Genomic DNA, 56,090 nt, shown 5'->3' on the forward strand with positions numbered 1-56,090 from the left:
TACAAGAGGAAGAGGTAGGCAGCTCTCATGACAACAAATATGGCAATCAGTGGGGGGTAAAATTGGAGGGATGACCTGGGGGAAAGAGAGTGTGGTTTAACTCATTGTCTTTCCTCCAAAAACCTCCATCTTCCAAATTTCCTTACTTCTCTAATATTTCTATCTCCTGTCCGCCCCTACAGTCATTACCCTAGTTCAGGCCCTTATCGCCTCCCTCCTGGACTTTCTCAATAGCTTCCTAATTGGTCTCAAGTCTCTCCCCACTCCCCAAAGCATGACTGCTGAGTGATATCCCAATAACACACATCTGACCCCGTCACTGCCCTGCTGGAGAAACTCCAAAGCTCTCTATTGCCTCTAGGATCAATGCAAATTCCCCTGTTGGGCATTTAAAGCCCTTTCTGGTCTAGCCCCTTCCCCACTTCACACTCCTCTCCTTCATGCGTGCTATGGTCCATCCAAACTGGCTCGCTTGATGTCTCTTCTATAGGCCATCCAACTGCTCCCATCTCTGTGCTTTTGCACAGTCTGTGCCCCACCCCTATACCTGGCATGCCCTCACTCATTCACCATCTCTGGCTCAGTTCAAGGACCACCTACCTCCTAAGGCTCTTCCTGATTTCCTTCCATACACCCCTCTCCCTCTGACACACACCTTCCCACTGTTACTTTGTAGATGTCTTGGATTCGAGAGGCAGCATCGGTGCTGGGTAGTGTCTCTCTGTGTCTCTGTCTCTCTGTATCTCTGTCTTTGTTTCTCTGACTCTTGAAGGGTGCCCCAGAGACCATGTGACTCTTATATGTGTATGGTGGTGAACAGCAGAGGCTGACTTCAGAGCTCCTGGCTTCCTTTAACATTCCCTTCCCGACCCCCATATTTGTCACTTAACAATAATTAGCATTTACCTAAGTTCAAATCTGGCCTTAAAACACTTCCTAGCTGTGTGAGTCACTTCACTGTGCTTGCCTCAGTTTCCTCATCCGTGAAATGAGCTGGAGAAGGAAATGGCAAACCGCTCCAGTATCTGCCAAGAAAACCCCAAGTGGGGCCATGAAGAGTAGGGCATGACCGAAACAACTCAGCAACAATAGAAATTTACCTGGTGCTTTAAGGTTTGCAAAGAGTTTACAAATATTATCTCATTTGATCATCACAACAACCCTGGGAGGTGGGACCTATTATTATCCCCATTTTACAGATGGGGAAACAGAGTCAGACAGAGGTAAAGTGACAATTCCAGGGTCAGAAGTGGGATTTGCCCACAGGTCTTCCTGATTCTGAGCCCAGTGCTTTCTCCACTCTGACACCCAGCTATCCTTGATAAACCCTACAAAACCCTAATAAAACTCTGACAGACCCAATGTCCCCCTACCCAGCTGCCAGGACACCCAAGGGAGCTGCAAAGAAATCTTGAAGTTCTTCTAATCCAATCCCTTCACTTCATTGTATTATTTTTTGAGGCAGTCGGGATGAAGTGACTTGCCCAGAGTGACAGAGCTCGTAAGTGTCTGAGGTTGAATTTGAACTCATGAAGATGATTCTTCCAGACTCCAGACCCAGTGCTCTATGCACTATGGCGCCACCTAGCTGCTTTGCAGACCCTATTTAAAACCCATTCTGCAGAAGAGGGAAGAGTTGTCCTGCTCGCTACACCCAGGCTCCCTGGATTCAATGCTTCATTCTCTCCCTTCCAGCCTCCATGTAGCCTTGCTCAGGCTCAGCGGGTCCCTGTGCCAGCTCCATAGTGCTGCCCAGAATGCCACCTGTTCCCAATTAGAATCTGGGCACTGAGCATTCATCCTAAGTGACTCCACATGCTCCCCACCCTGGGCTGAATGGGGCCCTCTCTGTGCTAGTGGGGGGTCACCCTCACCAAAGCTAGGAGACCTCCCTTCTTGCCAAGGAAACCGGGCCCCACAGAAATCAGAGATACGGCGCTGTTACCTGCTCTAGACATACGGGAATAGGTTCCTATGGTTCAGAAGTGAGAGACTTGGCCTAGATCTTAGGAGGAACTTTTATAGAATTGTAGCATGTCAGAATTAAAAGGGCTCTTAGTGTGTAGGATGTCAGAGCAGGGAGGGACATGAGGTCAGAGGACTGGGAGACAGAAGGGTCCTTAGAACATAGAATACAGAGACAGGAAGGAACTTGACAACCCTGACTGTCAGAGCTGGAATGGACCTTGGAACACAGAATGTTGGGGTTGGAGGAACGTTAGAATGCAGAATGGTCGGAAGAATGACAGACCTTACCAATCCCCATATTTTACAGAGAAGGAACCCTAGACCCCTCCTGCCTTCCCCCTGGAGCTGGGAGGGTGGGGAGGGGATGAGGGCAGTTCAAGATCACACAGGCCAATTAGGGACAGGGCTGCTACCAGGACCCCCCCCCCCCAATTCTCTTCCCTGGTTGAGACCAGTTTAAAAGTATTTGACCCTCCCTGAGTTGGCTCCCGTGGAGCAGGAGAAAGAGGGCGGGACTGAGAAGGAAGCATCCCTTGGTTCCCGTATTCCTTCCGAGCCCCACAACAGCTGCCTCCATCCCATCCCACAAGATAAAAGCCTCTTGTGCAGCTTGTTCACAAAGTGATTTCACACCCGTTCCCCCCCACAACTGATCCTCACATCAACACTGTGTGGTTGGCAGGACTGGGGTTATGATCCCCATTTTATAGACGAGGAAATCCAGGCCTAGAGAAGGAAATGGATTAACATACGGTCACACCACTAATTCAGTGGCACACTGTGAATTAGAATTCCGGTCTTCCAGGTGAGCGTTCTCTCTGCTGTACCAGCAGGTCTCCTTTATGAGGACTAGCTCGTGGAACTGATCGTAGAGTTGGAAGGGGCCTGATCAATCACCTGATAGATCTTTTGACAGAAAACCGGGTCCCAGAGAGGGCAGGTTACTTGCCCAAGGTCACACAGATGGTGGAGTCAGTATTCAAACCCAGGTCTTCTTACTCTGATGGGGCTGCTAGGTGGCGCCATAGTGCATAGAGCGCTGGGCCTGGTCTCAGGAAGATTCATCTTCATGAATTCAAATGTACCCTCACGCTTACCAGCTGGGTGACCCTGGGCAAGTCACTTCACCCTGTTTGCCTCAGTTTCTTCATCTGTCAAATGAGCTGGAGAAGGGAATGGCAAACCGCTCCAGTATCTTTGCCACAAAAACCCCAAACAGAACCATGAAGAGCTGGACACATCTACAATTTCTGACACTGAATCCACTCCCTAAGTTATCTCTAATGCTGGACCAAGAAAAAGGTCCAAGGAGAAGGAAGAAGGGGAGGCATTCATTAGGTCCTCAAGACTTGCAGAAAATACTGATGCTCCCATTAAGGGACCGTCTGATATTGCTTCCTGAGCTGCCTTCTTCCTTTCCAAAGGCAGGGTCACACAGTCCAGACTGGGATTAATCACCCCATTTATTTAACACCTACTGTGTGCCAGGTACCGGGGATACAAAGACAGAAATGAAACCCCTCAAGGGGGTTATGTTCTATCAGCAGACCCAATATATACACATACTAGTGTATTCAGAATAAAAACAATGTAATGGGGCCGGGGGAGTCCTAACACTTGTGGTGGGGTAGGACAGAGAGAGGGTCAGGACAGATGGCACCTGAGTGGAATTTTGAAGCAAACCAGAGATTTTTAAGCAATAGAGGGAATGAAGGAATGCCTTCCAGTCATGGGGGACAGATTTGCACAGATTCATGTGAATATTCCTCATGTGAAGGACAGTGAAAAGGTCGGCCTGGCCACAATTTGGAGCTCACAAGGAGGCATGATGTAAGCTAAAGCCGACGGCTCACTTGGCTAGGACAGGTAGGGACTGGACTTGGCTTCAGTGACCCGGGGCCCCCTAATCTCCACATTCCCTTTCTCTGGTGCCTGGTCTCAGGAGCTCTATGCCTGCAGGAGGTCAGGGGCGAGTTGGGGGAGGAGAATCTCCCAGCTGGGCTTCCTCCTGGCCCTCTGGAACCCTCCTGTGCTTTCTCTATGGGGACCGCCTTCTAAAGGCTCACTTGGCTGAGGAGGATGACCTAAGAGCTGGGTCGAGAACACCTAGTCCCAGGCCTGGCAGTCCCAGGATAAAATGGGGGAGGGCCTCCTCTCCCAAGTTCTCTTTCAGTGCCACTTAGCGAGGCAATTTAACTCAATTTGGCAAACATTTATTAATCACTTCTTGTATCTGAAAGCTCTATTATAGTCAAGCCCAAATGAACCCTGTTCTCAAAATAGATCTCAGCATCCTCAGGATCCCCTAATCTCTCCCCACCCATGTAGACCTCCAACAGTTTATAGGACTCTCCACTCCCACCATGAAGGATAAAGAGAAATCCCAAGCTTTCCTATCTGGGTGCTCTCCACCCTTACTCCCAGGCTGGCTTGTCTCCTGCTCTCCAACCCAGGCCCTGAGGGTCCCTCCGGTTCTTCCCTCACTCCCCTGACCCTTCTGAGAGCATCCCACAGGACTCAGTGCTCAGTACCTTCCCCCACCCCCAACATTGGCCCCATCTCAACCCAGTCCTAACTCTCAACCCTCCTTCCCTGCAACCTCAGTCTGATCCAGGGAGAGAAGGGGGACAGAACCAGACTGTCTGCTCCGCTTCCAGAGCAGGGCAGGGGTCTAGGGTAGAAAAAACCAGATGTTTCATCGGGCACATCTGGGAACAATCAGCGAGAGAAAACACACACACATACACACACACACTCTCCTTCTCCCCTTCGACAGACCCCACCTTCTCCTCCCCTCCCCCCACATTCCAACTGCCCCGAGAGAACAAAAGCTGACCGCCCCCCCCATACACACGCGCGTACACGCACACACACACACTCTTACACACACACGCTCACAAACATACGCAAAAATACACGGAGGCAGGCTCGCGCAGAGAGGCAAAGCCATAATGTAAAGCACCCAGACCCTAACCCCGGTCCCCAACCACCCCCTCCACCTCCCCTCACCACCAGGGACCCCTCCAGCCTGTCTCCCTACACCTAGCGAGCCTCTCCCCACCCCAGTCTTCTAGCAGCAGCCCTGGAACAGCGCCGCTCCCCTTCCGCTAGTTCTCACTCCCACCTCCCAAAAAGAAAAAAAAAGTTTTAAAGTGCTTTGAGATCTCATTTAGACTAGGCAGGGAAGGTCACCATCCAGCCACTGCCTTGCCTTCCGGACCTCCTCCCATATTTGGGGCCAGCCACCCCCTTCCCAAAACTTACCAAGTCTGGGGGTAGAGACCTCAGAGCCCCAGACTGAAGGCCAGGGTCTGGGGTCCTTCCTGGCCCCTCCCCCAACTTTCCACCTCCCTTCTCCTCCACTGTCCCCTCCAGCTAGGATAGGGAGTGGGGGGGTCTTTCCCCTCCTCCCTGCAGGCAGCCCCCCATGCAGCCCGGCCCCAGCCGGCCGGCTCCTTTCCTACCTGCCTGGGTCTCTCTCCTCTGCCCACTCAGCTGCCTGCCAAGAGCCTCCCCCTTCTCCCCAGCCCCAGAACGGGACAAGTCGCCACCTCCAGCCTCACCCTCCGCTGGGTCCTAATGCTAGAGCCAGGCGGGCTCTGGCCAGATGTGGAGCGGGGGCGGGGCATGGACGGGCTGGAGTCCGGTCCTGGGGCCAGGCTGGGGTAGTCCTGGAACATCCTCAGGGATTGAGATGCTAGAGGTGGGTAGGGCTGGGAGGACCTGATGTCCCTGGCGGGGAAGCGCCCAATGTATAGAGATGCCCGAGGACCTCAGAGCATCCGAGGTGTGAAGACGGCAGAGATTCGGAGGCAGGAGACCTGCGTCCGGGGCTGGCTCTGCCATTTACTAGCCGTGTGACTCTGGGCAAGTCACTTTTCTCCGCTAGGTTTCAGAGTTTCTACCTCTATAAAAAGAGAGGGTTAGGCTCCATCACGGGTTCTTGTTCTTTTTTGTTTCATAATAACATTTATAATAATGATAAAATAATCATAGCAAGAATGTATAATAGCAATTCAAGGTTCACAAAGCACTTTACAAGCATTATCCAATTTTATCCTCACAACAATCTTGGGAGGTATAGGTGCTAACCCCATTTTACAGATAAGAAAACTGAGGCTGAGGGAGGGTTTTTCATTATTTTATCGTTTTGGGTTTTTTTTAAATATTATTTTGTTTTTTCCAAGTACATATAAAGACAATTTTTAACATTCATTTAAAATTTTGGAGGAGAAGGTTTCAAATTTTCTCCCTCCCTCCCCACCCCCCTCCTTAAGATGGTAAGCAATTTGATATAGGTTATATATGTGCAATCATGTAAAACATATTCCCATATTCATCATGTTGTGAAGGAAGAAACAGACCAAAAATTTTAAAACCACGAAAAAAATAAAGTGAAAATAGTCTGTTTCTCTCTGCAGTCAAGTCTCCATCAGATCTTTCTCTGGATGTGCATAGCATTTTCCACCATGGGTCCTTGCTGAGGGAGGTTTTTAAATCATTGAAAAGAACCCCTAAATAGTCGTTTAAATTTAGCATTTAATGAAAATAAAGGTGAAAAATTTCCATCCAAATTCAGATCCCCTAAAATCTATCTACAGACCCTCCCCAAAAGTCCATGGACCCCAGGTTAAGGACCACAGTCTCTCCCAGCTTCCAATGAATTGATGGCACATTTTCGCAGCTTGCTTCCACTTACATTGGACGGTAAAGGCTCCTTCACAACGTTCAGGAGCTCGGACCACAGTTGTATCTTCTTCCCCTGTAAACTCTAGGTTTCCCGTAGGGACTTGGGTCCCACAGCCCTCCCCAAAGAGTAACAAACCTTGATTGGATGTTCAGATAAATGCCTTAGGTCGACTCCATCCCCAGGGGCTCATGAGTACATCACTGGATTTAGAGCTCAGAAAGATCTTAACAAGTCATTTAATTCAACTCCTTTCTTTTCCAGGAAAGGAAGCTGAAGCCCTGAGAGGAAAGGAGCTTGACCAAGGTCACACAGCTTATAAGTGCCAGAAGCTGGATTTGAACTCAGGTTTTCCTGACCCTAGGTTCAGTGCTCTATCCATACCAGGTGTTCCTTAAACTTAAGTCTCCTTTCTAGGGGATCCCTAAGCCCTTTGCCCAGCTCTGAAGAATTCCCGATTGGTCAGGGGGACCAGCATGTGTTCACCTCATCTGGCAAGCCCGGGTCCCTAGAGAATGGTCACCTTAGGCAGCAGCAGCCACAGACCCTTGATCCAGCTGCTTTCCCTTTCCCTCCTGGACAGTCTCAGAGGTAAGGAAAGTGACAAGGAGTAGCGGTGGGCTCTTCTAATGGAAAGAGAAGGGAGCTAGCTTTTGATGGGACCCAAGGCAGGATTGAGACCAAGCCCAGGCCCAGATCCTCAGGGGCAACCAAGGGGCTAGGGGTGGGGGAATCAGAGTGTTTGGATTTTATTCTGAGCCATATTTTATCGTCCTGCGTTATTATCAGCCTTGATTTGGGTTTCCAGCCAGACTCCGGATGAGAGGCGGGGCCTTCAATCCTCTCGGTCGGAGGTGGTGGGGCCATCTGGTGGTCACTGGTAGGATGGCCAGTGGCACTGAGAAAACCAGTTTTTGGTTGTTTTTTTTTTTTTTCCATTTCCTAATCCTTGGAGATTAAACCTAGAGCCACCCAATTTGAGAGATAGAAGGAACCTCCTGGCAAAGAATTAAAAATTGCAGGGATGCCCATCAGTTAGGGAATGGCTGAACAAATTGTGGCACATGAATGTAACAGTATACCATTGTGCTGTAAGAAATGATGAGCAGACAGATTTCAGAAAAAACTGGACTTACATGAACTGATGCTGAGTGAAGCGAGCAAAGTCAGAACACTGGACACAGTAACACAATGTTGTACGATTAACAACTATGATTTAGCTCTCCTCAGCAATGCGATGATCCAACACAGTTCCAAGACTCATGATGGAAAATGCTATCCACATCCAAATGAACTATGGAGTCTGAATGCGGATTGAAGCAGTCTATTTTTCACTTTTTTTTCCCCATGTTCCCCTCCCCCTTTTGTCCTGTTTCTTCTTTCACAACATGACTAATACAGAAATGTTTTACATGATTGCACATTGTAACCTACATCAGACTCCTTGCCTTCTTAAGGGTAAGGAGTGAGGTAGAAAAATTTGGAACTCAAAATCTTTCAAAAAATGAATGTTGAAAATTGTCTTTACAAGTAATTGGAAAAACAACATACTATTAAACCAAATTAAAAAATAAAAAAGAAGGGACCCCAGGGACCATCTAGTACAATCCATATCCAAAAGGAACCCCACTGGCAACTTTGTCTTACCAGACAACTTCCACTCATTGTTAGGAAGTTTGTCCTGGCCCCAAGATTAAATGGGCTTCTTGGTAACCCTCTCATCAATCTTGGTCTGCCTTCTGGGGCGAAGCGGGATGACCCTTCACATAGCTGAAAGCTCTCCAGTCATCATCATCTCAACTCCCATGAGTCGGTCCCTCTCTCTCTCATCATGAGAGGACACCATAGTGGGCATCTAATCAGAAAGGGCTCCTTTTCTCAAGTGGTCGTCCAGCCTCTGCTCAGACACCTCCAGTAATGAGAAACTCATTGTAACTCATGGAGAACTAGCGTAGAAGTTGGGCTACATTGAAGATCCCTCCTAACTCTCAGATTTTGTGATTCTATGATTTCTCATCTGGCAAGTCCAGAGTTCATAAGGGGTGTGTAGGTATTTGAGATGTTAAATCTGAACCTGATTTCTGCTTGTTCTGTCCTCGGGGGCCGGGGAAATCAGTCAACAAGCATTTATTGAGCACCTGTTGTATGCTAGGCACCAGTCTAAGTGATCCCTCTTGAATGAATGAATGAAAAAGAGAATTTATTAAGCACTTACTGTGTCAAGCACTGGGGGTACAATGAGAAAAAAGGGGAAAGTTCTTGCTCTCAGGGAGCTCACATTCTAATTGAGGAAGACAATACATAGAGAAGAATTTAGCTGCAAGGAAGATGAAGGTCCCAGTAGTCCTAAGGACATGGCTACAGGTAGAAAGGCAAGACCCAGGTCTATAGGTTACATTTCCAGGCCAAATGGCAGTGCCTGGGATGTGTGTGTGTGTGTGTGTGTGTGTGTGTGTGTGTGTGTGTGTGTGTGTGGTCTAGAAGGGGTAGCCACAGAGCAAATACTAAGGCTCAGAGGACCTTAGATTGTATTGCGAGGTCAAATGGTGAGATGCGGTGGTCCTCCATCTTACCAAAAATAACAACTTCTGAGTTATCCAACTGCTATGAATAGCCATGTTTGCTGCTCATGGTAGGGAGCCAGAAGGGGCCAAGCCTACCATCACTGTGAAGCAGAGAGTGGACTTGAGGTGAATTTCAGTGTCTTGCCACAAGTGGGGGAAAGGCAGTGATGAGATTCAGGCAGTTTGGTAGAACCAGTACCTAATTGTAGGTTGAGCTCAGCGAACCGAATGTTAGCAGGGGCAGGGCCTGCGCCTGCCACATCAGCGGTGGCACCTTGGCTCTGTTCCATGGAGAACTGGTTGTTAATTTACTTGGAAGTCCACCACTGGGGAGAGGGAAAGATCACTGGTAGGAAGGCTGGGGGAGAAGGGCCTTTTGGTCCCTGGCTGGGGCCTGGAAGGCCTGAATTATAGGAGGTCACCTCCACTGTCACCTTCCCCCACCCACCATTCAGAAAGGCTGATCTATCTGAGAGACCTTTGAACACTTGAAGGCTAACACGTCCCTGCCCCTTCCATCTTTTTTAGACTAAACGTTCACAAGATCACAGAATTTTCGGGCCAGCTGGGAGGCTAGCCTAACTACCCAACTGGATTTCCCCAAAGTCACACAAAGCTATTAAAGAACAGCGTAAGGGTCAGAATCTTTTAACACTTCCTCACAAAACATGAATTCTACAACCTGGTCTGGACAAGCTTTGCTGTTGTGTTGTTTCTCAGTTGCGTCCAACTCTTCACGACCCCATTTGGGGTTTTCTTGGCAAAGATACTGGACTAGGTTGCCATGTCCTTCTCCAGCTCATTTTAGAGATGAGGAAACTGAGGCCAACGGGGTGAAGTGACCTGCCCAGGGTCACATGGCTAGTAAATGTCTGAGGCTGGATTTGAACTCACAAAAATGAGTCTTCCTGATTCCAAGCCCAATGGACAAGCTAGAGACTGTCAAAATCCTTCCTAAAGTGTAAGGATCAGAACCAAACACAGTACTTGGCAAGGGGGCCTGGCAGAGAAATAGCAAAATGGGGTGGCTTTCCTGATCCTTCCCTTTAAGTAGCCTAGGATCTCCTTAGCTTTCTTGCTGACCATCTCACACCACTTATTTATAAAGGCCTTGTAGGCCATGAAAAACTCCATTTTTTTTTTCAGATAAACTACTGCTTAACTATGTCTTACTTACTTGGTACTTGTGACATTGACTTTTTGAACCCACGTGTAAGATTTGACATTTATTGCTATTTAGTTCCATCTTATTCTATTTGGTTCTATGCTCTATTCTGTTAAAGTTATTCTTCCGATCCTGCCTCCATCATTCAGTGGATTAGCTGTTACCCTCCCAGTGCTGGTTCATCTCTGCCTCCCTTTGGTTTTTGCCAGTCTGTTCACACTGGTCCCTGTTCTCACTCCTATTGGCCACCATGGTACAGAGAGGTGCTGGAGGGACACAAAGGCAGCCAATATTGACTGGCCCTAGATAACAACTGCCATTTCTATAGACCTTTGAAGTTTACAAGGCACTTTCCTCACAACAACCCTGTGAGGTAGGGCATGCTGTATTATTGTCCAATAGTTCACAGAAGAGGAAACTGAGGCTCGTAGAAGGGAAATGAGTTTGCCCAAGGCTACACAGTTGAGCAGTAGAACTGAACCTAGAACTGTGTCCTCACTCTCAGTCTAAGGTTCTCTTCAGTGGACCACATCTGGGTGTTGCCCTTGCTGCTCTGCTGAGGCTCAGGACAAAGGAGATGTGGTGGCGGAGGCATCCGGAGCAAGGGGCTAGTGGTCAGGGCCAGGGTCTCACATAAGATCAGCACATTCAGGAAAATAAGGCAAAATTTATTCAGTCTGTCAACAGGGGCTGTGAGTGTCAGCTGCATCTGACCCCTCCGTGTACCCATGTCCGTGGATAAAAAATTAGACTATTTCTGAGGCGAGATAAAGGAGCTAAACTGGTCTGGGGAGGGGGCATGGAGTGAAGCCCCTCACTACAAAGGAAGAGGAAGGAATTCAATGCCTTTGGGGGTGGCTTCTGTGGAGCTGAGATGCCCTACCCCCCAAATCTCAGCCAAGGATAAAGGGCATGGAATTGAGAAGGCGTCCTTCTCTGGGCTCAGGTGCTTGAGGAGCATGTTGGCAGTCCCAGGCCATGTACAGTGTTGCTACCAAGATGCATAAATAGATGAGGCGGGGAGGGGGGGGCTCATACCTCCACCCCAGGAATGTCCCCAGGATCCAGGGCTACCTCAGGACAGAGGCTGTCTTGGGGGTGGCCAGGATGGGCTGGTGGAGTGGCGGCCAGGGAGTTCGCTGCTGGGCCAGCTCCTGTTCAAGCCGCTTGAAGAACTTTTTGGATTCCTTCTTCGGGCACAGGCAGCGGAGCCACTTGGGGATCCACTGGTCAAAGATACACTGCAGGAAGAGAAGCAGGGGATCTCTGAGTCCCACCACCAAAGCCACCTTCCCCATCGACATTGGTCCTGCCTTCCCCCACCCTCTTCAATTCCCTCTACTCTCGTTCTCCTCCCTGAGTTTGGTCTCAGAAGGGCAGAGTTTGAGTTGCAGCTGTGCTACTTAGCGGTTATGAGACCCTAAGTAGGTCTCTGAGCCCACTCCGAACCTCAGTATCATCCTCTTGTAGGATGGTCTCTAAGGTCTCTTGCAGTTTTCTGAGCCTCTTAGAGAGGGTAGCGGCCACCCCAGATATTCTCCCCAACACCTCCCCGGACACACAACAAGCATGCTTTGCAGGTCCCCAGGCACCTCCAGCATGAAAGCCGCCACAAAATTGAGGGCAGCCAAGCCAAGCAGCAGCAGCTTGAACCGGGTATCCTTGATATCCTTCAGGGTCAGCCACTTCAGCAGGAAATCCGGCTGGCCCATGGTGAGCATGATCAGGATGGTGGCAAGGACAAACAAGGCCAAGAGGAAAAACACTGGGTGGGTGGGAAAGAAAGGAGAGAATATGATCCATTACCCACCTAACGGCATGTTATCATTGATATTAGACTGGAAGCTCCCTGAGGACAAGAACTGTCTTTGGCCTTTCTTTGTATCCACAGTGCTGGGCACACAGTAGGTGCTTAATGTTTGTTGACTGACCAGGGATGACAATGATGGGGAGGGGGAGGGGAGGAGCATGATGAGGATGGGGAAAGGCTCCTGCTCCTCCCTGCAGGGAGGGGATGGCCTAAGATCCCTCCCTTCTGCCAGCCTTCCCTGCCCAGGCCTCACCGTTTGTGTAGAGTGGGCGGCGGAAAGGGGGCCCTTTAGACATGGTCACGGCCATCGTGAGGTACTGGAAACCTGAGAGGCAGAAGATGACCGTGTTCTCGTAGTTGGGCAGGTTCTGGGCCCCTGACATTGTCTTATTTAAAGGAACAAACCTGTAGGGGTAGGGAGGAGGGGAGGAAAATAAAGAAGGGGAGATGCTCGAAGGTTAGGGACTCACCAGACTCTGTGTGAAGACCTCCAAGGAATGGCAAAGCCACCCACCTCCTGGAGTAGTCCCTTTGGGATTGTACTAACAGGGGCTTTTCTGCAGCCTTTGCCCATTGTTCCTAATTCTGCCCCCTGAGGCCAGACAGAAGAAGTCTGATCCCTCTTCCAGATTCCTGAGGATAGCTGTCAGGGCCCACCTCCATGCCCCCACCCTCCCAGTTTCCTCTGCTCCAGGCTGGATGCCACCTGTTCCTTTAACTGATCCTCCTGGGGCATTAAAAATAAGAAACAAAATTTGGATCCTGTGCCCTTCCTTTGTCACTCTAGTTACTTTCTTCTGGACACCCCCCAACTTGTCAATACCCTTCCATATTCAGGAGGTACCATATTCCCCCCTCAGGGAGCCATCTGTATTCCCCAAAGGGCTACCCACCCACCCATCCACACCTCCAGGAACCTAGAAATGGAGTCAAGGCCTCACCAGGGCTGGGAGACGGTGATTAAGTAGCCACTGAGCTGGATGGCTACAACCAGAGCAGTCTGTAGGAGGAGGCTGCCCAGGACGGCCACACAAAGCAGGGCCCCTGGGGGCCGGGAGACCCCCAGCTCTGGGGCAGGCCCCGTGAAACTCATGAGCATTGCCACTGAGGTTATGATGGCGAGGTCAACAAACAGAAACTGTAGGTCACTTAGATTGGTGTTGATCTGGGGGAGAGGAAAATAGGAGGTTAATGGCACCAATCAATCAAGGACAATTTATAAAACCCCTACTATGTGCCGGGCACGATGCCATACAAAAGAGACAGGAGTGTATCTTTACGTGCAAAAATGGAGCAGTCTCCATCTTCAATGGACATTCTACGTAGATGACTGTGTAGGCGAGAGAGGGAGCTCCCACCCCGGAAATGAGGATTCTAAGTAGAACGGAAGCTCTCTGACGCCAAGGGCTATTTTAGTTTTGCTTTTGTATCTTAAGCATGAGCACGGGGCTTTCTTCCATCATGGCTTAATATTCATCAAGGGCTTAATAAATGCTTGGTGACTGGCTAATAAACACTGAGCCCAGAAACCTAACCTTGGACAGTGTTGTTGGCCACTGTTCATACCCTCTCCTTGCCCCCCTCAGCTAGGAGACCCAATCACCAATAGGGTTACCTCTCTACATAAGAAGCTTCATCGGCTCTCAATTACCTTGAGAATAAAATACAATCTCCTTTTCTGGGGGGGACATTTAAAGACCCTCACAATCTGGCTCCAGGCTACCTTTCCAGACCAGTTTCATATTATTCCCCCTAAGGTAATCCGCATTCTAGTCAACCTGGCATACTTTTCGTTTTATATATCCCACATCTATCTCCCACCTCCATGCCTTTGTATCTCTCATGCTTGGAAATGCACTACCTCTTTACCTCTGCCTCCTAGAATCCCTAGCCTCATTTAAGGGTCACCTGAGGTCACCTCTTGCTTCAAGCCTTTCCTGATTCCCCTAATCATACCCCTGCTAAAATCACCATGTATCTACTTCATCTATATTTTGTATTTGTTTCACTCCACTAGAATATAAACTCCTTGAGGCCAGGACCCGTTTTTATTTTTGTCTTTGAACATCCAGTGTACCTAGAACAGTGCCTAGCACACAGCAGGGACTTAATAAATCTTTTTTTTTAATGCTTTTTTTTTTGAGGGGGGAAGGCAGGGCAATTGGGGTTAGGTGACTTGCCCAAGGTCACACAGCTAGTAAGTGTGTCAAGTGTCTGAGGCTGGATTTGAACTCGGGTCCTCCTGACTTCAGGGTTGGTGCTCCACTCACTGTGCCACCTAGCTGCCCCCTTAATAAATCTTTCTTGAACTGAATTAGATTGAATGGATGAAGAAGCTTCTGATAGGGGACGGGGTGGGGGCGGGGAGGAGAGGCACACACAAAGCCTGTCCGTGGGGAGCCTCCTATCTAAAGAGGGGAAGTAAGCCTACAAGCACAGTATAAAATAACCAAGCCCATATGGAAGTAGAAATTCAAGATTCTGGAATGTATAGAGCCATTAAAGCCGGAATTTTGGGGAAGCTTCTTGGAGAAGGTGTCTCAACGTAAGAGGAATCAAGGGGAAATAGCTAATGGGGACCTGAAGGTAGGGCCCTGCTCCCCTCAGCTTCATACTCACAGTATAGAGCAGTAGGACAGAGATGAACTGGATGAAGCTGTAGAGCGCCATGTATTGGAAAATGCAGAAGGCGGTGACCAGTGAGCAACGCCCTTCCCTGTGATGCAGGGGAAGAAGCACAAGCAGTGAAGGATATCAGGGCTCCGAAAGGAGGCTAAGGACCCCACCAGAGGCAAGTGAGGGGCAACTGAAAGCCTGCCCTGGCTCTCAGGAGAAAATGGCATTTCAGGGTCTGCCTACAGGGGCAGACCCTCTCCCTCTGTAGGGGCCTGGCCCGGCTGGTGCCAGACCTTTGTTATTACTACGAACAATAACAGCAACGCATCCCAATCCACTTATTCTAGTATAAAAAAGCATTGATTGCGTCCACCTTCACCACAGTCTGAAAGACCTCAACTACGAGAGAGAAATGGCAGGCTAGCGACTTGTTCTTGGACCATTTCTACAACAGTGATGAGTCTTATCATTAACATAGAATAATAATGATATAATTATATTATTATAGAATAACACACACACATGATGATGATGACGATGATGGTGATAATGATAAAAATCAACACTGGATTTGTGGAATGTAACTGGAAGTGGTGGACGTCTGGATGGAGTTTAGATCCAAGGACGGTATCAAAAGGCCCTCCATGGGCAACACCTGCCTGAACTAGGCTAACAGAATGCCGCCAAAGGAACACTGAGCAAACTGCCTTGGCAAGAAATCCCACAAATTCCCATAAATTGTCCTTAGAGGTTGGGGATGAGGTTTATGATGGCAATTCAGAGCCAGATCACTGCCACCAGAAATCACAGAAGGCCTATCCTTAAGGAGGCTGGACTTAGAATATCACATATAAAAGAATAAATAGAAGGATGGTGACTTGTCCTTGAACCATTTCTACCTGAACCCCATCAAGAAAAGGTGAGATAATAATAATATTATAAATAAATCAAGGATTTTCCAGGAACTCCCAGTGTGAGAACTCCCTCTCTGGATGCAAACTGCCACTGATCAAAAACTAGAGAATCTTAGAGAGTTGCTTCCAACTTATGAGATATTAAGTTACTTAATAAAGTCTTAATTTAGATTTAGTTAAATGAGGGTCCGTAGTCATATCACTACTACTGAGTGTCAGATGTGGCATCTGAACTCAGGTCTTCCCAGTTCTATCTACTCTGCCTTGCTAGACCCTTTTTTCTTCTCCTATGTGGCCCCTGACGAAAAATCCAGTTCTCTTGCTTACTTCTCTTTTCAACTTTTTTTTGGATAAGCCTGGGGTTAAACGATCACACTGTACTGGGTCTGAGGTAATCACAGAGTTATTGGGACCTCAGAGTAGTCCAAGTGCTAATGGCATCTCCCAAATTACTTCCTATTTAAATGTATATATCTTGTACATACATGTTGTCTTCCCCAATGGAGCGTAAGCTCCTTGAGGGCAGGGACCACGTTTTTTGTCTTTCTTTGTATCCCCAGTGCTTAGCACAGTGCCTGGCACATAGAAAGTGCTCAATGAAAGCTTGCTGACTGAATGACTGGTGACCCCCTCCCAAACTTTGGGTGAGGCAAGAGTTTTCTGAAAGTAAAAATAGCGAGAGAGAGAGAAAGAGAGAGAGAGACAGAGGGAGAGAGAGTCGTGCTCAGCACTGGTTTCTTGGCCCCTTGAGATGGAATTCCTTAGAGGTCAGGGGTTGGCAGCAGTGCTTACACCTGAAGCTCACCCATCCATGTCCCTCAAATAACCCCTTGCTTCCTGCCCCTCTTCTCCCTGCTACTTCCAAAGGTCTCTCTCTCACGGTGCCACTTACCTGATCACCTTGGGCACACACTCAATGTTGGTGATTTGGGAGGTGAAAGGTGATGCCACTGAAGCCTCAGCCTCTGACAGGGAGATGCCCACATCAGCTGCCTTCAGGGCCCCACAGTCATTGGCCCCATCTCCACACATGCCCACGCAGTAGCTGCCAAGGAGAGGGTGGGGATTGTCAATAAGTCTTGTACCACTCCAGGAGGTGTACCCACCTAGATGGAGGGAGTAGATCAATCCCAAGGGAGGGTTCAGGAGGGAGGTGAGGTTGGACAGGTGAGGAGCCACTAGACTTCCTTCAGAGGTCCAGCCCAAAGCTGGGAAGTGGGAGCTCATGGGGCCCCCGAGCATGGGAAATTCTCAAGTCAAGCTCTCCACACCCCCAACTCTCAAGATGGGGCTCACAGAAACAGAACTGTCAGGGCTGGGTGAAACCTAAGATAAGAATTTGACAACTGGGAGGCTCCTTAGAGGAGATCTGGCCATAGAACAGAAAGGAGGAGAATTAGAAGAGTCACATGAGGGTGAGATCAGACTTGTTTTGCTTGGCTCCAGAAGACAGTTCTAGGAGGGGTGGAGGGAGGTCATGGGGAGGTAGTCTGATGTAGGGAAGACCTTGTTAGAATGCAGTGAGCAGAACCCAAGAACAAGCTATTATATAAGAACATTCTAAAAACAGTTTGGAAGACTTGAGAACACTGATCAATGCAATGGGCAACCATAAATGGAAGACCCAATGAAGAAACCCAACTCCCCACCTCCTGATAGGGAGGTGACCGACTCCAGGGGGACAAACACTTTTGGACATGGCCCATGTGGGAACTAGTTTTGCTTGACTATGAAGAGTCACTACAGAGTTTTGCTTTTTCTTTTCTCATTGTGGGAGGGGAGTGGGAGAGGCTTATGAACTGGAAAGTTTAAAAATTAAAATTTTATTTAAAATTTTATTATTATTTTTTAAAAGAACATCATCTCAAAGATGAGTACTGCCTCAAAATAGAATGGGAAACTTCAGGAAGGTACTGAGATCCCTATTTAAATAGAGGTGGGAATGACCTCTTGTTGGGGATACTACAGGAAGAATTCCCATTCAGGAAGATATCAAACTAAATTCCTCTGGGGTCCCTTCTAACGCTGAATCTTTGTGACTCCTAGACCACCTAAGGCCATCTTCCTTGGGCAATATAACTTGAGGGGGAGGGGAGAGGAAAATTTCCTTATCTGTAAAATGAGTGGGTTGGACTAGATGGTCTCCAAGACCCAAGCTGGCTTTTTCCCCTGAACTAAGTGAATGATATTTGTATGCTGAATTAAAGTAAGCTTGTCAACCCCTTAACATTGCTTTCCTTACTGAAGCAGATCAAAAGAACCTGGGCTTTTGAAGCGTGCTGGTAGCCTGCTTGTTGTTGGGCTTGTGTTGGTCTTTCACCCCCAGAACAGCTGCTAGCCAGATTGTTGAAACACAAGGTCCCCAACAAATGCAATGATTTGCCCAAGGAAAAAATGTCACAGTGTCAAAACCAGGACTCTGCCCAAAGTCTCCCATTTCCCAGGCCAACATTCTTTCTGCCACAGTTTACAAAGCAGAAAGCTGAGAACCAGAGTGGTAAAGGGATCAATCTGCCTTAGGGTGATGGATTTCTGGAAGTAGAGTAAAAATTGTAACACAGGACATGGAGGGATGGATGAAGTGATGCAGGAAGGGAATGTTGTTAGGCCAAAAATGTTTGAGCTAAAGGGCTCTAAGGGGCTATCTAATCTAATCTGCTTATTTTACAGTGGGGGAAGCTGAGACCCAAGGAGAAGAAATAACCTCATGAAGTCACTGATCCTCTGATTTATCCCATTTCCCTTCACGTTACAGATGCCCTGAGATGGGAAGCAGCCTGCCCGAGGTTTGGGAGGAAGAAGGAGGTGTGGGGGTCCTAAAAGAATCCCTCTTATCATTTACTGGGTTCCAAGAGGTCACTTACTTTAGGTTTCGAAAGCCACACACCAGCTGAGTCTTCTGTTCTGGCGTCATCCGGGCAAAGATGGTACCCTGGAGCAGGATCTAGGGGATGGGTGAGAGTGGGTGTGGCAGCTTCCAGGGGAGGGGGGACACCTCCAGGGGGAGGGGAGGGAGGAAGAAGGAGGGGACAGCCTCATGCTAGAGGGCTCAGCGTTTAAAGCTGGAGGGGACCTTAGCTACCATCTGGAAACCAACCTTCTTTATTTTAAAGAGGAAACAGGTTCAGGGAGGTTAAGTTACTTGCCCAATGTCCCACAATGTGTGGAGTTGAAATATGAACCCAGGAACCTCTGACTCCGAGGGACCAGGCGGGTATTCAGAGAGGGAGGGGGATGAGAGGGAGGGGGTATAAGTGTGTCTGGGGAGGGGAGGGCAGTACCTTGGGCAAAAGTTCAGGGAAATGATCCAAAATCACAGCAAATGCCTTCCCGTTCAGTGCCAGGTGGCAGTGTTCCCTGCCCGATTCCATAGTGTAACCTTTGGGCTGAAATGGGCCCCCGTGAGACTCCATAGCTCTGATGTCCCCAGCTCCTGGTGTTACTCCAGGGCACCTCTGCCCCAGCCTCTGGGGAGCTATGGCCTCCTGGGTGCCCCATTCATCAGGGAATGGTTGAAGGGGGTGGCGTGGGGTCAAGGAGCCCTGGGAAGTCATAAAGCCCACCCCCCTGCTCCTGGGCATGCTTCTTTCCAGAACATCAGCTTAGGGAAGGAAGAAAGCTGGGACTGTCCTAAGACTTACCTCAGTTTGTTCCCTGCCTGGGGAGTGCTCGGAGGGGATGAATTGGATGGAAGCTGGTTTGCCATGGGCAGGGGCTGAGGCATGGACAAACACTACTGGTTCCTGGGGCCTCACCATGCCACAGGCCCGAGACACATTAACAGCAGTCAACATGTTGTCACCTGGGGGTGGGAGGAAGGCAGGGTTGGCCAGAGGCAGCTGAAGTCCCCAGGACCACTAGCTGCCCTCAGGCTGGCTCCGAGGAGGGAACCAATGAGAGATCGGTCCCTGCCCATGCTACAGATGAGCTAAACAAAATCCTTGGGGCCTGCTTCCCAGGCTCTAAATGGGGAGCCCTTCCCTCATGCCCCAAATCCCACGGGGGCTGCTGTTCTCCTGCTTCCTGCCCCACAGAACCCTCCCTGGGCCCCTGCCTTTGGACACCTGTGACCATGACAGTACGGATGTTGGCCCTGCGGAGGATGCAGATGGTAGGCGCCGTCTCTGGTTTCAGCACATTCTTCATCACCAGGAGGCCCAGCAGAGTCATCCCACTCTCCACTTCTGTCCTGGGGTGGAAAGAGGGGACAATCAGCCTGAGGGCAAAGTTCAGAGGGGCCCAGAGCCTCTCCATGACATAAGGAAGGAGCACAAGGGTCCCGAAGTCAGACATCCCTGCCTTAAATCCTGCTTCTGACACCTGCTAGCAGTGTGATCTCAGTCAGTAAGCATTTATTAATCACCTACTACATTCTAGGCACCGCCCTAAGCACTAAGAAAACAACGAAATACTACCTTCCTGGGTCTCAGTGTCTCCATCTGGAACTCCCTCCCGGGCTTGTTGGGTACAGATTCTTGAGGCCAAGCCCCAGAGTTTACAGATGGGGAAACTGAGGGCTTGGCTCAAGCATTACCTTCTTCCTGAGGCTTTTTCCAGCCCTTTCCCCTCCTGGAAGAGTCCCCTCTCCCCAAAATACCTGGCATTCACTTTATTCTGCACTCACTGTCTTCCCCAACAGAAGGTGAGGTCCTTGAGGGCACAGGCCCTTTCAATTCTGCGCTGAGCACAGTGCTTGGCACATAGTACAAGCTTAATAAATATTTGTTGGCTAAAATGACTTGCTAAAGGTAAACAGCTAGCAGAGTCAAGATTTGAACTCAGAGCTTCTACTTAACCACACTGCCTCTTAGTACCTATATTACTAAACATAATGGACAAACGCTGCAGATGGAGACTGAGCCAGACCACATGGACCCCAGATCCAGAACTGAGCTCATCCAGTCTGACCTTCTCATTAACAGATGAGAAAACTATCTACTTTGTGCCAAGTAAATATAATTTACAAATGTTATCTCATCTGATCCTCACAGTGACCCTGGGAGCTGCTATGAAGATCCCCATTTTACAGCTGAGGAAACTGAGGCAAACAGAAGTTAAGTGACTCGCCCAGGGTCGCAGAGTCAGTCTGAGGTAGGATCTGAACTCAGGTCTTCCTGACTCCCAGCCCAGAGCGCTAGCTACTGCACCACCTAGCCGCCATTAAGAGAGGTGGTGCAGGAACACATGACCAGAGGTTTCCAGTTGGAAAAGACCTCCAAAGTCATCTAGCAAAGCTTCCTTCTTTGACAGACGAGGACACTGAGGCCCAGAGAGTGAAGCAGCTTGCCAAGGGTTGTCCAGGCAGTCGGTGACAGAGCCAGATGTGAACACAAACCTTCACTCTGACTGCCTCATGAATGAACGAATGAATGACAAAGCATCGATTCGAGCGTATCTATAGAGCCGGGATGGCCGCTGCCGACACGGGCCGAGTCTGGGGAATCGGGCGGCAGCTTTCTTTGCTACTGGCCCCCGAGGCTCCTCTTTGGAAAGTCTCTGCTCTCCTGAGGGGTTATCTGGCTGAGCATCATGACGTGCCATGATCTCCGAGCAACGGAGCCCGCGGGTGAGCTCTGGGCAAAGGAAAAGGGCACGGCAGGCATGGGCCGGCGCAGGCAGGTCCTGCTATCTTTGTGCTATCGTGAAGCACGGCCACGTGTGAATGGACAGAAAAGGAGGCAAGCCGATGATTTAATAAGAACAGGGGAGGACAGACAAATAGCCCAAGAACGGCATTCTCAGGCCACAAAATGCCAGATTCCAGGACTCGGGGCTGGGAAAGACCCTGGAGAGTTTCCTCTCTTGGCCTCAGTTTCTCCCCTTTATAAAATGAGGAGATGGGATTAGATGGATAGTCAGATCACTACCTGGGCCCCAAAGGGATCTCAGAGGTCATCAAGTTCAACCGCCATCATCTGACAGATCAGTAACATGAGTCCTAGACAAAAGCACCAGGGAAAGGCCTGTGGGGCAGGGGGTAGATTTAGACAGGGATCACAGGCAAATCTGAAGAAGGGGCTGAAATCTGCAATGAATGAAAGCTTGCCCATCCTTGGGAGATCACAGATCAATGGAAGGCTTCAAGAAAGGAGGCGTAGGGAATGTTTCTTGGGGTCTCCCACCTAGCCAGCTGCTGAGCCTTCTCCAAAGTGGGAGGAATGAACAGGGACTTGAAGGCCAGGGCCAGAACCCGGAATCCATCTGACGTATAGTGCTGGAGTACTTGGGAGAAATCTGGAGGCACTGTAGAAAGAGGGGTGACTGGCATTATTAGGGGCACAGGCTACATAGCCTGGCAAGGTGGACAGGGATTATATACTCTTTCGAGGGGGCATGGTGGATTAAGAAGGATTAAGAGTGATTAAAACTATGATTTGAGGCCCTTAGGTTGGGGGCGAGGATTTGGGGAACAGCAGTGGCCTTTGACCCTGGACCCTAGGGATACTTGGGCAAACCTCAAGGCCTGGTTTTCTACCATTCACTATAGGATGGGCCTGAGAATCCACCGAGAGGGAATATATTCTCTTCCTTGGCCCTGTGCTCTGGATCACAAATCCTGTGGAGCCTGGAAGGGCTCAGGAGGAGGCAGCAGAGGTGGGGGCAGTGGTGGTAATGGTCCATTTCACCTGTGTCTGGAGCACAGAGACTAGCCACCATCTCAGGGGCCCCCTTCATGTAAGCTTCGGGAGGGGCTCTCCTGTGCCGCACGACCACCACGCTCATCCGCTGCAAGCCTGATGAGAAGGGGAATCGGCAGAGGATGCCGATGGGCCCCAGGGGCTCCTGCACGGGACAAGAGAAGGAAAATAAGCATGGCCCTGGATCCCTCCCCACCCCTCCCCCCTCCAGCCAGCCTCCAGCCAACCTGCCCAGCTTACTGTCCCTTGAAGCTGCTCCTCTGGGGGTGGGGGCTTCATCACAGCCATGACCTTGGTCCCAAACACTAAGGTCTCTGATCCCTCTTCTTCGAGGAACTGGGAAGCAGGCAAAAGGGATTAAGGAAGGCTTGGGGTTGGACGTGGAGATTCCCCCACTGGCTGTGACAGACGATGGAATGGAGGACGTTTAATGATGGAGATGATGATAAGAAACGAACGAATAATAACAGCTCCCTTTTCTGCAGTGTTTAAAGTGCACCAGGCCTTCATTAGAACAATCCTTTTGGAGGGGATGGTCACAAATCCCTGTGCAGCTAAGCTTGAATAATTTTGGGGGGGGTTTACAAGAGAGTCCCCTGGAGGTGACCTATCAAAGCTGGTTGCTTAAAAGTTGTTTCTGGTTTTAAAAAAAATGTAATTTTTGTGGTTAATTTTGGGCTCGTGAATTTTTATTTCTTCTTTAGATCCTTCAGAGAATTGAAAATGCCTACAAGTTCAAGTTGGAAAAGCATCTTAAAAAATAAGGTTTCTGCTTTCATATTCCATTGACAGCATGCTTCTATCTTGTTTATGTCCCCAGAGTTATCTAAGCTTAAAGGTACAGAAGAACTTTAGCTCAGCCTCTGTCAGTAACCCCATTTTATGGATGAGCCTCAAGAGGTTAATGACTTTCCTGTGACCACACAGCTAGGAAGCAGCAGAGAGAGCCAGGATTCAAATTCAAGCATCCTGACCCCAAATCAAATGCTTTTCCAAATTAAAAATAAAATCAACCTCTTGCTTCCTAGACAGAAGAGGGGCCTGTCTCCCCTTCAACCCTTCAATCCCTTCTTATTGGTCTGGCTGGAGATGGGCCTACACAGAGACAGAGAACACAGGGTGGACAGATCGATCTTACCCAGCCAGTAGATTCCACCATTTTGAGATCGATGGGGTCACCAATGGGCTGGTCATTTAGCAAGGAGATGGAATGGCAGGAGGCCAGGGCAGTGAGCAGGGGACCTCCGTGGAGCTGCCTCAGGTCTGGGAGCAGGGACAGGAAATCGTGACCTTTCAGGGGGAGAACACCCCAAACATCCAGGCCTTCCTCTGTCAATGTGCCTGTCTGGAGAGGGGTGGGGGATTGGGAAGATCAGAATTTCATGCTCATGATTAAATGAGATGGAAAGTGAGAGAATTATGGCCTCCATTTTGCAGATGAGAAAACTGAGGAGAACTGACTTGCCCAGTAAGGAGCAGCTGTTAAGTGTACCCCACTACCCAGGTAAGAAATGAGCCTTCCTTCCTCAGAGTTCACGCTGAACATGTGGACCAGAGACTGTCAGAGGTAGGCCGGGAAGGGAGAATCTTAGAACACAGAGGGTCAGAGCACGGAGGGAACTTAGAACATAGAAATGTCAGAGCTGGGAGCTGGGAGGGGCTTTAGAATCTAGAATGTCAGAATTAGGTGGGAACATAGGACGGAGAATTTCAGGACTAGAATAAGCCTTAAAATGAAAAATGTAAGAGTTGTAAGAGACCTTAGAGCAGGAAATATCAAAGCTGAGAAGGGCCTTAGAATCTAGAATGTGAGGACTGGAAGGGATCTTAGAACCTAGGATGTCAGAACTGGGAGAGCCCTCAGAGATAGAGCTTCACTTTTAAATGTCTTTGTTATAGTCCCATCATAGACTGTGATAAGCAACGAGGGCAGAGACAGCATCTTATCTAAATCTGCAATAGTAACAATTATAATACGGATAACTCCAACATCTGCCACTTCTCTGAAGCTTTTAAGATGCCTAAGTTCATTCCTTTCACCATCACCCTCCGATCTTTCACAAGCAGCCTCAGAGTTAAATACTACAGGTCCCCCTCCCCCCCTACACACAGCAGGTGCCTAATGAATGTTGACTAGATTAGCCATACTTCATCTGCTCCCACCCCGCCCCACCCCCCTTCCCAGACCTGGACTCCAGCCTCCTACCTTGTCAAAGCAGACCAGCCGCAGCTTGGCCCCCAGGTTGATGCGAGGCGGGCTAATACAGAAGATTTTGTGTTCCTTGAGGCGATTCTGGGCATAGATGACGCCAACTGTCATGGCGGCTGGGAGTGCTGGTGGTACCACCACTGTCACCAGGTCTAGGGACCGCTTTACAATTTCCTCTATTGCTACCTGGAGGACAGGTAGGTGGCTCAAGTGTGAGCGCCTGGCAGGGGCTGATCCCACCCCCAGCCTCCCCTTTGCTCTTGCCTTTCCTTCCTTCTGGATTCAGATCTCAAAGTACAGGTATGTTCATAACACAAGATCTAGAGACGACCTTCGACATCAACTAATCTAATCCTCTAGCTTTAAAGATGAGGAAACTGAGGCCCAGAGAGGAGATATTACTTCCCAAGGTCACATGGCCAGTAAGCAGTAGACCCAGGTTATAGGACTCCAGATTCCATATTCTTTCTGTCCCTGGGGTTCTGCATCTAACAGGGCAGGTAAGAAGATAGAGGAGGGACCTATTCTCAATCCCTGTCCCCATGTTCATAGGGGCCCCAAAGTACTCTCCCCTTGGGAAAATGGCTGGGGCTTCATAGGGCCCCTAGAACAAGGGAGAAAGGGTGGGCTGTGGGGTGGTAGCAGGGTCCAGGAAAGGGACACAAAAAAAGCATGAGACAGCTGTCACGAACCCGGTTTGGACTACCTCATAAAAAGAGGCATCTCTGGAGGAACAAGAACACTGAGAAAGACACGGTTCATTTCATTGGTTATAATTCTTTTTTACAACTTGATTATTGGGAAAATGTGAAGGTATATATAGAACCTGTGTCAGATTGCATGCTGTCTTGGGGGGGCTGAGGGGGAAGGAGAGGGAGGGGGAGAAAATTTGGAACTCAAAAACCTGTGGAACTGAGCATTGTAAACTAAAATTAATTAATTAACTGAGAAAAAAAGAATATTGAAGAGGAGAAAGGCATGGCTGGGGGTAGTGGTGATGGGAGGGGCAAAAGATGGTGGCCCTGGACTGATTTGGACCTTCTGAGGCAACTGGAACCCAGACTGGGAAAGGAGCCCAAGTATATCCCAGCCTTGTCCCCCTCCCCCAAAATATCTCACCTCGTTTCGGATTAAGATCACGATGCTGTAGATGGTGCCTATGGCAGCTAGGGGAGGGGAGAAGAGGAGAGACCAAAGAGAGGCAATGAGATTGAGCTGGGGGCGGGTAGGGAGGAAGCAAATAGAGGGGGAGCTCAGAGGCCAGGCCACTTACCCAGGATAAAGAGAAAGAATACAAACTTCAGGGCATCCCTGTAGAATCTGAAGTTGATGGGTTTGGGATGGAGGATGGAGCTAACCAGGTCTCCTTTCGCTGTACAAAATCCTGGACAGGGGTGAGAGTCAGGGACTTTGACTCTGGTCCTGCCCAAATACCACTGTGCCCTCCCCACTCCGACCTTGACCAAAGAGGAGAGTTGGGTACCAGCCACAGCATGGGGAGGAAAGAGGCAGCTTCCCCTAAGCTCTTTTGCTATTGGTGGGCTGCCCACGCAAGTGTCCCCCATTGTGGATGGAGGGTTCCCTTCCCCCTCATACCTGTCCGGGTCACCACCGCCAAGACATCAGCTCCCATGTAGGCCCTGGCTTGCAACACTAGTGTCCCACAGAAGAGTGTGTGTCGGCGGTGTTCTTCAGGGGAGTAGGGAGTGGGACCACTAGGGAGTGGGGTCTTCATCACTGGGGTGCTCTCCCCTGTGGGAGATGATGACTGTGTGTGTGTGGAGGGGAAAGAGAGGGAAGGGGGAGGAGAGACAGACACAAAGAGAGAGACAAAGAGAGAGGACAAAGAAAGATACAGAGAAGAGAATGAGAGTGAGAGAGACAGAGAGAAAGAGAGAAGAAGAGAGAAGGAAAGAGACAGAGAGACAAAGAGTAAGAGAGACACAGAGAGAGAGACAGAAAGAGGGAGAAGGGAGAGAGAAGAATACAGAGAGACAAAGAAAGAAGACAGAGAAAAAGAAAACTCAGCCCACACCCTATCCCTCCCTCCAGTGTATCCCTTTGGTTTCCCCCAAGGTACACCGGGCATAGAAGATGGGCAATAGATTTGAAATCAGAAGATCTGGGCCCGAGCCCAGCTCTGCCACTAAGTTACTTGCCTTTCTTGTCTGTCTCCTCATTCATAAAATGAGGGTCTTGGACTAGGGATCTCTAAGGGCTTTCCCAGCTCTGACATTCTGTGTTCTAAGGGCCCTCCCAGCTCTGACATACTCTTAATTTGTCTCCTGACACTCTTCTGTTCCTCCAGGAATTGGCAGGGAAAAGGCAGGGTGCTTAGGGGACAGTGTGTTTCCCCGCTCTGTGGGCTGGGGGTAGGTCAGGGCCCTCCTCACCTGTCAGCATGCTCTCATTGACCATGCACTCTCCTGACAGGAGGGCAGCATCACAGGGCACCAGCCCACCATCGGCAGGGAGTACCAGGCAGTCTCCGGGCACCAGCTCCGTGGAATTGACCAGCACGTTTTCTACAGGGGTGGGTACTTTAGTTCTGCTTCCCCTCCCACCCACTCCCTTTTGTCCCACCACACCACGTTTTCAGAGCACTATGAGAGAAGGCAGGAGCAACAATGCGGAGATACAAAGCTCCCTGAATCCTCTTTCCCTGATGCTTCCTTCACTGGCTCCCTCCCATCCCAGTAGAGTGTAAACACCATGAAGGCAAGGTTTTGCTTTGTCTTTGCATCTCCAGTCCCTAGAACAGTGCTTAGCCTGTAGCAGGCATGTCCTAAAAGCTTATTGAGCTGATCTGAATCCTGGGGACCAGGGTTTTCTGGCGGCCCTCTCACCTCCGCCAGCTCGGCGCACCATCACGCTCACAGTCATCTTCACCATGTTTTGCAGAGTCTTGCTTTGCTGAACACGAAAAGGGAGAGAATCGGCATCAGGAGCTCTCCAACGCCCACCTTCCTCCCCCTACTGCCTGCTTCTCCAAGCACAACCTGGCACCCACCTTCCTGGTCTCGTGGAGTGCCAGGATGATGGAGATAATGGTGATGAGGAAGATGCAACCGGCATAGTAGTAGTAGGCGTCCCAAAGCCACAGAATGATGCTAAAAGCCTGGAATATGTAGAATGGATTCAGCACCTGGTTGGGAAGAGAGGCAGAACAGAGTGGTGGCTTAGGTACCACAGAACAGCCAAGTGCGAGCTCTATCTTCAGCCATCAGGGGGCAGCAATGGGACTCCAGAACTCAACCCCAGCAGGTCAGGAAAACCAGCTTCCTGCCCTTCAAATACTCATTCCAAAAGCATTTATTAAACCCTGTGCTAGGAGTCAGGAGAAATACGAAAGATTAAACAGGTGATGGCCTCTACTCTCAGGGAGTTCACAGTCGAGCAGAGGGATGAGACGGAGACAAAAGAGAAACGGATTTCGCAATATCATGAGATCAGAGAAAGGCACAAAACCAAGACCATGGCGAGGTCTAAGCCGGAAGTTTGTTACCAACCAGCGCAATCAAGGAAGACTTCCTGAAGGAAGTAGCATTTGGGCCTTCAAGAATGAGCAGGAATTAAGAGGGATAAATGCGGCATGAGCAACAAAGGGCCTCCTGGATTGGGAGCAATCCAATGTCCTTACTTTAGAAGAGGAAAGTGATCACCAGAAAGGGAAAGCATCTCCCAAGGTCAAAGTCTGGAACTGATACGTGACTTCCTAGGCCGTTATGGGTCACTGCTTTCCCTCCCTTGTCTATCGTAGGCTGGGTGGAACTCATTACCAACCTCATGTTACAAGGTGGTGGCCCAAGGCCCAGGGAGGACAAACACCGGTCCTAACATTACTCAGCTAGTCAAGGCCAGAGCTGGGATGAGCTCTGCTCCTAATCCGTGTCCTTCCTACCAGGCCACTGTGTCTCCCTGGGTAGGGCTGGCTCCTACCTCATCCACCAGAAGTCGAGAGTACGATTTGACCGGCACATCGATCAGATTAAGGCCGTATACTGCCTTTCTGTAGGAAAGAAGGGGAAAGTCAAAGACAATGTGACCATCCCCACCCTGCCCTGCCCCCTTGATAATGACCATGAAGTGTTCCTGGATTCTAGATCCAGACCTAAAAGGGCCCTCGGAGACCATCTAATCCAACCCTCTCACTTTACAGATGAAGAAACTGAGGCCCATAGAGGGAAAGCAGCTTCTCCAATGTCACAGAACTAGTAAGCTGTAAAGGTAGGATTTGAATCCAGGTTCTCAGATTCCAAATCTGGTGTCTTTTCCATCTTATATCATGCTACCATCTCAGTGGCACAAAATCCCTGTTTACTAAGATAGAAAGCAAAGCTCAGTGCAGATGGGAGTGGGGAAGCCTACCTTATGTCTTGGTCCTGGGGGCTGAGTCCAGTGCTGGAATGATGAAGGTCTTCACAGGTCCTGGTCTCGTCTAGCACACTGAAGGGAGAGGTATGAGGAAGAGAGAGTCAAGGCCCAGACTCTAGAGGCCACCGATAATACCCATCCCCAGTTTGCAGGTACATCACTAAAAACAGCAGCTCTTGTTTCTGGGACAATTCAAGGTTCACAAAGTACTTTCCTCACGTCTGAGGTAAGTGGGGGCCCAAGTTTAAGACGCCCATTTTTCAGATGAGAAAACTGAGACCCAGAGGCATTAAGAGACCTGGCTGAGGTCACATAACTAGGAAACCAAGATTAAAACTCAGGTCTTCTTGCTCCAACGTTCTTTCTCACTACAATCCAGGCCCCTCTGCACTGGCTGTTCTATCCCATGGTTTGCTCCTTAACCCTTGATCAGCTCGGGCCCACAATCCTAGACTTACCTGACACAGCGGAAGGCCTGCTGGGCCTCAATCCATATGTATCTCACCCCTTCAAACACATAGTACCGAAGGATGTTCTGCTGGAGGAGAGATGGATAGAAGCTGCACCAGAGACCCTAGAACAGGGGTGGGGAACCTGCCCTAAAAGAACAGGGTGGGGAGGGGGCTGGAGGGACTGGGTTCTGGGCAAAGGAGGGAGGTAAACCAGGGAGCAGGAGGCAAGGGGGGAGGGGGAGGAGATGGGGCAGGGGACTTGGATAGGAGAGAGGCCAGGCGTTACCTCCTCTTTCCTGTACAGCTGGATGGTGTCTCTCCAGGCTTTCTCCTGCGAGACTCCCACTGCCATGTGGCTCCTTCCATCTTCTTCCAGCCTCCAGTCCCATTGGCCTTCCTGGAGCTGGTTCAGGCTGTGGAGGGTGAAAGTTCCTGGCACCTCCTTACCCTTGGGAGGGGCCTGGGGTGGGGAACTGCTGGGAAGGCTGAGGCAGAAGGGGGCTGGGGCTTTTAGAAGGAGGGTGAGCCCTTATGGCTCATTTCAAAGTCATCCAAAACAGCCCCAAAATTTGGGGGGAGGGGAGGAAGGCTCATTATTGGGGGGGGATTCTTAGAGGGGGATTCACTGGGGGAGGGGGAAGGGATGTTCATTCTCCTCACCTGCCCTCACTGACAACCTCAGTTTGCACCTGGGTGGTGAAAAGTTGCCCAAACTGATCCTAGAATACAAAATCCTTGATGTTGGGCGTCGGGATATCCTCCCTCCCAGTGCTGATCTCCCCTCCTGTCTTTGGCCGACACCTTCACCACGTCCACTGACTGACACCTTCACTGCCACCATGGCCACGGGCCTGTGACACCTTCACTACCCCCCTGGCCACTGGCTTCACCAACCACCACGGCCACTGGCCACTGGCTTCACCAACCACCACGGCCACTGGCTGACACCTTCACCAACCACTGGTTCCTAGCAACCTGATTCCTCCACGGGGGCAGAACTCTTTACTAAGAATGCCAATATCACTTGTACATCCACGAAGGGGCTGGGGCTTCTTTTGTTTGCTTTACAAAGAAAAGGGCTTTCTTTCCCCAACTCAACGTGCTAGAGATGTGTGATTATGATGATTATTATTAATTTTTAAAAACCTGCCCCAGGCTCAAAGAGCTTTACAGTTTACAAAGCACTTTTCTCACACCCACTCTGTGAGGTTTTAAGTGGAAAAATTATGTCCCCATTTTACAGATGAAGGAACTGAGGCTTAGTGAGGGACAGCTTGCCCACTGTTGAATAAAATCAGGTCATGAAGCCTGAGTGCTCTTGGAGATCAATCTAGTCCAAATCCTTTCCTTGTACAGATGGGGAAACTGAGTCACACATATCCATAAAGCAGAGGTTCAAGTCTACATCCCCCCACTCCAAATCTCACACTTTCTACCACACTGACTTCCAGTCAAGCAGGAGGGGGCTTACCTTGATGATCAGCCAGTCAGCCTGCTGTAAGGGGCAGGAGGTACACTTGGCCTTGACCTCGAGCTGGGGCTTCCAACGGAAGACTAACAGCAGGATGCCAGCGGTCAGCAGGGCCCCCACATGGCACAGGCCAGTCCGCCACAGGCTCTGCTGGTAGCCGCTCACCTCCTGGGGGAGAGAGAGTTGGGGAAAGGGTTTCTCTGCCCCCAGCCCTCGGGGCTGCTCTGTTTATTTGGAGCTGGGTGGAGGGCTATGAAGAAGGTAAGATTGGGGGTGGGGAGTCTGACTCAGGCCCCATCCTGAACGGATCCAGTGATGGAGATGGGGGCTAACAAGGACTCTCCTAGACCAAGACTTTTGTTCTCCCAGTCCTCCCAACACTTACCACACAGGCCTTGGCTGGATTCCGTGGCAGAGTTCCATAGTGGGGCAGGAGACTGTCCAGCCGCAGTCTGTGGATCCGACAAGGAAACCCACCTATTGCTCTGATCCTCAGCCCCTCCTTTCCCCAAATTCCCAATTCTCCTTCCCTGGCACCCTTCCCTTCCTGCTAACGCTCAGGAGGGCTGTTCTCCTTGTTCTGTTGTACAGAAGTCATGCCCCCTTCACCCCAAGAGTGTGTAGGTGAGTGGGGGCAGGGGAGGGATGCTGCACTCTTCCCTCCCACTCTCCCTTATTTCTCTCTCTTTTTTTCTTTTTTGAGACAATCAGGGTTAAGTGACTTGCCCAGGGTCACCCAGCTAGTAAATGTCTGAGGCTAGATTTGAACTCAGGTTCTCCTGACTCCAGGGGCCAGTGCTCTATCCAATGTACCGCCTAACTGCCCCTCTCCCTTATTTCTCATGAAAAGGTTCCTCAAAGTTGCCAGATTCCAGGAATTTAACTTCCTCCTGTAATCCAGAGGATTAGGTGCTGAAAACATTTAGTCCAGAGCCAGGGGTGAGGAGCCTTTGGCCTCGAGGCCACACGTGGCTCCGTAGGTCCTCAAGTATGGCCCTTTGACTGAATCCAAACTTCGCAGAACAAATCTTCTTAATAAAAGGATTTGTTCTGTAAAACTTGGACTCAGTCAAAAGGCTGCACCCAAGGACCTAGAAGGCCACATGTGACCTCGGGGCTGCAGGTTTCCTACCCCTGGTCCAAACCTGTCATTTTATAAAAGAAGCATTTGAGGATCAAGAAATTAACAAACTTGCCTGAAATCAGAGCTAGGATTTGAACCCAGGTCTTCTGACTTCAAATCTGTTGCTTTTTTACTATCCCACACCACCCAGGCCTTACCTGGAAATATTTTTTTTTTTTGGGTTGGGAATTGAAGGGCATTGTAGATCATCAGCTTGTACCTCAAAACATGGTCCCGGAACTTCTCCGGCATGCCCCCCCCACCTCCTCTCAGGTCAGCTCCTCCCACCGCCCATCCACAGCTCATAGGCCTAGCTTTCCTGAGCCAAGGCCTTCCTTCCCTTGTCAAGTCCTTTCAGGATATATACGTTCCCATACACAGGTCTAGGAGGGTGGGGAGAAAGGAAAGAAATGTTGCTACAGAAGCCAATTTTAGCATCAAAGCCCAACTTTTGTGTCCTCTGAACTCTGTGTCCACATTCTTAGGAATCCCTTCCTCCCCCTCCTCCCCCCTCCAAATCACTGAATCCATGAGCCCTGGCCGCTTCAGAGCAAGCCCAGGACTCAAGCCACTAAGCGTGGCACCCTGAACTCTCAAGACTGCTGACCTCCTCCATGTTTCTATATAGACTTTACCTTCCTCTCCGGAAGGGCAGAAAGTCAGAGCTGAGAGGGCCTTTGGAGCATAGAATGTTGGCACTCCGAGGGACCTTAAAACATAGAATGTCAGAACTGGGAGAAACCTCAGAGCATAGAATGTTGACCCAGAAGGTCAGAGCTTAATGGAAAAAGAGCGATCATTTCATCTAACTTTCTCTTTTGACAGATGGGGAAACTGAGGCCCAGAGAAAGGAAATTAGTAGAGAGAGAACCAAAAGCCTTTTCTTCTGCCTTCCAGTCCAGGGATATCCCGAACAACACACTGCTTCTCCCATCACCTAGGGGAGATGAGCCCAAGAACAAGAGGCCACTCGGTTCTGGGACCAGATACTGACTACCTCACCCACAGGATGCAGGCTGGTTAGTCCGGGTACCTCCCATCAGGACAGGGAGAATGGCCAGGTGGACAGAAATGGATTCATAAACACAGCCACCATCATCAAAGGAAATCTACCTGCCCCCATGTTTAACCTTCAAGGGTTTCACAGTCCAGGGTGTCTAGAGTCTGCACGCCCTGCGCGGGCACATTTGTTAAAGCCTCCAGCTTCGCTCTGTCTTCCTTGACATGAAACCCCAGGGTATCCAGCCGCCTCCTTTCAAATGGCCTGTGGTCATGGACATGACTGATTTCCTCAGGGGCAGTTCTGCCACGTGCCTTTGTTTGCCAGAACAAGTCTGTGGGACCCAATGATGGTAATATGTGGTAGACACATGTCTCCTCATATCTTTTGTCCTTTCCCTGGATGGGTGGGTGTTTCCCAACGCAAAGCGTAATGCAAATAAACCTTGTTCTTAGATTAGAGGTAGGTATGACTATCTCAGTTCCTCAAAGTATAGAACTTGGTGACCACACCACAGGCCTCAGGAATTATGCTATTAGTCACCAGGAGGCCATGTGAAAGACTTGAGACAGCTCCATATAATCCAACCCTACTACTGGCAAACCAACTGGGACATCTGCTGCAAATGCCCAAGAGGGAGGGGCAACTAGGTGGTGCAGTGATGGGGCAGCAAGGTGGCATAGTAAGTACAGCAGTGAGAGAGTAGTCAGGAGGACCTGAGTTCAAATCCGGCCGCAGACACTTGACACACTTCCAAGCTGTGTGACCTCGGGCAAGTCACTTAACCCCAATTGCCCTGCCTTCCCACCTCGGAAAAAAAAAAGAAAAAAGGAAAAAGAAAATTGCCCAAGAGGGTCAAATCCTGCAGAGGTGGCTCCCTTAGCCCTGAGTTTTACACTCACCCATAATAATCCCTGGGTGTATAAAATGCTAGATGGTTTACAGACACATCCCTTCCAAACCCTTTCTCCATTTCTCCCATTCATCCCAGACGTTCCTATTTCTGTGGAGGGCACTACATTCTAGTTACCGGGGTTCACGGCCTAAGAACCCTTCTTGACTCCTACCTCACACATCTCACACATCCCAAGTTGTCAAATCTTGTCCTTTCTCCCTCGGCAACATCTCTCACTACTGTCCCCTGCTTTCCACTCACACGGCCGCCACCTTAGTTTGGGTGCTCATCAATCCTCAACAGGGCTACCATGATAGCCTCCTAACTGGCCTCCCTAACTCCAGTCTCTTCCCTTTCCAATTCAGCCTCCCCAAAGCCACCAAAGTCATTTCCTTAAAGGAGTGGCTTAACCAAAAGGACGCACTTAAGGACCTAGAAGGATTCAGTCCAAAGGACACACTTAAGGATTTAGAAGGCCACATGTGGCCTCAAGGCTGCAGGTTTCCCACCCCTGGGCCCTAGTGCATAGTAGGTACTATATACATGCTTATTCTCTTCTCGATAACTATAACGACTCCTCTATTAGTAACAGCTAACATTTATGTGATGCTAATTTAAGATCTGCAAAGCACCTGATATATATATAATCTTATTAATTAATTAATTAATCCTCACAACACCTTGGGAGATAGGTGCTATTATTAGGCTCATCTTATACATGAGGAAACTGAGGCTGAAATGAGTTAAGTGAATTGCCCAAGGTCACGTAGCCAGTGAGTGTCTGAGACAGGATTTGAATTCAGATCTTCTAGATTCTGAGTCTATCTACTTTGCTCCGTAGCTACCTACCTCTACGATCCAATGCCCACCCCCATGGTCTGGCATTTAATTCCCTTCACAACTTGCCTCCGACCCACCTTTCCAGCCTAATTAAACATCAATCCTCTTCGCACACTTTATATTAATATAATTATTTAATATAATTAATAGTCATATTAACCATCTTGCTTTTCCTCACATACAACGCTCCAATTCCTACCTCCTAACACCACACCTTCGTATGGGCTGGTCTCCATTAAAAAAAAAAAAGGTGGGCAACTCGGTGGTACAGCAAATAGAGCGTGGAGTCAGGAAGGCCCGAGTTCAAATCTAGTCTCAAGATACTTCATAGCTGTGTGACCCTGGGCAAATCAACTTCACCTCTGCCTGCCTCAGTTTCCCTATCTGTAAAATAGAGATAATAGCACCTTCCTCCCAGGGTTGTTGTGAAGCTCAAAGGATAATAATTTAAAGTTCTCGGCACAGTGCCTGCCACATAGTAATCATTACATAAATGTTAGCTGCTGCTATCACTGCTGATTATTATTAACTGGGATAATCAATGTAAAGCATTTAGCACAGTGTGGAGCACATAGTAGGTGCAATATAAATGTTAGTTTTTTATACATAGTATATATACATATATGTAAATATTAGCTTTTTATACATAGTGTGTGTATATATATATATATATATATATATATATATATATATATATACACACACATACACACACACGTATGTACATGTTATCTCCCCCTCTAGAATGTAAGCTCCTTGAGGGCAGGGGCTGTTTCATTTTTGTCTTTGTATCCTCAGTGTCTAGCACAGTGCCTGGCACACAGTAGGTGTTTAATAAATGCTTACTGGTTGATATCTTCTCACATTTGATCCTCACGATAACAGGGTAGGTTGGGTATTTTCCTTTTTTATATATAAGGAAACTGAGTTTCAAAGTGGTGACAGTCTGCCCTGGTCAGAGTACAGGTGGCGGGTCACTCTGGGGTGTGCACAGTGGGCACAGTATTACAGTTGGTTCTGGGCACCACAGGTTAAGAAGCTGGAACATTAAGAGGATGGCAAGCAGCACGGCAAAGGGCCTGGGATTCTGCTCATATGGAGGACCAGGGCTGATCAGCCTGGGAAAGAGGATAATGTAGCATGCCACTGAGAGCTGTGGTCACTTCTCTGAAGGTTTGTTCCATATGACCCCAAAGGACAGAGCCAGGAGCAAGGTGGGAAAGCTGTCAAGGGGTCACTTTAGGACTGATGTCAGGACAAACTGCAATGGGCTGCCTCCTTGGAGGTCTTCAGGCAAAGGCTGGATGACTGCTTGTTGGCCTATATTGCAGGGAGGACTCTTTCTCCAACATTGGTTGGTCCTGAGATCCCTCCTAATTCTTGACTATTCTAAGGTCACAAGACATTAAGGGTTAGGAAGGAGCCTTGTGTAGTGCAGTGTGGTCCAGTGGGGAGAGCTGGGTTCCTATCTTAGGAACCAAGGCCTGCGCCTCAGTATCCAGAAGCCCCCTGAAGCGAGTCTCCCACCAGCTGGTCACCTTCACCTTGACAGCAAATGCCAGGAGTTAAGCACGCTGGTTTTCTGCCAACTGCCTTCCTGTAATGACAGGAAAGCACATAGGCATTTTGGCAATTATTGTCTATGTTCTGTTTATTGCCCTGCTAATACACTTCCTTCCACATGGGCCCTGAATCCTTACCCTTTATCCTGAGGCCAGAAGGCCCTACAGTGTATGTAGTGAAAAGAATTCTTGGGAGTCAGAAGATCTGGGTTCTGATCCCACCTCTGCTCCTTTCTGGCTGTGTGACCTTGGGCAAGTTAACTGACCTCTGAGGACTGCAGTTTCTTCAACGGAGGTACTGGGGTAAGATGTCTTCTAGGGTTCTCTAACACTCTGATTTTAACGGAGGAGGAGAGAGGGCCAAGAATACCAGGACCAAACTTTCACAACTTTTCCAAACTTTCTGGCCCCAGGCATAACCAATCTCTTGTGATTTGCAACCATGGGTACTCGCAGAGACAAGGCTTTGACTCTGATTAGCCAAGTCTCTCCCCTTCTTGGGATCCCATTTTCCTACTAGATTGAGAATTGTCTAGGGACCCCCTCAGAGTAAGCTCTTGTTGCCTACATTCATAAGGAGGGGAGGGAATAACCATTTATGAAGTGCCTACTATGTGCCAGGCATGTTCCAAATATTAGCTCTAGCTCATCTGATCTCATAATTGAAGGACATGAGAAATTCCACCTAGAGGCTAGAGAAGACAAGAACGGTTCCCTGCCCCCTACACCACCATCATTTTTTCCTAATCCAAATTCACAGATATCCTGAAATCTAATCTTTGGACCCAGGGTTAAGAACACCTGGACCAGGCAATATCTAAAGGTTCTTCCAGGTATAAGACAATAGATCACGGGACATCTCATTCACCACCCTGGGCAGCAGCAGCAGCAGCAGCAGCTCATCTCCTCTCATCTCCCAGTCATCACTGGTTGTCAGAGAAAACAGAGAAGAAGGAAGAGCAGGATCTGGGCCCTGGGCAGCCCCACCCCTTCTCCAAACAAAGCCTGGCCCGGCAGGATGGCAAACAAAGCCAGGAGATAGGGAGTGGGGGAGGGGCACAGAGTTCAGAGGACACAAAAGTTGGGCTTTGATGCTAAAATTGGCTTCTGGAGTCCTCACCACCCTCCCAGCCTCCAGCCCGGTGACCTTCCCTACATTCTTCACTCAAGGGTCACAGTACATATCAATGTTTCAGGCTCCCCAAATTTCCCCCAGAGTGGAGACAAAGTGGGGCAAGGAGACATGGGATCACAGATTCAGAGTCTGGTCATTTAGTGCAATGGCCTCATTTTACAGAGGGGGCGAATCCATTATCATTTAAGGATCAATCAAAGGAGCTGGGAATGTGTAGTCTGGAGAAGATCCAGGGGGGATACGATAGCTGCCTTCAAGGGTCTGCAGGGCTGTTATAAAGAACAGGGATGAGATTTGTTCTGCTTGACCCCAGAGGGCAGAACAAATAGCAGGGGAGAAAGATGCAGGGAGGCCAATTTGGGCTCCAGGCCAGGGAGGACTTCCTAAGATGAGAACTATTCCAAAGTCCCCTGTCCTAGGAGGTCCTTGGGCAAAGGCTGGATGCCTACTTGTAGGGGACTCTTTATGACACTATCAGTTGGCCTAGAATGTTCCTGGGGTCCTATCCAACACTGAATTCTTCCGAAGGAAGAAACGGAGACTCAAAGGATAAGAATAAGATCTTTGGATTGGCAGCCGAGGTGGGACGAGGGTCTCCAGATTCCCAGACCAGGGCTGTCTGGATGACTCCCTCCTGGTACGCCCAAAGCCACAGGTTTATGATGAACAGAGAGACATTCAGAAGAGACCTGAGAATTATAGCTCTTTTTATTTTGGAGCAACAAGCCCTATTATGTTGTAACAACAATGCTGTAAGGCCTGGCCAGTCTTAAGCTGCCCGTTTTATAGATATCGAGGCTAGAGATGTCTCTAGGGAGATATAGCTAGTACCTGAGGCATGGGGATTCTGAATCCAGCCTCATCAGACCAATGCCTGCCCAGAGCCAAGACCACACTCAACAACCAGACAACCTTCTCCAGGAGGACACCTCAAACCCAGGTAATTTAATTATCTGGGACTGCTGGGCCAAGGTGATTTCATCTTTCAGGATTCAGCGAAAATCCCACCCCCTTTCATGAAACCTTCCTTCCCTGAAGGGGAGAAGGACAAATGGCCCTTAACTTTTGTCTTCAAGTACTTGAAGAGAGAGGCCCATCCAGTGGAAAGGAAGGAGAAAGGAAGCATTTATTAAGTGCCTACTATGAGCTGGGCACTATGCTAAGGGCCTTTACAAATAGTATCTCTTCTGATCCTCCCAATAACCCTGAACATTAGGTGTTGGTGTCCTCACTTTACAGATGAGGAAACCGAGGCAAACAGCTTAAGTGACTTGCTCAGGATCAACAGCTAATAAGTGCCCCTCTTAAACTACCCTTATTTAACTACTTTGTAATGGTTTATATTTATTATAAAAATGCTTATATCTGTCCTTATCTTCTGGGCAGTTGAGATTGTTTCTTTCTTTGTCTTTGTATCTCTTTGTAACTCACATGGTATCTTGGGTCTCTTAGCACAGGGCTGTCCAACCTTAGGTTTTTATTGAAACAATAGACAATATATTATGATTTGCCATTTTAGAGAGAGCTCAGTAGCTGGGCTTTGTTTACTAAAGCATTTATGTAGACTTCTATGCTTGTAGGCCGCATAAATCTGCACTTGCGGTCTGCATTTTGGACAGCCCTGTCTTAGCACATAGTAGGTGTTTAAGATAAATGGTTGTTGATCGATTGGCTAAGGTTCTCCCTCAGATCGAATCTCCAAACTATGGGGCTACAACCCAACCAAACCAACCCCCATATATAGCCCTATAAATAGCAAAAGATCCAGTTGGGTTTCCCTGGGCTCTGAAGTTGCACTCAGATGGCCCCTCCCAGCCCCAGTACTCTGAGAATGCTGGAGGGACATGCTCCCATTGAGCTGGGTAATAGGGCCCCTTTTCACACAGTGCCAGGGGAGCCAGGGAGATGGCCATGTCACCCAGGAAAGGCAGAGCATGCCAACCATGACTGTTTACCAGTCCCTCCTCCCAAGCCCTTCAGCATTTGTGGGAAGGAAGAGCCAACAACCTCCCTTCCCCCCATCACGGACTGAAAGTTGGCAGGGCAAACAGCCATCTAGTTTAACCCACACAGGAAAAGAATCCCCAATCTAACAGACCCAGCAAGTGAGCCTCTTTAAGACATCCAAGAAGGGGAGAACCCACTACCTCTTGACAAATGCCACTCTACTCTGGGACAGCTCGCATTATCAGGAAGATTTTTCTGACATCTAGCCTCAGTCTGTCTCTTTCTACCATCTACCCATTACTCTGGGACCTTAACCCTGGAGCCAAATAGAACAAGTCTTCTCCCTTTCCACATGGCAGCACTTTAAATACCTGAACCTGGCCATCTTCTCTTCTCTAGGCTAAACACTCCTAGTTCCTACCACTGCTTCCCAAAGGACATGGACCCAAGGCCCTTCACCATCCTGGCTGCCAGCTTATAATGGCCTTCCTAAACTGTGGCACCCAGAACTGACCACAGGGGAGGTCTAAGGAGGGTAGAGTCCAGTAGGATGAACACCTCCAATTTCTGGAAGCTGTACCTTCCTTCATGGAGCCCAGGATTGTACAAGCTATTGTGGCTGCCACATCACACTGAGCTAGTCTACTAACACCCCCAGAATGACATGTGCCTTCCCATTGGTTGACTTTCTATTTGGACCCAGATGAAGACTTTACATTTATCTCTACTAGTTTTTTTCTTTATTAGATTCAGCCAAATGCTCTCTAGCTTGTGGAGATTTTTTTTTGTTTCTCCCAGCTCTGGGTCAATCTTTAGATTTGATGAATCTGCCATTTTTGCCTTTATTCATGTCACAGATAAAAAAAAATGCTAGGCAGCTCAGGGCCAAGCACAGATCCCTGGAACACTCTACTGGAGACCTCCTGCCACAATGACATTGAACTGGTAACCCAATCATTTCTGAACCCATCTAATCCACATCTCTCCACCCTCTCCACAAGAACAGAATGAGCTATTTTATTTTTTAAATAAATTCACGTCTAGGTAAACTACATCCACACCATTTTCCTCTCAACTACTAATTTGGTAACCCTTGCAAAGAAAAAAATGAGGTCAGTCCGGCACAACCTGTTCTTGGTGAAGCCACGCTGGCTTTCTGGTCATTGTTTGCATCTCTTTTCAATTGTTTACCACCTGTTATTTTCATGATCCCTTTGAGAATTTTTCCAGGAATGGGAAGAAAAACTCACTGAAGAATAATTTACAGTCTGATCACTTCCCTTTTTTGAAAACTGGGGCAACATTTGCCGTTCCCTAATCCTTGGGTTCTTCTTCCCACTTTCCATAAGCTCTCAAACAGCACTTGCCCTGGCTCAGCAATCTCATCGGCCAGTTCATTCCATATACAGGGTAGAGCTGCTTGGACCTGGTGACTTCAATTTATCACAGGCAGCTATGGGGCTCTTACTTATTTTGGGCATCAACAACCCAATTCTCATTCCTGGTTTGTCATTTCCAGTGCCAAGGTCATTCATTCTCCTTTGCAGAGAAAATGGAATTGAGTAGTTCTGCCTTCTTTCTGTTGTCGGTTATCATGGTGGACTTTCCCCCTTCCTCTCACCCCTCAACCTGGCTCTGTTCACCCCTTTATAGAAATTTAGTGAATACTTGTGTTCTGTACACATAAAACAACGCAGTTTGAGAAAGCATCCTGTCTTACCCATCAGACTGAGGGCTCTCTGAGGGCAGAGACTGTCTTCTTCATCCCATCAGTCCCTGGGCCAGTGCCTCTCCCACCAATCAAGCCATCAGATTTATGGTTTGCTAAGAGCAGGCGCTGTCTTTTTTCCCCAGAACTGGGAGAGTGAGGGGTTCCCTGGCAGTGGTCACTCCCTCCCTCCATCTCTCTTTCCCCCCAGCCCCTTGCCTTGAGGACTGAAGCTATCCCTCTTCCCAATCGGTGGGTTGTTTTCTTCAGGAGATAAGACCCCCCCCCCCAATACACAGCTATTATGTGCCCCTTCTGGGCACAATCATGGCTGAGATATGGCTTAGGATTCCAAACTGAAGTAGTTTTGACTAGTGAAACACAGAAAACCCAGATGTTGGCAAGAGTTCCCACTTAGGGAAACTCTTTCCAATTTACAAAAAGTACTTTCAATCAGCTGGTGAGGCAGACGGAGCTCAGAAAGGAGAAATGGCTCTTCCAGCCTTCTTATCATTCCTGTATTCCTGTATCATTTGCTAGTATTTTATCTCTACTCCCCTAGCCTGGAAACTGTATGTCAACAGAGAACAGAGAGGAGGCCAATTTGGCTGAAATATGGAGCTTATGAAATGTCCCCATTGACACCCCTTGAGGTAAGGCCCTGGACTCCAGGGCCAAGGAGGATCCCTCTCTGAAGGCCCACATCTGTGATCCCTGCCTGTTCTGCCAGCTCCCCCTGTGTGTGTGTGTGTGTGTGTGTGTGTGTGTGTGTGTGTGTGTGTTTGGGGCGGGGGGCAAAGGAGGGTGTTAGAACACACTCCCTCTCTCATTATCCAAGGCATGATAAAATACCTTGAAAAGATCCTGAAAAGTGAAAGGTGGAGCTTGAAAACCATAGAAAGTGCAAATGAAATGTGAGCTTACTGTTAATGATGCTTAATTAAAAATTACTGATCGGTGACTAAAGTGATTTAATTTAATTACAGATTAATTCATTATTGGATGACTTATTATTCATCAATTAATTATTAAATACACTAAATGATTAAATACAAATAATCGATTAATAACCAAATAAATTGATTTAGCAATTAATTCATTACTTATGGGATGATTTTCTATAACTTATTATCTAATTATTGCTTAATTCTTAAATACACTAAGTATTGAATATTTCCCCCCGACTCTGTCAGACTTCCCTGTTTCAGTCAAAGGCACCACCACCCTTCCAGCTGTCCAGGTATATAAGTCATTCTATTTTACCCCACATACAAAACAGCTGCCAAACCCTGATGTTTCTATGCTCACATCTCATATCAAACTCCCTTCTCTTCACTCATACCACTACTGCCTTGGTTCAGGCCCTTATCACCTCTTGCCTGGACTATGGCAGCCCCCCCTCCCCCAAGGGGTCTCTTAACTCACATTCCTCTGCTTCTCCAATCCATCCTCCACCCAGTTGCCAAAGTACAGAACTGACCGTGTCACTCCCCTACTGAACAAACTCTCATGGTTCCTTATTGCCTGAAGTATAAAATATAAATTCTTCCGTTTAGCTTTTAAAGCACTTTACAACCTAATCCCAACCTACCTTTCCAGCCTCACCGAACATTACTCTTACTGTCATACCATACTCTACAACCCAGCCAAACTGGACAGACACACACACACACAGTCCATGCTTTTGCACTGGCCATCCCTCGTGCCTAGAATGCACTCCCTCTTTACTTCTGCCTCAGAATCTGTCTCTTCTTTCAAGATGCTTCCAGGTGAAATCTTTTCTGGCCTCTCCCTCCCTCCTCCCCACCAGCTACCTGGTATTTAACTACTTCTACTTATTCTCTTTATTTTCACTCCCAGCCCTGCCAACCTGCAGCACCATCTCTCCCCTACCAGAACTCCGGTGCCCACCCCTAGGACACTAGGTTCTGACAGGTGCAATCTTTTACCTTCGTTTGCTCGGAAGCAAGCATCTAGGCCACTTCACAGAGATCTCAGCCCCATGCTCTGGTCTGTCTGTGTAACCCCTACACTTGGCTGCTTTAGAGCAGGGACTGTCTTATCTACAAGTATTTATATCCCCAGAACTTAGCAGAGCACCTGGAAAGCACTTAATAAATCTCTGTCTGGGAAGGAACAAGCATTGGCAAAGAAGGAACAAAACTACCACTTTGGGCAGATAATGATGGTTGACTTAGAGAACCCTAGAGTCAACTAAAAATTTAATTAAACAATGATTTCAGCAAAGTTGCAGGATGTCAATAAAGCCACATAAATCCTCTGTACTTCTATATGTCACCCACAAAATCTAGCAGAAAGAGAAGGAAAAATTCCACTGGAAATAACTATACACTATAAAATACTCAGGAATCTATGTGCTGAGACACACCTAGGAACTTTGTAGTTGTTGAGTTGCTTGTCATGTGCGACTGTTCATGACCCATTTGGGATTTTCTTAGCGGATGCACTGGAGTGGTTTGTCATTTCCTTCTTCAGCTCATTTTGCAAATGAGGAAACTGAGGTAAACAGGGTTAAGTGACTTAACCAGGGTCATACAACTAGTAAGTGTCTGAGGCCATATTTGAACTTGAACATATTTGAACAGGTCCTCCTGACTCCAGGGTGGCACCCTATCCACTGCACCACAGAAATGTGTTAATTATGTTGCACCTAACCTAGAGAAATCTTACAAACGTGGCTACATTTTTTTAAATCTCAAAAGTAATTTTAGAAGAGGACCATATCCATTTTCTCCATATTACAAATTTTTCCTTAATATTTTGATCTATAAGGATGCAGAGATTTAAAGAATACTCCTTTTAAGTTGAAGTTATAAATATTGCCACACTGGCCCTCCCTCTAAACTGGTACTGTGGCTAGATTTCTTCTTCTGGTTTTTGTTTTTTGACATAAGGCATGGTTTTCCTGTGTGGAAAGTTTTATTTTGACTCTTCTATACTTCTTAAAATTAAAAAAAGACAAATTACCTAAATTTACTTATCCGGTGCCTACCAAGCAAACCACCAAAGGATTACAGAGCTAGAAAAAAAAAATAACAAAATTCATCTGAAACAACCTAAGATAAGGGCAGCTAGGTGGCGCAGTGAGTAGAGCACCAGACCTGGAGTCAGGAGGACCTGAGTTCAAATGCGGCCTCAGACACTTGACACATGTACTAGCTGTGTGACCTTGGGTAAGTCACTTAACCCCAACTGCCCTGCCAAAAAGCAAAAAAAAAAAAAAGAAACAACGTAAGATCAAGAAAAACAAGGAAATAAGTGAAAACAAAAATTGGGAAGGAAGGAACCTTGTAGTACCAGATCTCAGACTATAACACAAATCAGCAAACCAATTTGGTACTGAGTAAGAAACCGAGAGGCTGATCAGTGGAACAGATGAGGTACTCAATATACAGAAGCAAACGAGCATAATAGCCTAGTAGTTGATAAAGCCAAGGATCCCAGCCACTGGGGCAAGAATTGCCGGGAAAACCAGAAAGCTGTTTGCCAGAAGAACCTGCGGTCTCAAGGCCATATGCGGCCCTCTAGGTCCTCGGGTGTGGCCTTTTGACAGAGTCCAAGTTTTACAGAACAAATCCTTTTATTAAGGGGATTTGTTCTGTGAAGTTTGAATTCAGTCAAAGGGCAGCACTTGAGGATCTAGAGGGCCACACGTGGCCTCATGGCCGAAGGTTCCCTACCCTGGTACAGATGGAGATTTCATACCATATGTCAAGATAAGCTCAAAACAGGCACATGATTTAGATACAAAGGGTGACGTTGTAAGCAAATTCGGGAAGCATGGGAGAAATTACCTGTCAGATCTATAGATATTGGAAGAGTTCATGGCCAAATAAAGGATAGGGAGATTTACAGGAGGCCAAATAGACAATTTTGATTAAATTAAATTGAAGTTTTTGTGCAAACAAAACCATGCAGCTAATATTAGAAGACAAGTAGACGACTGGTAGGAAAAACACTGTAATAAGTTTTCCTGATAAAGGCCTTATATCTCAAATATATAGGGAACAGAGCCAAATCTATAAGACTGAGAGCCATTCTCCAATTGCTAAATGGTCAAAGGATATGAACTGGCAGTTTTCAGAGGAAGAAATAAAAGTTATCAATAGCCACCTGAAAAAGATTGCTCTAAATCAATAATATGCAAATTAAAACAACTCTGAGATACCACCTCATACCCATCAGATTGGCCAAGGTGACAAAAAAAAAATGATGAATGTGCATTATGAGAAAACAGTGACTTTAGAGCACTATTGGTGGAGCTGTGAACTAATTCAATCATTCTAAAAATCAGCTTGGAACTATGCCTCAAAGCATAAACTGCACACACACTTTAAACATACATACAACATCCATACAATTAAACTGTAGATACACTTTTACCTAGCAATGCTGCTGCTAGGTCTATACCACCAAGAGACCAAAGAAGGAGGAAAAGGAACCATTACATACTCAAATATTTATAGCAGCCTTTTTTTGTGGTAGCAAAGAATAGGAAACTGAGGGGTGCCCATCAATTGGGGAATGGCTGAACAAGTGCATATTAACATGGTGGAATATTATCATCCTATAAGAAATGAAGGGGATCTTTTCAGAAAAAAACTGAGAAGATTAATATGAACTGATGCAAAATGAAGTGAGTAAACCAAGAGAACAATTTATACAGTATTAGCAATATTGTAACAATAACCAGCAATGTTGTAACAATAATCGATGTTGAAAGACTTAGTAACTGATCAAATGCAATGACCAACCACAATTCCAGAGGACTCACGAGGAAGCACGTGAGATAGAGAAGTGATGAACTCAAGAGTGTGGACTGAAGCATATTTTCTTCTCTTTTTCTTTGTTTTTGGACATGGCTAATGCAGCAATTTGTTTTGCATAACCACACATATTTGTGACAGGTTTTGCTTTTCTTGTTTTTTCAGTGGGTTGAGGAGGGAGAAAATTCAAAACTGAAAATAAAACTGAAATTTAAAAAATGCTCTATCTACTGTAATACAAAGGTATCTGTCATCTCCCCCATTAACTCCTTTCCAGTACAGAGTGTTTTGTTCTTTGTATTTGTATCTCCATCACACAGAAGTACCTGGCACATAGTAAGTACGTTTAAAATGCTTGTTGATTGAATAAAAATATTATGATGATTCCAGGTTCCTGATACATCGTAGGTACTTAGCAAATGCATATTATCATTATTTTGTGGGAGCAATTGGGGTTAAGTGACTTGCCCAAGGTCACCTGCTTAATGTCTGAAGCTGGATTTGAACTCAGATCCTCCTAACTCCAATGCGGGTACTCTTTCTATAGCACCACCTCGCTGCCCCAAATTGTCCGGTGTTACCTGGATGCTGCCCAGGACACATTCCCTACCTAGAGATGAGCACATTTATACATAAACTCCCATCACCTCTAGGATCAAAGAAACTCTTCATTGGTATTTATTGTCTTTCCCAATCTGGTTTCAGCCTACTTTTCTGGGTCTGTTATAAAAACTGCTGTTCACACACTGTCCTTACTGTTCCTCAGACATGACATCTCTACCACCACCATACATTTGCACGGGCTGTTTCCATACCTGGTATGCCTTCCCTCCTCAACTAGGTCACTGAGAATGCCTAGTTTCTTTCAAAGTTCTGCTCCAATTCCTGATCCTCTAAGGATGGGGACCTCCTTCCCAAACTACCTTTCTAACAACTTTGTATATATACTTGTATGCATACATGTTGTCTCCCCTAGATAGAATGAAAGCTCCTTGAGGCACATATCACTGAGGCTGGCACAGTGGGCAGTGGCAAAGAAAGGCTTCCTCCTTACACAGAAATAAGGGAGCTCCAGGGATGATGAGGGAGGCAGGCCCTCTCCTCACAGAACTCCTGTATCTCCGTGACTCAGTTTGATGGCTTTATGTTCCCTGTCCCCTATAAAATGAGAGGATTAGATTAGATGGTTTTAACTTCCCCCTTTATAAGATGAAAAGATTACATGTCTTCTAAGGATCTGTTTCCCCTAAAATAAAATGGGATGACTAGATTAAATAGCCTCTAAGGGCTTCTGCTTCCCCCCAAAATAAAAGGGGATGATTAGATTAAATGGCCTCTCAGGTGGAGGCCTCAAAGGGCCTCTGCTTTCCCCCAAAACAAAATGGGATGATTAGATTAAATGGCCTCACAGGTAAAGGACAGCTGAGATGTGCAAAGTCATTTAGAAAAGGGATTAGATGAGAAAGTTTAGCATCTATTAGTGGAAAGTCACGTCTGGGTGACCAGAATTCCACCTCAGCAGCTCACTTTCTTTCACGGACTGATAAGACCCCACACTACAAGTATTGACTTCAAAAGATCTCCTGAGAACTCAACCAAATTGTCCTGGAAATATACCATCACCACAGATCGAACTGCTGCCCACAACTGCCAAGATGGAACACTGATTCATAAAAACACAGGAGCAATGTTTTTACTCCATGTCACTATCCCTGATACTCATCATCTCCAAGCTCCCTTTGCGGAAGAGCTTTCAAAACAGGGAGCCCCAGCCCAGATGAGTCACATGGAAAAGGGTCCTGCCTGATGCTGCTGTGGGAGCTGTACTGAGGATGCTTTTGGTGAACCTAAGGACAATGACCTTTCATCCTAACCCCAGGGCTGGGCACGTGGCTTCATCCCTCTAAGAGGTAGGCAACCTGGAGAGGTGGTAAGCTGCAGAGCAAGCTTGGGAAAGGGTGTTTCCTGATCTGGAATTTCCTGCCCCAATGAAATCACAGGTCCAGTCCAAAAAAGAATGACTCACTTCCCCAGCAGTTCACATGCATTATCTTATCTTATGCATTTTCAGTGGCTATTTTCATCCTCATTTTGCCAGCGGGGAGCTTTAAGAAAGGGCAGAATGTCAGAGTCAAAGCTATTCAGGAACCTCTCCATTTCCTCCTCTCTCCTCCCTACCCCTTCTAGATGACCTGGCTCAGGTCCAGCCTCTAGACACTCTTCCCTTTCACCTTCCAGCCGGACTCGCCGCTGAGATGCTGAAAACCCTTGCATCAGGCAGGAAGGGATTGCCCTGGAAAGCCAGTGGAGCCCATGTCCAGGGAAAACCTGATGGGATGAGAGGGCACGCACTGGTCTTGGGAGCACAGACCCACAGAAAATCGTTCCTGGGGAGCCTGGGTCCTCACACAAGGCCTCATGGTCTGGCCTGGAGAATCTGCTGATGGGGTAATCACTGAACCTCCCCCTGGACACAGCATTAGGCCCTTGGCAGGGAGAGTCTCTGGACACACACTGCTATGGAGCTGGTTGGGGGAAGTTGGGGGAAGGAGATATAGCCTTTGGTTCTTCTAGCTTCGGAGAAACCTAACATCTCAGTCCAGAGGTGGGGAGATGAGCAGATGAGAGGAGATGGGGAAATTCTGGGCAAAGTGCTTTAAGTTACTGAACAGAGACTGGCAAATGAGTGCTCTGTAATTAAGAGAACAGGCGATGGCCTCTTACAACAGGTGGGTTACAATAGACAGGAGGGGACTTTCAATTCTGGAACAGGAAGCTGGTGAAAGGTGTGGATTCTGGCCCGAGCATCCTGGGCTGTTTGGCCCTCCACTCCCAGTCCACAAAGGGAGGTATGAAAGAAGGAAAAAGGCTCTGATCTTCAAAGGAAGTCATGGGGGGACCGCACCCTAATGGGCTACCACATATCTGACTCCATGGGCAGGGTACAGAGGTGGGAAGCTAAACTGAGGTTTTCTCCAGCTGTGAGCCCCACCCCTGTGGGAGATACTGGGGGGTAGGGGGGAGAAGAAAGCTGACAAGCCTCTGGGGCTGAGAGTGCTGCATGACCCCTCTGGAGGCTCCTTCAGGCCAAAGGGGCAGGCAGGGGTTAGTTATACTTTTTGGGAAAGGTTAAGGGAGTGGGGCTCAGGCTGACTTGCCCGACCTCAAGCCCCCTGTGGACAGAACCCAGGTGATCTAGCTCCTAGCCTGGAGAAAGGGACAAGAGTAAACCATACAATATTCATTATCTGCAATATTATCGGCCATAGGTTTGCTTGTGCGGTTGTTTGAATATCGTCTCCCCTATTAAACTGAATTCCTTGAGATCCGGACGTCTTTTTCCTTTCTTTGTATCTCTAGTGAGTCCCAGAGTGCCTGACACATAGCCACGGATTAATAAATGCTTACTGACTGACAGCTCTTTCCCGTGCCAACTTCCTCACCTTATGAATGGGGCCAAGAGGACGTTCCCTTCTTGGAGTGCTTTGGGATCCTCCTTTGGACACAAGCCTACCCTCCCCTCCCCCAAATTCAAATTTTGGCTCCCAAAGGTGGACATTTTTACCCAGCATGAAAGCCCCCCGCCCCGCCCCTCCCCAGGAACACTCTGGCTCTGCCCTGGCCCCGCGCTTAGAGATCCTCATATTTTCTAGGACATCCGTCCTCTCCTCATTAGGCCCCGCCCCGAGGTATCCCCACATTCCACCCCGGGGTGTCAGGAGGATGCACTGAGCCCCCCTCCTCCGGGGAGGGGGAAGAGGGTTGGCTCGTCCTTGCTCACCTGCGCGAGTCCCGCCGGCTCCACCCGCTGCCCATCGCCCCAGAGCCCCGGCCCGCCGCCAAGCCGTGCAGAGACCCGGGGCGATGCTGCAGCCCCCGCTACCCGGGATTCTGCTGCCCCTGCCGCTGCCGCTGCCGCATCTGCAACCACAGCGCCCAACCGGCAGAGGTATGGTCGGGTCTGGTCCCAAGGATCCTCCACGTCTTCCCCGCGGGCGGCCGCGGGAGCTGCTGGGAGTTGTAGTTCTGTCCGGGCCGGGCGGGGAGGGGACGTGGAAGCGCAGCACATACACAGGCACACCTCCAGGCACAGGGAGAGAAGCCCAGAGAGGTTATCGCAGAGACAGGGGGTCACACCCGAAGCAAAAACACACAGAGAACAGAGGCGCAACACAACACACGATGCACACATAAGGACACGAAAGACAAGCACAACACACAGAGGTACAGCACTACACACAACAGACAAAACCACATGTGACACAACAGCCAACAGACACAAAAGGTAACACACCAATAGCAACACAAGTTCAGAAGTGCAACACAACACAGTTGACAACAGACAACGCACAAAACACAAGCACAGCACCCACTCATGCTCAGTGCAAGACACACTGATGAAACCACAGCCAACACAGGGTGCACTGCTGGATTCCGAGAGAGAGAAAACCTAGGTTCCAATCCAGATTTTGTCACTAAATTGAGGATTCTAGAGAGAGCTGGAAGAAAGTTTAAAGGTCTTGGAATACAACCCCCCACCCTTTTACCAGGAAACTGAGACTCTGAGAGGTTAAGTGATTTGGCCAGGGTCACACAGATAGTAATTGTCTGGGGCAGGATTTGAACTTAGGTCTTCCTGACTCCTAGCCCAGAGCTCTACAAATTTTGTCACACTTCTAGTAGCGCTGTGTGTGTGTGTGTGTGTGTGTGTGTGTGTGTGTGTGTGAGAGAGAGAGAGAGAGAGAGAGACAGAGAGACAGAGAGAGACAGAGAGATGGGGGAGAGTGCATAAACAAATTCACTCTGTCTCTCTACATCAATTTCCTCTTTGGTAAAATGAAGGGGTTGGCCTAGATAACTTCTAAATTCCTTTCCAGCTTTAAATCTATGATCTTGAGACATCAGTCAGTCAGTCAACAAGTATTTAAACATCTGTTGTGTGCCAGGCATGGTACTGAGCTCTGTGGATACAAAGAAAGGCAAGAGACAGTTCTCACTCTCAAAGACCTGACCACATCTAGAGATAACAGCAATTTTCTCTTTTCCCTCCATGCTATTACCTTGGCGATCTCATTAGCTGCCATGGATTCAAATATGATCTCTATGCAGATGATTCACATATCTATTTATCCAGCTTTAACCTCTCTTCTGACCTCCAGTCTTGCATCTCCAACTGCCTTTTGGACATCTCCAACTGGATATCCCATAGACATCTTAAATTTAACATGTCCTTCCTTCTTTCCTTCCTTCCTTCCTTCCTCCTGTAAGAAATGGGAAGAGGAGTTTTGTTTCCACAGAACTAAAGGTGTGCTTCCCCGCCCTCCCCCACCCCAGCTTTAGCAGAGACCAGGCCTCAAGGTCGGTCAGGTGAGAGGTCAGAGGCTTGTACGCATGCGCATGCTTTTTGAGAAGGCAGCCTGGGGAATTAGAGAGGCCAAACACACTTGAACCAGTTCAAGCTTATCTAGGGTCTAGTCTTGGTCAGGAATCCAGGCCTATTGATTTGCATAATTTGCATATGTTAAAGAGGGAAAGTAGGGGAAGTAAAAGAATATAGTTTAATCCTGAACTAAGACAAGGAAAATCTAATTAACTTCACTTTTGCTTCTGTGTCCTTATTATCCTACCTGTATAAACTGTATAACCTAGGAAAACTATGTAAAAAACAAAGACTATAAACTAGCCATGACTCTAGCAGGAGTGGAGGGAATGGTTACCCCTGCTCCTGCAGCTATATTGGTATGAGTGTTCTAGGGAGCACTATACCTGCTCTCTTGAGAAACATGATATAAATGCCTTCCTTTGCCCACTCTGGTTTTGAGTGTTTTGGTTGAGAATGGGTATATCACATGGATCTTCCTAAGGTCAAGTGAAGAGAAGCAACGGACAATAGAAGCTTACCAGGCTTACTTCTGGATTTTGTCTTGGTGTATTCTGTGACCCCCACTGTGGTATTAAGAGGGCTATCACTCTGGATTCCCTTGGGAAATCCTGTAGTTTGCACAGCCTTCTTAAGGGAATATCACTTGGGACTTCTGGCCCTGTGATCTTACCACTGCCCTAAGGGGCCATCACTGGGGTCTTCCTTAGGATCTGACCCCTAGGAGGCCCTGTGATCCCCACAGATTAAGGGGTGGCTACCACTTGGTCTTCTTCTGGGAGTCCTGTGATCTGTATAGCCTTCCCTAGGAATTATTACAGGGTTCTTCCTCAGGACTTTGGACCTGCCTAGGAAGTCCAATGATTCCCAAAGCTGGGTGTTCTCACAATTTGGGGAAGTCCAGTGATCCCCAAAACCACATTTCTCACACTGCCTTCCTTCTTTATTTCTTTTCTTTCTTCCTTCCTTCCTCCTTTCCTTCTGTGAGAGGTAGTGAGAGAATAAAGTGTGAAGACTTCACAGGGTATATGTGTATGTGTAAATATATATATTATATATATATATATATGTATGTATGTATTTATATCTTAAATGTTTGAGAATCAATATTTAGAGAAAAGGGAAATGGGATAAATTTGAGTCTGTGGGAATCTGATTATTTAGCCTTTAGGAATGTCTTTCTCCCCCCTTCTTCTTTAGATTTATAGATGTCACCTCAGCAGTGAATAGAATACAAGATTGTGAAAGCTTCCCTATGAATAACTCATGCAAGGCAATATTCAAATAGAGATGGTACATATTTAGTTAGGATGTCAACCTCACCAGGCCTAAGTTTCGTTTTCCTGTAAATCATATGATTTCGGGGAAATCAGGTGATATTCCCCTCCCCCCCTCCCCTAGCCTACTTACAAACTGCCATCTTAACATTAAAGTTTCCCTATAAGGTAATTCTGTAGTTTCTGTGCTGGTATTGGGTAAAACTTATTCCTGGTTAGATTGTGAGCATAGGGGTCCAGCCTCTGGGGTGGGATTTCTTAGAATTGTTTGTACAAGGATGTATGTCCCCTTGCTTGCCTTCTCCCCCTTGCCTCTCTTCACTGCTATCTCCGCCCTGGTAGTGAGAGATGCCCAATTCTTGAGACTTGATCAAATAAAGCTTCTGTTTTTTTTTCTACCTTGAGAAACCGAGACATCTCTGTTTTTTTTTACTTGAGCCAGTGGTCTTTTGTCCCACACACTTCCTTATTACTTTTCTTCCTTCCTCCCTTCCTCCTTTCCTTCCTCATTTCTTTTTTTCCTTCCTCCCTTCCGCCTTCCCCCTGTGTGAGACAAAAATCCCCAAAAATGAAATAACAATCAAAAGTTTCTCATAGTAAAGACAGAGAGGCTTTATTTGCAAGTCTCGAGCAAGAATTGGGCATCGCCCACTCCAGAGAAACCTGGGGTGGGGAGGCAAGTTTCAGAAGGCAGACAGTCAGTTTATATACCTCTTAAAGGCCCCCCCCACCAAAAGCCCCCTTGCATAACAATTCTAAGAAGCCCCCAAAAGCCACCCCCCCCTTCTGGACCTCCATCCCCATCCAAGGGGGTTGTTGGCCTCACATCCTTGAAACAAAGAAAGATTCTTAATCTAATACCTTAACCTCAAACTAACAGACAGCAGCTACAGGTGGTATTTACCCTATGTGTATGCAGGATGTGGATATATGTGGTGTATGTGCAAGTTTAAGCGGAGGGAAAAGGGGGAGTTTAATTCTTAAACTTAAAGATACAGTTCAGGCATTATGGAAGCTAAATTATTAAGTATCCTCTTTTCCCTAAATGGGAGACTGTCATTCATCTCACTCACCCCCATCTTCTCACTCTGTCCACACAGAGAATCATACCCTTACCTGCAGGTGCTCTGCCCAAAGGAATATAAATTTTGATCACTGAAACCTCACAAGGTACCTTGGAGTTTACAGGCTTGATTTTTTTTTAATCTGCCATTGTCATCTATTGCTTTACTGATAAATTTTCTACCTACACAATATACAAATCCCAACTTATTCACAATTACATTCTATCTCCCCCTCCAAATCACACAGTATACAATCAGTGAAGTTCATGAAGCAAAAAGGCCTGTAAAAAGGTAATTGTGACCGATAGTGACTGAAAACTTCCACTGTGGGAGCTTGCCATTTGTTAGCAGAAAGAAAGAGTATGTTTTAACTTTAAAAAGTTACTAGCAATATTGTCCCTTTTAAAAATCTATTTTGCTGTCTTTTAAGGTTGTCTCATTTACGATGTCACAGTTAATGTGTCTGTTGTTTTGTTTTATCATTGTGCATCCAACATATCTTCCCATACTTCTTGAAATCCTGTTTAGTCATCATTTTCTGTTGGTCTTACCACCATTTATAATCTATTCTCATTGTTAAGTGTTGCATATTAGATAGAGTACGGGCCTTTCTCAGTAACCCAGTAACTATCCAAGACTAGATATTATAGAGCAGGCACTGAGAAGCATAGGTACAGAAAGTTCCTCTGAGAATTCATTAATGAGCTCACAGGTCTGGGTACAGTAAAAAGTGAATCTTATTTGAAACCATAATGGAACCACCACAATAATAATCTGCCCCCTCATGTTCCCCAAGTGGGAAAGTGACAATGGCCTTTTTGAAGGATGACATTAGGAACAGTAGTGCTTGATTTCTTTTTTGAGGACCATGCCTTAAACCCAAATTACTCTGGCTCTCATTGATTGGCCAACAATAAGCCCAAGCCTCATTTGGTTATTGTTTGGGCTGTGATGGTTCAGAATGAGGGTAAACAGCAAATGCTTTGTTTTGGCCAGAAACTTTGAGGGCCTTCCCCTCCCAGATTTATTTATTTTTTTTGACTAGGTAAAAGAGGCCATTCTTTGCCTCATTTCTTACCTAGCCTTAATCACTGAATCGGCTTGCCTCAGACAAACTGAGACCTGTTAAAGAAGTTAGCTTAAAAAGGCCAAGGTCTCCCACTGCATCCTGGACCATCTCCAGTTGTCCTGATCTATATCTTGCCACTGGACCCAGATGGCTCTGGAGGATGAAGTGAGGCTGATTGCAGGTCATGACATCACCTTCCTGTTGCCAAGAATAAAGGACAAACAGCAACAATTACAAATTTAACATGCCTAAAACTGAACTCATTATCATCCCACCCCCACCCCATTTCTCAGCTTCTTCCTAACTTCCCTGTTCTTGTCAAGGGCTCAATCACCCAGGCTCACAATCTAGGTGTCATCCTTTATACTTCACTCTCTCCTCCCTCTCCCCCATCTAATCTGTTGCCAAGTTCTGTGGATTCTACCTTCACAGATAGTTTTCAAATACTCTCCTTTCTCTCCTCTGACCCTGCCATCCCCCACCCTCTCCCCATGCAGGCCCTCACCTCCTCACACCTGGACCTGCAGGTGGGTCTGCCTGCCACAAGTCTCTCACCACTGCAGTCCATTTTCAGTGCAGTTGCCAAAGTGATTTTCCTAAAATGAAAGTCTGGCCATGTCACCTACCCCTCTATTAAATAAACTTCAAAGAAGATCCTTATCATCTCCAGGATCAAATATAAAATTTTCTGTATGTCTTTTAAAGCACTTCCTACCTCTCCAGTCTTCTTACACCTTATTCCTCCTAATATACTCTGTGATCCAGTAATACTGCCCTGGCCTCTCCAATGTCGGGCACATAAGACCCTCCATCTCTCAGCTTCAGGCATGTTCTCTGAATGTCCACTATGCCTGGAATGTTCTGCCTCCTCATCTCCGAATCTTGGCTTTCTTGACTTCCTTCAGGTAGGTCAATAAACATTTATTAAGCTCCTACTATGTGTCAAGCTCTATGCTAAGTCTCGGCTAAAATATCACCCTCTGCAGTATGCCTTTCCATTTCTCTGTTCATTCTAGTGCCTTCCTTCTCTTGATTAACTCCAATTTAATGTCCGTAGCTTGCTGTTTACATGTTGTCTCCCCCATTGTACTGTGAGCTCCTTGAGAGCAGGGACTGTCCTTTGCCTTTCTTTGTCTCCCTAGCACTTAGTATAGTCCCTGACATACACAGTAGGTGCTTAATAAATGCTTGTTGACTTCTCTACAGCATCAGACAACATCTACAGCACAGACGCCACTCCCCCCAAAGAGATACAACAGGGTAACACTCAGTAAGATACAAAATGTCAGAGGTCTAGTGAGCAGGACACACTCCCAGACACACCTACATGTATCACATGGACCTGTATCCATTCCATATAAACACCAAACAAATGCAACACTTTGATGCAAACCACTGACGTGTACAACACGAGATCACACACAGATACACAACA

At 47.7% G+C, this 56,090-nt stretch overlaps 2 protein-coding genes across 4 annotated transcripts in view; both read right to left on the reverse strand.

Annotated features, from left to right (window-relative positions):
* MFAP2 (microfibril associated protein 2) overlaps positions 1-5,477 on the reverse strand; it is a 9,304-nt gene extending 3,827 nt beyond the window's left edge. Inside the window, exons 1-2 of the mRNA XM_036746843.1 lie at positions 5,433-5,477; positions 1-75 (exon numbers count right to left, since the gene is read on the reverse strand). The exon at positions 1-75 is cut by the window's left edge and continues 8 nt beyond it. Of these exons, the coding sequence (XP_036602738.1) occupies positions 1-29 (29 nt within the window). The 5' untranslated portion in view covers positions 30-75; positions 5,433-5,477. The remainder of the gene's footprint in view (positions 76-5,432) is intronic.
* A 5,560-nt stretch (positions 5,478-11,037) lies between these two features.
* ATP13A2 (ATPase cation transporting 13A2) lies at positions 11,038-49,822 on the reverse strand. 3 transcript variants are annotated; one of them, XM_036745218.1, is made up of 29 exons: positions 49,647-49,822; positions 31,254-31,320; positions 30,869-31,036; positions 30,058-30,116; positions 29,684-29,810; positions 29,404-29,480; positions 28,940-29,017; positions 28,511-28,580; positions 27,582-27,716; positions 27,418-27,484; positions 26,965-27,096; positions 26,168-26,323; positions 25,845-25,955; positions 25,691-25,737; positions 24,569-24,757; positions 23,501-23,707; positions 22,603-22,698; positions 22,351-22,507; positions 21,847-21,967; positions 19,789-19,913; positions 19,366-19,526; positions 19,006-19,110; positions 18,589-18,668; positions 16,617-16,769; positions 14,814-14,910; positions 13,136-13,359; positions 12,448-12,599; positions 11,977-12,149; positions 11,038-11,625 (listed from the first exon to the last, which is right to left on the reverse strand). In XM_036745218.1, the coding sequence occupies exons 1-29, from the start codon at positions 49,679-49,681 to the stop codon at positions 11,455-11,457; spliced, it is 3,540 nt and encodes a 1,179-aa protein (XP_036601113.1). In that variant the 5' UTR covers positions 49,682-49,822; the 3' UTR covers positions 11,038-11,454. The 3 variants fall into 3 exon arrangements, with proteins under 3 accessions (XP_036601113.1, XP_036601112.1, XP_036601114.1); XM_036745217.1 differs by having other exon boundaries at positions 29,404-29,483; XM_036745219.1 differs by having other exon boundaries at positions 24,569-24,655; positions 29,404-29,483; positions 49,647-49,805.
* Positions 49,823-56,090: the final 6,268 nt, after the last annotated feature.

This window comes from Trichosurus vulpecula, chromosome 2 (genome assembly GCF_011100635.1).
Source record: "Trichosurus vulpecula isolate mTriVul1 chromosome 2, mTriVul1.pri, whole genome shotgun sequence".
NCBI lineage: Eukaryota > Metazoa > Chordata > Mammalia > Diprotodontia > Phalangeridae > Trichosurus > Trichosurus vulpecula.

Bases quoted from the DNA above. Each gene is read 5' to 3' on its own strand.
- ATP13A2 (XM_036745217.1), bottom strand. From the start codon at position 49,681: ATGGGCAGCGGGTGGAGCCGGCGGGACTCGCGCAG. The intron at 28,581-28,939 runs GTAGGCTTCCCC...TCTTTCCTACAG, and splicing joins CCCCAGGACCAAGACATAAG to AAAGGCAGTATACGGCCTTA. The intron at 25,738-25,844 runs GTAAGTGGCCTG...CCCCTCCCCTAG, and splicing joins ATTCTTTCTCTTTATCCTGG to CTGCCATAGGCACCATCTAC.